General features: G+C 40.6%; 2 protein-coding genes across 3 annotated transcripts; one reads left to right on the forward strand and one right to left on the reverse strand.

Moving 5' to 3' along the window:
- The first annotated feature begins 24,240 nt into the window (after positions 1-24,240).
- On the forward strand, positions 24,241-36,769 carry LOC146383194 (homeobox protein DBX1-B-like). The gene is made up of 4 exons (XM_084934405.1): positions 24,241-24,764; positions 25,252-25,335; positions 30,291-30,493; positions 33,983-36,769. The coding sequence occupies exons 1-4, from the start codon at positions 24,410-24,412 to the stop codon at positions 34,265-34,267; spliced, it is 927 nt and encodes a 308-aa protein (XP_084790531.1). The 5' UTR covers positions 24,241-24,409; the 3' UTR covers positions 34,268-36,769.
- A 154-nt stretch (positions 36,770-36,923) lies between these two features.
- dnaaf4 (dynein axonemal assembly factor 4) lies at positions 36,924-48,131 on the reverse strand. 2 transcript variants are annotated; one of them, XM_084934403.1, is made up of 9 exons: positions 47,267-47,443; positions 46,607-46,754; positions 44,073-44,203; positions 43,767-43,983; positions 43,049-43,194; positions 40,258-40,367; positions 39,644-39,797; positions 37,639-37,744; positions 36,924-37,410 (listed from the first exon to the last, which is right to left on the reverse strand). In XM_084934403.1, exons 1-9 carry the CDS (start codon positions 47,429-47,431, stop codon positions 37,286-37,288), a joined length of 1,302 nt encoding a protein of 433 aa, XP_084790529.1. In that variant the 5' UTR covers positions 47,432-47,443; the 3' UTR covers positions 36,924-37,285. The 2 variants fall into 2 exon arrangements, with proteins under 2 accessions (XP_084790529.1, XP_084790530.1); XM_084934404.1 differs by lacking the exon at positions 47,267-47,443 and adding an exon at positions 47,751-48,131 and having other exon boundaries at positions 36,927-37,410.
- Between the last annotated feature and the right edge of the window lie 23,257 nt (positions 48,132-71,388).

The following is a 71,388-nucleotide window of genomic DNA, read 5'->3' on the forward strand; positions in this document are numbered from 1 at the left end:
ATTGTGATGGACCATTTGACCATTCGTGAAACCACTGACACAGTTGCACAGATCATGCTGTGTTCACTGTAACTGAATATTTCATTTCATCCATAACTTCCAATTAATTTTATAGTTTTTAACAACAGTCCTGTATGATGGAGGAAGAATCTGTTTTGAGTCAACATTACAGGATTTTCTTTGGCTGGGACAATAAAAGGGGGCTGTTTGTAACTTTTTACACACAGTGGGGCAGGACCGAGTGCAGCTGGATCATGGGAAGAGTTCTGCTGCTGTGAGCTTCCACACAATTATGGAAAATCTTTTGGTGCTGCATTGTAATCCAGAAACTGTTATCATCTGAGCCATCCAAACCTCCAGAGTTCCTTTAATAGCAGATTCACAGCTCAAAGCAGGTTCATTTCACATTTAAAATGTGGCTCCAAGGAAAAGACTTTGTTGGTACACTGATGTGAGCAGATCAGAGCTCCAATCCTGCCAAACATGTGAGCGAGGCTGTAAAGTAGCACTTGAGGAGCTCGACCACACACCCTGCCCTCTCTTAGCAACCACAATTGAAATCTGTAAACACCTCACAAAGCTGCTTTTCTTATATTTCTCAGACCAATTTTCAGGGTTTTTTCTAATCTCCTAATCAGATGTACCAAAGGCTTTCCAAAGACTCCAAGCAGCTGAAATTTAACATCAAAAGAATGGCATTGTGAAGAAGGTTTGATTTGTAGTGGAGCTATATTGTTTGACGTGGTGAATGTCTTCTTCAAGCATTTGAAAAGACAAATACAATCGTAGCTTGCATAGAAAATTAAAGCGCTCAAGTGTTATTGCAAAAGATTAATGGCACTGCTTCAAGATGGAACAAAGGGAAGCAACACCCTGAGGCCTACTGGGAAAGTCTGGCACCACTTAGGAGGGATGATCTGGCTGATAACCAGAGCAGGAAGCAGCAAGCTATTTTTACTGCCATGTTTTTTCAACAAAACCCACACTGATGGTGTTTTACCTCCAAGTTCAAAAAATTTGACAACATTTTTAGTAAGTACAAGGAATAATTCTTGGGTTCATAGAAGTGTGGAGACATTAGAGACCAGATGATGAAAGTTTTGAAGGAACTTGTGCGTCAGCTTGCATTATCCTGCTGAATGAGACTACAGTCCTCAGGGAGTACTGTTTCCAACTTCACTGGCACGACTGAAATTCTGACTATGACTGAAGTAGTGCTCACATAAACACCCGCTGATCTTATAGTGAACAAGACTGAGAGAGACTCTTCCTAAGTTCGCCATAAGGCGCTAAAGCTCCTGGCAGAGTTCATCTTTGCACAAGGTGGCATTTTGCATCTGTGACCTGATGCACCAGGTTCTGGCATTAGTGAGGAATCTCAAAATGTATTACATTTATTGTTAAGGCTGAGTCAGGTGACCACAGTCCGTCTTCTAGTTATGCTGCCATAGACTAAGGTTACTGAGGTACCTTCCTGTGATGCAAAGAACAGCTCAACTATTGCTTCATTTTTTCCAACACACCTCGTTACCCTCCAATCAAGCAGTGCTCTACTGTTATATGCCATTTTTTTCTTCTCTCATAGTTTGAGTTTTGTGCTTGTATCTCTAATTTTTGGGGTTTTGTCTCTAATATTCTAGAGTCTTTACCTTAACATATAAAGTTCTTTGAGGAAACTGCTGTTGTGAATTGGTACTATACAAATAAATCCTAATTGAAGTGAACTGATTTGAAATTAATCAGTTATCCAGTTCAGGGTCATCCTGGGACTGGAGTCTGTCTATGGTGTTGAGATGAAATTGTTGAGATGAAAGTGAGTGGATCAACCACGCCTAAGGATAATTACTCTTACACTTTTCAGTCGCTATCCACAGCAGTCATTATCCACAACAGCCAATTAGTTTACTCGGTTTATTTACTTATTACACCCACAATTTTGTTGCTCTAACACACTGGGACGGATCACACACCGCCTCTTTGTCTACTGGAGCAAATTGACACTGAGTATTCGATCAACTTAGCGAACAGATAGTTTAGATAAGATCCAATATGCACACTTTGATTTAACAGGTGGTGCTTACCTTTATTTTAAAATGACCCGGGTCTCTGTTTGCCTTGCTGATCAAGCCCCCAGACCGCCCAATCTGTCTTCCTTAGCCTCCTATTGGAATCCCGGACGAGCCCCCAATTGTTAAATATCAACACTTCACCAAGTTCTTTTGATTCCTCATGGGCATCTGATGGAAGACAAAACACTGCTCAGTAAACAATTTCATGCTTTATTCTCTTAAACAATTACTTCTAGAAGGGAGATGCGTCCTGCATGACACATTGCCGCGGATCTCAAAATGGTGGTGTACCCCTAACAGTTTTATTACAGAAGCTCTCTCATTCTAGTTTAAACAACAGTGTCTCAGTAACTTTCCACTAGAAGATGGTCCCCTGTTATCTACTTTTTCCCAGGCAAGCGTGAGCGAGAGTCTACAGCAGGGGTCCCCAATCCCAGTCCACAAGGGCCGGAGTCCCTGCAGGTTTTAGATGTGTCCTTGATCCAACACAGCTAATTTAAATGGATAAATGACCTCCTCAACATGTCTTAAAGTTCTCCAGAGGCCTTGTAATGAGCTAATCATTTCCTTCAGGTGTGTTGACCCAGGGTGAGATCTAAAACCTGCAGGGACACTGGCCCTTGTGGACTGGGATTGGGGACCCCTGGTCTACAGCATTCTACCCCCCAAGGACACGTAGTCTAATGCCTTTTTTTCCCCAGGGCCGTGTCAACTTAATGCTACACTATATGGTTATATGGCATTTTAGTTAATATATAGCAAATAATTTCATTTCAACAATGGTCATAGAGCATAAGGCAGGTGCATTCTGCCAGTCCATTAGAAGGCTTAATAACAACCATTGTTAAATAAAATACATTCATAGCTAAATTAAATGTAGTTTAGTAAAATGATGATAGCTTTTCTAGCCTTACTGACCACTCAAAACATATATTTTATATATATATTTTATATATATATATATATATATTTTATATATATATATATATATATATATATATATATATATATATAATTAAATAATCATATAAATATAAAAAATAATATTAGCAATAATTTATATACATTTTATCATTTCATTGTTGTTAACAGAAAGAAAAACAATATTTACTGAAGTTTAATTAAATGTTAATGTACCATTTTTTTAAATAATATTTTTTATAATTATTTTATGCAGCAGATGGCCGCCCCTCCCTCAGCCTGGTTCTGCCAGAGGTTTCTTACTGTTACTGTTGCTCATACGAGGGGTCATCTGATTGTTGGGGTTTCTCTGTTTTCCTTTTATTGTTGTAGGTACCAGAGGTGTGGACTCGAGTCACATGACTTGGACTCGAGTCAGACTCGAGTCATTAATTTTATGACTTTAGACTTGACTTGAAAAAATGTTCTAAGACTTGTGACTTGACTTGGACTTTTACACCAATGACCTGGGACTTGAATTGGACTTGAACCGGTTTACTTGAAAAGACTTGATATTTCACCCCAAATATAAAATTTAACATGCATATTAGTGTGTGCACCATTAATTCAATTCATTTATTCAAACCACACTCCGTACGTATGTGTGCGTGAGCTGTAGCACAGCCAATCAAATTAACCAGATTTTTAAAGAAAAAAAAAAACGCTCAAAAATGCTGCAAGGAGTTATTTTTTTCAGGTACATAAACTATGAAGTAGTCAACAAAAAACCGAAATGCAATATACAAAACATGCAAGAAGAGAATCACAGACAGAGATGGAACAACTTCCAACTTTCTCCGACAGTTGAAGTTGCATAAAGAACGGTAGGTGGTGCTTCATGACTTCATCTAACTAGCAAATGTTGTCCAGGCTACGTTGGTGATGCAGTTTTTTTAATGTGTATGATATTTTTGTCATGCGATTTTAAAGCCGGTCCTACAAGTGCATCCAAGAATAACATGCAGCTTATCTCAGAACTGTCGGTGAAAATTATTCTAGGAGCTAAGTTTAATTGAGCTGCATTTTATAGAGGTGCAATTTCACAATTTGTGTATATTTTCTAAGTTCACTATTTTGTCATGTGTTGAGAAAAACACAGATTTAAAAATTACATGGTCTAATACTTACATTTAGCATATAACTGCAACATTCTTTTTTTTTTTTTTAAAGACTTGAAAGGACTTGAAATTCAAAATTTCAGACTTGTCACTTTACTCGGACTTTTACACCAGTGACTTGAGACTCGACTCTGACTTGCCTGACATTACTTGAGACTTGACTTGTGACTTGAGGATAAAGACTTGAGACTTGCAAAACAATGACTTGGTCCCACCTCTGGTAGGTACAGTCTAAAGGGCCATGTGGCAACTGCTGTTGTGATTTGGCGCTATATAAATTAAACTGAATTGAACTAAAGTGAATTGAATTGGCTTGAATAACTATATATTAAAGTCTTGTAAAGTTAATATTACTAATGATTTTCCTTTTTACTTATGTGATAGACACAGAGCAGTGTCACCATTTATGTTTGTACTGGTGTTTGTGTACACATAAACACATGGAAAAAGTAACGAGCTCTTTCAGGGGGAGGTTGGAAGATGTTTTTATTAATTCTAAAACAACAAAACACCTGCTTATTTGTACTTATAAATTACCATTAAGTCTGAAAGCTAGTGAAAGCCACTCTGAAAACTGGTAATTGTGCTCCTCATGATGCCTTGTTTTAGTTGGTGACCAACTTTAATTAACAAGCATAACTTGGTGACGTGTTTTTCATTTGCCTTTAGTTAGGCTTTGCTAAGCCTAACAACAGATAACTGTTTTGACAATAGTTATTATATATTTATATCTATGTGTCTCACAATAAGGCAAATCATAATTCTAATTTGGGGAATATAAAAAGCTAAAGGCAACAAAATGTTCTGTCATATTCCCTCGGTCTGGAGCCAGATTTTTCAGTTTAGGGAATGTTTAGTGTGTTTAGTGCCATCTTGCCAGGGCCTTTCTGTGTGGCGTTCGCATTAGGGGTGGCCGATATATCAAATATACTCCATATATCAGTTTTTCCATTTATGATGGTTAAAATGGCTTTATCTTAACCATCGAGTATAATTCGCCATGGCAATATTAATCTGTCTGCCTGTAATTTACTGAGGTTTTTTTTCTTCTTCTACATGCTGCAAATGCAACATGAATGACACTGTTGTGGTGGACGGTCATCCATCCTTCCAATATCATCTTCCTCTTTCCTCACTTTCTATGTGATGAATAACCACTAAAAGTAAATCAGATCATAATAACCCTGGAACATCCATACAAAACCTGATTAGACATGCTACTCTTTTCCTAATGAGCTGAAAACTATTGGGCGAGTGTGTTTCTGTGTCCGTTGTCTGTAGTTTGCTCCCTCTGTAACACCTTTGTGCCGTATTTTGCAACCTAGTTTCCAAAAAAGTTGGAATGCTGTGCAGAAAGCAAATAAAAAGAAAATGCAATGATGTATAACTCCCATAAACACACACAAGCAAAACAGCAACTATGTGTTGCTGCATGTTGGTTTACAATCTACCTATGTGTGAACACTTAAACTATTATGAACAACTCTAATAGATTCTCTTCTCTATCCTAGCAAGACACATAAGTCTTATCAATTTTACAAAATAGATGGCCAAGCTACCCCCAAATATGGCTCATCAAATTGTGATGGTTGAGGCAGAAAAACAGAAACATGACCATTAATTTGGAATTGTGTTTTCATTGAGCAGCCATCCAGCAACAGTGAAGCTGAAGCAAATATCACCCAGTACCACAAGAGGGACCCCTTAGTATTTTCTGATCACCTAGAAAATAATGAGCTTTGTTATCGTCTATAGTTGCTATTTAAAAAACAACAACAAACAAACAAACAAACAAACAAAAACGTAAGAAAAATGCAGAAATAAAATTGCCATAGGGATAACACTGTGCAGGACACTGGGTTAACTTTTGCTGGCTTTAATCCAGCTTTGAAAATTGCTTCTGAAAAAGTAGTCTTTTTAATTTAGCCTTTGAGACACTATTTCATGATTAAAACAAATAATTATATTAAATCTGCCAGCAGATAAATTGATGGAAATCTGGCAATCTGCCCTAAATATTATGTTATGAACATGATGCACAAACATAACACACAAATCAACTTGCATTTGTTTGAAAAGCAGCAATGTGATGCATTACTGTCTAAATTCAATAATCACTTTACAGTTAGTAAGCAGATTTTAATTTATGCTGCTAATCGGTTTTGTGGCAATAAAAGGTTAACTAGCCCAAGACAAAAATGTTTATGCTTTCCTTTTGAGAATAAGAATTTATGCTGATATGTTGGCATAATGTAAGGTTTGTTTTTGTACACTATATAGCCAAAAGTATTCATGGTAGCACTTTCTATTACGCCTCGGTAATAAAGGGGTAATAGTAGGGTAACAACGGGGAAACAAAAATGATTCTTTGTGATCCTATTTGGGGTTTTTCTGTTCTTAATAATTTCATGTGGCTAGCACCTATACTTCAGAAGACATGAGAGCTCCAAATGTTTGAAAAAATAAAATGGTTTAAAAAACACAAAAGAAATTTCAACCCTTCAGTGACCTGTAATTTGGAAAATGTTCATAGTATGAAAGTGCATATTCCAAATATTGTTTTTGAAAAAATACTGTTATTATACAAGGAAAATTTTATTATAACACCTGTTGGCATGCCTCGCCAAAATGTACCCACCTCAGTGTGTAATCCTGTAACAACTCCATGAAGGCTATCCTTGAGCTGTCAGTGGCATAAGTGCAATACTGCTGTCTAATCACCACAACACATTGAGTTAAACCTTCAAAAACCTTTTCCAACTTTCTGGTAAATACTTTGCGGGGTTTGGACAGCTTGTGCTGGAAGCAGCAGTGGCGAGGCTGCGGCTGAAAGCTGTGGCTGGTCAAAAACAGGAGGTGAGTATTGGATTACACAGGTAATGAAGCTGATGGAGTCAACATATCTCCTAACTTGGAGATTTTTCACGTTTAAATGTCTTTCTAATTGTGCTTCTTGGAGAGCAAGAGATCTCAATTCAGTTCAATTCAATTTTATTTTATTTCTACAGCGCCAAATCACAACAACAGGTGCCTCATGGCACTTTTTATTGTAAGGTAGACCCTAACCAACCACATCTAAGTCTTTGAAGAGCATTTACAATATATTTTGCATTAATTACAGTTAATGACCCCAAATGTGTTATTTCATACCTGTGATCACTTTAATTTAAAATACGTGTATCACTTGTCAGTGCATGTGATTGTTTCTATATGACTATAATATTGATATGTGCATGTTTGTGTCATGCCTTCCCACCCTCTTTAATCCCTGAAATAGAGTGACGATCATGAAAAACCCTCCACCCTCCTCTACTTGGCCTTATGCCCAATTAATTCCTTTCACCTCAAATTATTATTCACATCATTCCCTTCACAATCAAAAGCTGTATCCCCTCTTTCTTCTATTACCTCTCTCAGTTATGCCATTCTTTTTCCATAGTCATAAGTGCTATTTTCCTAAGAAACAGAGAGAAAAATGGATAGAGGCCCCTCCTACATAACCAGCTCCAGTTTGACTTCATCATCTGTTCTCCACACAGTTGGAGAAGAGTTTTGTTAAATATCTTATTACAATTTGATTCACTCTGTTTAAACTCAGGATAAATGTTATATATGTTCACAAGACAACTTTTTAACTTGACAAAATATCATATATCATATCACATATCATAACATATATTTTATAGTCTCAGTTTTCTATGGAGGCTGAACTGCACTTGTATATACTGTATATAAAGTACATAAATAATGCCAGACTGGGAGTGGGCTCCATCGGAAAAAATGTTGTCTGGAATATAAGAAGTATATGTAGTGATTCAAACTGCAGGGGAATCGGGGACCCGATCCTCAGGAGGGACCAATTTTTGACACAGCGTGTTTTGGGGTTTGAAGGCCACAGAGATGCGGTGCTTAGAAAAAATGCGTCTCAACTGTTCTGATACTCCTAACACATACGGGATCACTAAGGGTTTTCACTTAGGCAGCAGTTGACCTGTTTATAATGTTGGGGAAACCTGCAACCAGCTGAGACTGAAGAAGTCACTTGGATGAGTAATGAAACATTTCTCCCACTGAAAACGCTACGTCCAGATGAACAGAATCAACTTTTTGGGATTTACTTATGATGATTGAGCATGCATCAAGTTTATTAGAAAAGACTGGATACATTTTCATTCCTATGCAGATGACACCCAGCTTTTTTTTTTATATATGAGACTAAACAATGAACACCAATTAAACTACAGTTAAATTACAGGCATGTCTTAACCTCCTAAGACCTGAACTCTTTCATGGCATTCATTTTTAATTTCTCTTTGCTATTTGGGGTGATTGGGACCTGATGAATGTAAAAACAAATCTTTTTACCTGATGTAGTTTCTGAGAAGAGGATATCAGGCCATGGTAGAGCAAAATTTAGTATTGTGGTCTAGAAAACCCAAAATTTGATGTCCACATATGTGGACGCCAGGTCCTAGGGGGTTAAAGAGTTAAAAAGCTGGATGACCTCTCATTTTCTGCCTTTAAAGTCAGACAAAACTGAGGTTTTCGTAAAATCAAGCCAGATACTTACTCTAGATGGCATTACTTTGCTCTCCAGTAAGACTGTCAGGAATCTTTGAGTTATTTCTGATCAGAATATGCCCTTCAATATTCAATATTAAATAAAAATGTAGGACTGCTTTCTTGCATTTGCACAATATCTCTAAAATGAGAAACATCCTGTCTGAAAAACTAGTTAATTACACCAAACCCAGACTACTGCCCTTCATTGTTTTTCAGGCTGTTCTACAAGTTCCTTAAAAAGACTTCAGTTGATCCAGAATTCTGTAGTTATAGTACTGACATGGACTAGAAAAAGAGACCATATTTCTCTCATATTAGCCCATATCTGTTTTAACTGGCTACTTGCTACCGTTTCCCTTCTCCCCATCTAACTAATGTCCTAAGAAACTCATCTAACAGACCCAAAAATACGGGTATAAATAATGCACACAAAAATACTATATTATATTATAATATTAGTATTTTTTCTTTCATTATTTATACCTTAAAAGTGTCAGTTTCAAAGTAATTCATTTTAGTCAACAATATTTAAACAACTGCAGTGAAAACTCCATCTCATTTCATGTTTCCTTTCTGTTCACATCGCCTCTTTAGTTTGAAGTTTTTCCTATAAGTTGTGGAATCCCTGCTAAGCCACGCTGAGCTGACCGATTATTCCTCTCGAGTTCTGCCTCTGCTGCTGCACTTTGAAGTCCCACATTCATTCTTCTATCCTTTTATTGGTGTCTCTGTCGCTCACTCACAGCTAATACCATAATGATGTAAAAACGCAGAGGAGGAGGGGATTGAAATTAGAGCCCTATCTTTCTCTCTTGTTGTGTTTAATACCTCTTATTCTGAGAGCAGTCAGGACATAAGGGAGCTCTGAATGTGGGATAAGGTCACTCCATCTGCCACTGAGCATAACAGATGAAGGGAAAAGTGGCTCAAGTGAAGGAGTGTAATCCGTGAAAGAGGGCTAATATCAATGAAGTGAGATGTGAGATGAATAATAATAAAAAGAAACGGATTCTTGAGTTTTAATTAGAATAGGCCAAGAAATTCTACACAACCCTCTTCTTTGTTTAGCTTGAAGTTTAACGTGTTGGGAAACCTCAACAAGAGAAGAGCATGCTGAAAGCAAATGAGAGGCTGTTTACAGATAAATCCATTACCATTTCTCATTAATCAATTAACCCATTCATTGATAAAGAAAAGACTAATTAACTCTTGGTTAAAAGGCCATAAGGGGTTTGTGTCAGGCGAGCAGCTGCAGAGTGGGAGAGTGTTGAGAGGACAGAGCAAAAAAGCACCTTAAAATATTCATTTTCTTCTATTTTAAAATGCCTCTTTTTTTCTGGGATGGATTGAGATGGCAGTAAAGACTTTTTTTTTTTTTAAAGTAGAGACCTGTATAATATTCCTGTCTGTCCTTTTATAGGACATGCTAACTTGTGCATTGCCTCAAGAATGAGCAAATGACAATATAAAAGAGTGACGGCGTAACTCCAGTTCTTCCTATTACAATTTAAATTTTTTTTGACAATATTAAAATTTTCCATTTGTGTGGGCTACCATGTTGCACTTTTGGAGCCAGAGTCTGCATAGTAGTGACTTGAGTGTTATGTACCGTATGAAGTGGGCAGGATTGGAGGACCCAGAACGCACACTCATAGGCAGAACTTAACTCAAAAAAGTTGATTCTGTTCATCTGGACGTAGCGTTTTCAGTGGGAGAAATGTTTCATCATCAACCAAGTGACTTCTTCAGTCTCAGCTGACTGCAGGTTTGCCCAATCTTATAAACAGTACATTTTCATAATGACTGAAACTAGCCCACTGAAAGAACAATGGGCTGTGAGGTCAGTTCCTTGATCATTAATATGCAAATCGTCATGACCATTGATCAACAACCACCGATCAAAGCTCACTGATCAAAGACCACTGATCGATGGCCATGAGTACCATTCACAGAGAGTTGGGGAAATGCTGCAATCACAGCATTGTAAGATGGCGAAAGGTGTACCCTTAGGCTCCCTCCTCTATTCAGAGACGGTCTTTCCCTTTTTATGTAAGCTGTCATTGCAGAACAGAATCACCTTTTTGGGATTTACTTACCTGGATGATTGAGCATGCATCAAGATGCTGGATGTAATAATACAAAGACCAATGTGAAAGAAAGTAAAATAACAGGCAGAACACACAGTCGGAGAAGGAGAGAGATCATAGGACAGAGACGCAGACAGTAAATATGAGAGGGAATCAGGGCAAAGAAGAAACACCTGGGGAACACAGCCGGCAACAATCTAACAGATGAGACAGGTGGAAGCAAAATTGAACATACTGCACACCAGACAGCAGACTATCAAAGTAAAACAGGAAACATGGGGAACACACAGACACTGAGACGCAGACTAATGAATCCCAGCCAGGGAACAGAGGGAGGAGAGAGTGAGGGACGCGAGGCAGAATGAGAGAACAAGGGGTGAGACACAGAGTCCTTGAAAAAGTCCTTGAAAAATCCAAAGTTACTTTAAATAAGTGCTGTCAGCTTTAATCTCTTTAAAATGACATTAATGCCATAACCACATTAACGCGGCAAATCTTCATTAGCGAGTTAGCACGACGCTAACCCGTTAATGACCTAACCGCACTAACGAGTTGACATGGCGTGCTAACTCGCTGACGGAGATCTGCCGCGTTAATGCGGTTATGGCATTAATGTCATTTTAAGGAGATTAACGCTGACAGCACTAATTTAAATATCATTATTATCTGGAAATGAAATGTTGTCCATTGAGATTTTAACACAAGACTGCGGATGATTTTAAACTGAAGATCCATTACTCTTACGAAGCACTCTCTTGTCTGGTAATATGGAAACTTTAAATAAAACAACAGGTTTCAAACACAACAGCAGAAGTTTTCATAGAAGTGTAATTTGTTCTTTTCATTTAACAGCAGGACCTAGAGTCCACATTATTATCAACAGATACCTTCACCCTGGGGGAAAATTGAGTAAGGGAGACCATCAAGAGCAAGCCTGGGTCTAGAGCAGGAGTGTCAAACATCCACCCTGCAGGGCAGGAGTGGGACTTTATTTTGATCGGCACACCATGCAGCCAATCACATGCAAAGACTGACTGGAATCAGACATTCCAAGACAGCAAGTGTAGTGGTACAGGCCATAACTGCATTTCAGTGATATTGGAGACTGCAAAGCTGAGTGCAGGATTTAAAAATTAGGAGCAGAATAAAGTGATTCCTATTTTTATTTTCAGTCATTTTCCATTGTGGGTGACAAAAGATTTCAAACTAGTCCAGGCCTTAAACCTAATGTGTGTTCTCCCTAGTAGTAGGAAATCCATTAAAAATAAGGCTCATATAAAAACACTGAATTAAAAATTGCTTTCTTGAAAAAGAGTAAAGTTACAGTTCTGTACTGAATATTACATAAACTATATGCAAAGTGTCTTTGAATGGCAGAGATGCAGAAATGTGTGCATGTAGCACAGAGGCATGGCTCAGTGTGTCTAAATGAGTCTCACAGACCTGAATGTGCGCTTGAAGCCATTTATAATTCTTAACTTGTTTAAACTGCTGATCACCACACACAAGCACATTCATAGGTTTATTAGTTTTAACTGTATTTTCATAAGTTTTACAGCTTTTCCTACTGATAAAAACCTCCCTTATAGCCATTCATATTACACCAAGTAATTAGGCAATAAACCTGTTGGGGATGGGGTCGGTATCCTGGTATCTCCTTGGCTTGCTGTCTGCACATTAAGGATTTGTCTGGTGGATGAAAAGCTTTGTTACTCGTGCCTTCAGGTCAGGAAACAGGTCCTGAGTGTCATTTGTGCAAAGACATGATGATGTGGTGCTTTGCATTTGGGTTTGTTTTTGTTTTTTTGTTATCTACATTCAGCTCTTCATATTACTCTAATCATGTTTTTTTTTTTTTTTTTTTTTGTTAAATACACTTACAAAAAATATTTCCTGTTAACTACATGCCCTGGATGCTGTGTCTTCAATTATTTCATGTAGTGTCTAACAAATGTTCTGTGGTGAATATATTTCCACTTACAGTGTGTATGATGTGAACACATTGTTTGGTTTTGAACACAGGATAACTGATAGTTTGATTTTAAGAAAAGTCTGGGGTTTTCTGAATGTACATTAAGATTTTTGGATTCGTGTTTAAGGTTTTGAGAAAATGGGTGGATGTTTCACAAATTGTTTTAGCAATACAGAAAAACTGTAATTGGTTAGTAATTTTAAGCCTGTTTTTTTCCCAGGAACCAACTCAACGTACATTTTATATGACAAACCTCACTGTGTTTAAAAAAATCTTAGAAATATGGTATCTAACCAGATTCTTACTCTGGATGGCATTACCTTGGCCTTCAGTAACACTGTGAGGAACCTTCATTTTTGACCAAGACATGTCCTTCAATCCACATATTAAACAAATATGTAAGACTGCTTTCTTCCATTTGCACAGTATCTCTAAAATTAGAAACATCCTGTCTCAGAGCAACGCTGAAAAACCAGTTCATGCATTTATTACTTCCAGGCTGGACGACTGTAATTCATTATTATCAGGATGTCCTAAAAACTCCCTGAAAAGCCTTCAGTTAATCCAAAATGCTGCAGCAAGAGTACTGACAGGGACTAGAAAGAGAGAGCAGATTTCTCCTGTTTTGGCTTCCCTTCATTGGCTTCCTGTTAAATCCAGAATTGAATTCAAAATCCTGCTCCTCACATACAAGGTCTTAAATAATCAGGGCCCATCTTATCTTAATGACCTTGTAGTACCATATCACCCTATTAGACCACTTTGCTCTCACACTGCAGGCTTACTTGTTGTTCCCAGAGTATTTAAAGGTAGAATGGGAGGGAGAGCCTTCAGTTTTCAGGCCCCTCTTCTATGGAACCAGCTTCCAGTTTGGATTCAGGAGACAGACACTATCTCTACTTTTAAGATTACTTTTTGCTAAACCATATAGTTAGGGCTGGACCAGGTGACCCTGAATCCTCTCTTAGTTATGCTGCAATAGACGTAGGCTGCTGGGGGATTCCCATGATGCATTGAGTTTTTCCTTTTCAGTCACCTTTTTCAATCACCATGTATTAATAGACCTCTCTGCATTGAATCGTACCTGTTATTAATCTCTGTCTCTCTTCCACATCATGTCTTTATCCTGTCTTCCTTCTCTCACCCCAACCAATCGCAGCAGATGGCCGCCCCTCCCTGAGCCTGGTTCTGCTGGAGGTTTCTTCCTGTTAAAAGGGAGTTTTTCCTTCCCACTGTCGCCAAAGTGCTTGCTCATAGGGGGTCATATGATTGTTGGGTGTTTCTCTGCATGTATTATTGTAGGGTCTGCCTTACAATATAAAGCGCCTTGAGACAACTGTTGTTGTGATTTGGCGTAGTATAAATACGATTGAATTGAATTGAATGTTCGAACTAACTGGTGGAGTGTTAAATGTTCACTAAAGGTGTGTTTATGTGTCTTAATAATAGAACCTTTTGTGTTTTCCCTGCTGGATTCAGATGCAGTAGGTTAGCAGCACTTGCAGTTTTAAATCACTTGATGTTTGCACACACATTCATAGAAATCTTGCAATACAGTGCTTTTCCTAACACATTGCTGATTTGTTTGCAGCAAACGTGGTTCTTTCAGTCTATATTATAGACTTAATATACTTAATAACTGTTATTATTTTTTTAAATGACAGTGTAATCTTGGCAGCACGGTGGTGCTGTGGTTAGCACTGTTGTCTCACAGCAAGAAGGTCCTGAGTTTTGACTCCACCATCTGGCGGGGGCCTTTCTATGTGGAGTTTGCATGTTCTCCCACAGTACTCTGGCTTCCTCCCACAGTCAAAATACTTTTAGTTAGTGGGCTTAGGTTAATTTAAAAACTTGATTGGGTAATTTGTGCTCAGTGTCTTTCACCTGGACCACTTCAGTTGGAGGAGGCAGGGATTGAACCTTCCAAATAGCAGTTGTTTATTTATTATTTATAACTAATTAAAATATTTGAATTAATAAAACTACCATAAAATCTTAGCTTCTTACATCATTTGGCATTGTATATTACTTTAATATTTGAAATGTTAAAAATATTAAATTATGCATTTATTTTTTCACATAACTGTATTCTCAGTGTCCATTACACATTCATTTGTCAGTGCTCTATGTTTGAAAATTCAGACATTTTAAGCTCCAGTCCAGTCACATTATGTGAGCAGATCTCCGACTAGGCCGGATATGACTGGATTAGCTGTTCCCTGCCCTTTGTACACCAGGACACCAGATCAAACCACACATGCGGCTATATATGTGCCTACACAATATGAGGTTATTGTGCATATGCTAACATGTGCATGTACATGTAGGGAGCAGAAGGGCTGAAAAACAACACAGAACAAAAAGAGAGAGGTGGGAAGCTGAGTAGTCACTCAGTCAGCCCCATCTCAGTCCTTCTAGGCTTGGACAGATGGCCAGATCAAAAGAGAAACATGAAGTTAAAATCAAAGGTGGGATTAGTTCTGAGTGAAAGAGGTGGGCATGGGACATTTTAGAAAGAGCCATGGGGGCTTGAGGAGATGATTTTCAGTGCTCAGAAGAGATCTTCTGCTTTGTAACCTGTATTCAAAATACAAAAGTAATTACTTTATTGGATTTTCAACTTGTTTTCTGGAAGGTTTTACTATAATTATCACAACAATACTTTGTATTTAGATGTAAATGTAAGGTTATTTCCATTTTTTCTTTTTTTTTCTTTTTTGCCTGTCCCGTTTGGCTCTTTTGCCATCAGAATTATTGTCTAAAGGTTAAATGCAAGGTTATTTCCAAGAAAATCCAAGCCTACAAATTCAAAGGAAAATCTGTTTGTTGGAATAACCGACTGGGTGATTATTCTAACACAGACACATTAACACAGTACACAAACATTATATGGCTGAGATAAAGGAGCTTGGAGTCAGTGGGGTAGTTAGGTTGAACCACTGTGTTGCCCCTCAAATGAAATACCATTTTAATACATGGCAGATCCTGAGATATGCCCAGGTGATTTTACTAAATATTTCAAATGAAATGCAATTTTAATATATTTAGTAAAATCATCTGTGCCACTTCTGCCTGTTTTGTTGGTGCTATGAACACTATTGCAATAATGAGCCAATGACAGAAAGAAACCAAGGACTTAATGAAATCTTTATTTTTTCACTTATCAAAAGTTATTAAAACATCCCCCTTTCACAAATGAAAGATTTATTTTTGATGATAAGGAAACTCTTGGTGGGATTTCTGTTTGAAAACATAAAAAACATACAAACCTGTAACTAAACTTTAAAAAAAAAAAAAAAAACCTCTTGTCATAGTTTAGTCCAAAATTAATCAGTCAGTTTATTTTGTTTTTTTCCCAGGCTCCAGCTGAAAAGATTAAGTTCTGTGTCATCAAATATCTCATGTGACGGTGTAATGTTTTCTCATAAAGACAAAAGACATACTAAGAAAAAAGTACGCTGTCTGTGACGCTTAAAACTGGGGTGTCAGTGGAAGTCTGTAGTTTTGAAGCTGTTGATTTCCCTTTCTTTTATATAGCTAATAGTAGTGTCTGTCATTTTTACTTGAATAAGTGTTCAAATAATCAGAATTATCCAGGTGACACTGTGGATAATGATCAGAATTTTATCATCTTTTTACAGCCTGTTCATCAGCATTTATAATATAAGTTAAATACATGGAAAGAAGAAATCTCAGATGTGTTCCCTTTCTTTTGAGTAACAACAAAGTGGTTTGAAAGTTTTTTTGTCATGAATGTAAAGTCTATTAAAGCATTTATGTTGGCACCAGTTTAGTTCAGCAGGTGAGCAGGCACACATGTGCCACATGGTCAGAAGGTAGCAGCCCGAGTTTGAGTCTGACTTGCAGCCCTTTGCTGTCTCGAGACTTAACCCTCTCAGGCTCAAATTAAACTTTTTGTTGCTAATGCACAACCAAGACCTGCAGTGGTACTTCTAGGTAAAGAAAACTCATAAAATATGTATGTGGGGTAATCAGGTTGTTAGTTTTTAACTGTTGCAAATCGGCAACGCCTGTCTCGAGAGGGTTAAATATAAAGCGCAAATATATACTGACCCACTGACTTTACCTAAATCTAAAGTCCTAATCTGCAGTGTCTGGTGGGGTGCCTCCAAATTTTTTTCATAGGGGTGGGGATACAGCAAAAAAGAGGGGGTGTGCCTGATTAATATAACAGGTACTGTGTATTTTCTGACACTGACAAGTTTTTTCTTAGGTCTTTCTTTTTTGAGTCTTTCATATTGTTTCTGTTGTGATTTTGAATCCCTGACCCAGAGACATCCCTGTGTCTCTCATGGGTGTCTCTGGGTCTTGGTTAATGTTTCTGTGAAGACTCTTTGCATACTGCTGCAAATTTGTCACATAAATGCTTTATATCTGTTCTTAATGTGAGTATTTTACTGTAAATATTAACTGTTTCAGGCCTTTTGTTACAAAATTAATGTCAGAAAAAGCATGCTTGTGTTTTCATTCAGTCTTTTAAACTTCAAAACAAATTTAATCTTAATTTCCTTTATAAATGTTATTTTTTGTATGATTTCAATAACTGTTGCTAAATATTTGAAAGTGATTTTTTTTTTCTATTAAGACAGAATTTCTTTGGCAAAATAGTTTTGTATTTGTTCACTGTGGAAAACCAAAAATGTAGAGCTCTTTAGATCTGCAGTAATCTGTAGATAAAAAGCAATATACATGAGCAACACAATCTCTCTGTGTGCTGATTCATGTGAGAACGCTTGTCCCTCAGCATATGCATATATTAGCCTAGCTACTGAAAAGGCAGAGTCCTTTTTCCCCTGTTATGCAAATAACACCAGCTCTTAAAATTGTATGAGTGAGAATTAAATGTGAATTAAATAATGCTTTGTTCTTTTCTTTCCATTCAAATCCCCACGCCATTGCCATGCCTGTTATGAGATTGACAAGACAAGAAGTGACATAAATACCATGGCCAGCATTCAATCCAATTATGTAGCGTGGCCCGCCTCAATACCTGCTAGCCACGGAGTGCTGCATTGGCGTCCTTGTATTCAGAATGTCTAAGAAATAAGACTAGCTGCATTCATCTTCAAGCCTAGCACTGACCTTGCTCTCTTCTCCGCAGCTAGCTCTGAGTCATAGCCCTCAAGTCTATACTCAACCCCTCAGCCTAGCTTAATCCAGGCCTCTGGACAAGGACGCACCTTGTCCAGAGGCCTGGATTCACTGTGAACTACTCAAAGGGACCAAGCCAGCTGGAGAAGTTATTAGCCATTTATAAAAATAAGCACAGAGCACTAAGACAGGAACTGTTGTATATGTGGAAACTTTTTGTCTTTCTGTTCAATCAGTGGGCACATTTTGCAGGAAATCAGGTTTGGGCTGTGAGATGATTAAAAACTGATGATAATTTAGTACTGCATTATCAAAGAATTTATAAAGAGCAGTTGTGAGGAGATGGGTTATAAAGACTGATTTACTTTGAAATACTGCTCCTACTTTGCTGTGAGGAAACCACAAGATTGAATTATTACTTAAAGTAATTCATTATGTGGTTCCTAGAGTATTTTTTGCCATTTGAGAGGAACAGTGTAGAAGGACGGGAAAGCAGAGAGAAAGAGAGAAAGACATGCAGCCAAGGGCAGCAGGTCAGACTCAAACCCAGGGCTAGTGCTCTACCACCGTACGGCATATGGTCACCTGTTCATTCCACTGACTAAACCAGCACCCACTTCTAGAGTATTTAAAAGTAGAATGGGGGCAGAACCTTCAAGTCTCAGGCCACTCTTCTATGGAACCAGCTTCCAGTTTGGATTCGGGAGACAGACAGCCTCTCTAGTTAGGGCTTGATCAGGTGGCAATGAATCCTCCCTTAGTTATGCTGCTATAGGTCCAGGGTGCTGAGATTACTACTCTGCATTTAATCCTTACTTATTCCAAAAATGTGATTCTGTTCATCTGGACTTCAGTGGGAGAAATGTTTCATCACTCATCCAAGTGACTTTTTCAGCCTCAACTGACTGCAGGCTTATAAACAGTACCTTTACACAATGACTGAATTAATGAAAGAACAATGGGCTCCGAGGTCAGTTTCTTGATCATTAATATTCAAATTGTCATGACCTTTGATCAGCACCACTAATCAAAGATCATTGAGTGGGTGAAACTGATAATAAGGAAGATGTTATAGTCTCTTCACAAGAAATTTATGATGCAATTCGAACATTAAAAGGCAATAAGGCTTGGGGATGGATAAGATATCTGCTACACATTTAAAATTTGCTAGTGGAAAACTTTGTTTTACTGGTTCTTAGTACGTGGAATTCTGCCCGACTCAATTCTATCGCCTATGTTAGTGCCCAAGGTAAAAGAAAAAACTGGCAAAATAAACAACAGGGATAATTATCGGCCTATAACACTATCTAGTATTTTGCCAAAGGTCTTTTAAATGACTATTTTAAACAGGATAGAACATTTTGTCTTAACCTCTGATAACCAGTTCAGTTTTAAATCTAAGCAGACGTGTATTTTTGCCTTGAAGGAGATTGTGGATTTGTATAACAGGCGCAATGCCACAATTTTTATGTGTTTTATTGACGCCTCTTAAAGCATCTAATCATGTAAATTGTGAAAAGTTATTTTATAAGTTATACAACTGAAGGGTTCCTAAATCTTTGGTAAGAATTTTGTCCTTTTGGTATGCAAGCCAAATGTTTGTACCCACTCGTCATGCTATATTGTACATATATCTCATGTACACTTGTAAATATAATTTTATCTCTGACTGATCCTGCATTAAGTACAGTTACATTTTATTCAAAGTTGTGTAATTATTGGCGTTTTAGCCTTCATGTAAATTTGTGATGCCCTGCATTTTATTTTATTTTATTTTTTCTTTCTCTTCTTATTTTCAAGAAATTCCCTGACCTCCATTTAGTCTTTACATTCATAGATTTGTCAGTCTTTCCATAAATGTTATGGCCACATCCATCTAATACGCTTGGGTTAAGTTTCCTTAACAATAATCTCTATAAATGGATATCTGCATATGAATATGGCAAACCTGCAGACAAGAGGTAGGATCTATAGTGCTGGGATCATTCTAGTTTGCATTTATAGTCAACTTGTAGTCAGACTTCTAGTTACTAATCAAGTTTGCACCCAGTTTTGGCTAATGTAATGTATTTGTATTTATAAAGTGTTTTTCTTCTCTTATTCACCTCTACAAATCCGTATTGAATAAAGGCTCTTTGAAGAAAGAATACGCAGAGCAGAGGGTCTCAGATTGGAGTCGAACCCAAGCCACTGCATTTTTTTCTGCAACACATGGTCACCTGAGCAGTCACATTTTTAACCATACACTGCTTTATTCTATACACTGCTATACACTACTGTCACGTGACCCAACTGATTTCAAGTGTTTTATCTAGCTCACATCTCTGACCGATTTAGAATCACTTAATCTAACATGAATGTGTTTGGGACTGTGGGAGGAAATCAGAACACCCAGAGGAAACCCACACAGGCACAGTGAGAACCAACAATGTCCACACATATAGCCCACAGCTGGTTGGCCTTCTTGCTGTGAGGCAACACAGGTAATCACCACACAACCGAGCATTTGAGAGTGAGAATAAGATTGCCTTTTGGCAAATGCAATCCCTTTTTTGGTTTACACAGCAGGCAACAAAAGCAATCTAGGAAAGCCATCTTGAAACCATCATCTAATGACTCTTTTCAAAGTTGTTTATTTGCTTTGTTAAATTTATATTTATTTGAAAATACTGACTAAAGTAGCTATCTGGCTGGGGGCAGTGTGGAGTGCAAAGTTTGCATGTTTGGGTACTCCAGCTTTCTCCCACAGTCTAAAGACTTGGAGATAAATTATCTGAATTTCAGGAGCGGGAACATGCCTCCAAACAGGAAGTAACTAAACTCAGAATCGCTAACAGACAAAAAACTTGACAAGAAAGCACAGTGGATATCATCAAATTAACACCAAAAACAGAACCCAGAAAGCTAAAACTAAGGAGGGCTGAAAATTTAAATGCTAAGCACAGAGTAAAAGCCAAACAACAAAAATATATGATAAAACACTAAGACATTAGAACTATGCAGAGAACCCAAAACTGGAACTCAGACCTCAGACTCAGAATCAAAACCCCCCAATAGTCCAAACACAGAAACGCTGGGGCAACAACCCAGGACCACGACACAGTGCTCTGGCTGTGAGCCTTGCAAAAGTGTCTGAAGTTTTAGCAAAATATTTTTTTATGATTTAACAAATAAACAATACTGTATTTCTCACCACACAGAATCAAAGTAATTGACCATCACTCATCTGTAATTTATACTAAACTGTTTACTTGTGATTTCTGATGTCCAAAGTATTTTTTACCAGGATGTCTTTGGTAGTAACTGTTATACACAAACACTCAATGCTTTAGGAGCTCAAAAACAAAGGAAAAACAGAATAAGTGTCTAAATATTGAGAAAAAAATAGATATAGAAAATAGGAAAAAATGAAATAAAATGTCATGATAGAGAAATAGACAAAAATTTGACCAGAAATTTAGTTTGTTCCAGTTTGTTCCAAAATTGAGAAAAATAGGTAAATGGGGCTAAAACAGAGACAGAAAACCATTCACATTTACAGCCATACATAGTTTAGAATTCCCAATTAACCTAAACCCACTAACTACATGTTTTTGGACTGTGGGAAGAAGTCTGGGCACCCAGAGGAAATCCACACAGGTACAGGGAGAACATATTATTTTCACCAATTTAATTCTGAAATGATAGCAACACCCCTGGAGATGCCCAACATTAATATTCCCATACTCATGGAAAAATTCAAGAAAAAAAATGAACTCAGCTATTTTAACTGTTTCTTTGATATGATGTTAATTACACTGAAGCAGGCGTTTAGTACATGTACACATTACCTACCTACAACGCAGCGGTGCTCTCAGTATGCTAGTCTGGTTTGCTTTGGTTCTGAAGAAACACTGTCCAATGCAATGATGTAAACACTGGGTCACGTTCCTAATTCCACTGAAAAAAAATAAATCTAAACTCAGTTTGACAGCCAAGTTGATCCCCCTCCTCATTTCCCCAGTAGAGCTTGGCTTGTGTTTGCACCCCTTTTAATCTCAGGCATTTACAAGCACCCCTCTAAACAACCTACCAGGTGTGTTAAGCCTCCTGCTGAAGGGCTGTAGAATGTTGAGACTCCAATATGATTAGTGCAAAATGGGCTGTGAATAGAAGAATGAAAGCTTTTATAATGTGAAAGACTGTTAGCACAGTGATGTGCTGGTCTGAGCTCCCATGACCAATCTACAACTAATGAGCATTCAGTGAGCGTGCCCTGTGTCACAAGTGTGATGGAGACACTGAGGCAAGAATTTCTCATATTTGTCAGTAACATGAGCTAAGTGCTTTGGTCAAGTTTTGATTTTATTGTATGAATTCAATATGCCAAGAACATTTGTACACTGTCTTCTGGTTGATAGAAATTCATGGGGCTGGACAATAGTAAGTGAGGATTTTATAGTAAGATGTTTATTTTATGTCTGTGAAGGTTCTCAGTCGTCCAGGTCCTTGAAGTCTAAGGAGCTTTTTGTGAAATCTGTTTACCTGTTCTCATTTGCTGTTTTAGCTCTTTGGCAGTTGTTGAAATAGTTTTGTGAGCTTTAAACTGAGATTCTGACCTTTATGACAAAATGCATCTATACTTAAAAATTGATTCAGTCCCTACTCCCGAGTGCCAGTGATTCTTCTCCAAAATGGTGCAGCTCATTTGGTATTTACAATTTGTAAATCATTCCATAATCCAATTTGTCTGCTGCTCAGCCACTCCCTTAAATAATGGCTCTTGACAGGGTCATTACAGGCAGGTGTGTGATTGCCAGCAGGCGTATGTAACAAAAATTTCAAAAAGTTCCACCACTGCACAAAAACTAGCACACACAGACACACATGCACACACAAACAGGATAGCAGAGGAACAAGGTGGAGAGACAGTGTTTTCTTGTCTTAGCATGTCTTTGTCCTGTCTTCATCCTTACCTTACAATATAAAGTATCTTGATGCAACTATGTATATAAATAAAACTGAACTGAATTGTTTGCCTTAGGATTTCATTGTTGCTATGTGCAGATGTTGTAGCCCTGTCGGCTTATCAAGTCACAGTGTACAACCACAGTAGACAGATGTTGTTAACTGCAGCTTCTTACGCTCATTATCAAGTACATTTCATGACACACACACACAAAACACAACAAGACTGCTGATTTGTTTATTTGCATTTTTTCTCTTCCAGGTGCTGTTTGTTTATTTTATGTTTTTTCTCACAGGTTCAGAGGTTGGTGACCCGTTGTGCTTTTCTTCTTATGGTATTTCTTCTTTTTTCATCCACTTTCTTTTTTCTTTCTGTCTTTTTTCAGCTCTGACATTGTTATTTTCCACATGCATCAATGTAAATAATAATAATATAAATTAATACATAAATAGATAAATAAAAGAAAAACAAAAACAAGGAGAGTTTATAGAGTGTTTGGCACAACAGTGCATTCGGATCACAATTCTAAATGCAAAAGCTGCAAGAGGCTTTAAAAAAGGCTCAATCATGTTGGTTATGTTGTTTTTTCCAAAGTAAGTTAAAGAACAATTTGTACCAAAGCAGATGAGAGGATATTTTTTTCTGTCTCTTAACAATATAAACACAGTCCATTTTACTTTAATTAAAGCTGTCACCAAAAGGTAAATGTAATGGTGAAACAGAATTTACAACCCAACAAAAAGTTGATTTATAATCACTTTATAACAATATTCTAACTGAATATGGTCTGCTGTCGGCCATTGACGGTAACATGCCTTTGATTTGCTCTCTATAGCGCTCCTGTACTGTAAACAAACAACCATGATTATTCGACCAGAATAGGAAACTAAGATGGTACATGAGCTCCTGGCTTGCAACTAACATACACCAGCAGACATTCAGCTCAGAAATTAGCTAATATTCTTTAACAATCTAGTCCAAAAAAGGTAAAATTTTTAGGCTGTTTAGAGAACAAACCAACACTTTTTTCTTCTTTTTTCTTTTTTGTTACTTCACAGCAATGGCCTGCATTAACAGAACAATTTGCATTTTTCCTGGCTAATGCTTACAGGTAAAATGTGTTCCGAAACTGAATAACAGATATGCCTCTTCATCTCCTTTTTTGTGGGGACATCTTATTTATCAATTACAAGCCACTGTGTAGATGTTGGCGCAGGCGTGAGTGCATTAGTAATACCATGACATCAAGAACACTGGACTTGAGTTGTAACCTCTACTGGCTCCAGCAGAGAAACTGGAATATAACATTTGAAAAGTTTTATTTTTAGAGGTCCTGTGATGAAATTTATGGGTGTTTGAGCACTCCCATAAAGGGTGTAAACTCGCCAATGAGGCAGAGAGATGGGCTGAGGGTTGAACTTGTCCGCGCGCACACGTTCGTGCACACGTGTGTGCGTTTTTGTTTGTGGAATCGGTATAAAAACCTACGAGGACGAAGAGCCACCGAGCAGGTCGCTGGACTTCCCTATTTCTCCTGAAAAAAATCTCTGCTGGACAACAGGAATTTTGTTCGGACAACTATGATGTTTCCCTGCGCTGCTCTGTCGCCTACTCTTTACCCGGGTTTCCTGCGTGTCCCTGCTACTCTCTCCGCGTCACTGAGCGAATCGGCGGCTCAGGGAAGAGGAACCGGCTTTCTGGTAGAAGATCACATAAGCCAACACGTCGGCTACATACATCGAACTTTCTCGTCCCTTAGTTCCGGAGACATTCTGCCGTTCAGTGCGGGGTCAAGGTCCTTTCCACGTACAACAGAACCAAGCACGGAGACATCCGGTCAACTCAGCCGCAGCAGCCCCGGATCTGTGTACGCAGCCAGCCCGAACTACCTGAAGTTCGGCGTCGGTACGATCCTGGCACCTTCTACATGGAGTCGTGAGTTTCTGATACCGATCTCTTTCTCTGCCCCTCTCTCCATAAATGTAACATATACATTTACACACACACACACACACACACACACACACACACACACGGAGACTTGAAAAGTGATGTTAGTGAATGAATTAGCATAAAAATATTGTTTATTATTATTGTCTTATGATTTTTTTTATTTCTACAAATAATTAGCAGTGTATTTCACTACCACGTAATTAAAAGTAAAAAAAAAATGGTAAAAGTAGCGGTGACGAATTCAGGCCTTCATTCAAAAGTAAAAGCAAAGTTTTAACTTTTAACCAATTCAATGAAAGTTAAGCAATGGACACGTGAACACCAATCGTCCAATACAGTCGTCTGATGAGGTTAGATCTGAGCTGCCCTTTCAGTGGCACTGGTATTAACAGTCATCTGTGTATATATATCTCTTCTCATGTTAAAATCCTAATCTGCCTGTGGATGCGAATCTGTTTTCTGTTTCCAGTCCAGAATCTTCAGACAAAGTCGCTCTCTCTGCCTTTTTTAGACAGAAGCCTTTATCCTTACATCAGAGCCTCTGATTTCACAGGTAGGTGGACTAGGAATGTTTATGTTGTCTTTTTAAACAAAGGATTTTTGATTTTGATTTTTGATTTTTGCAGCTTGTAAACTACTATATAATGTGTGTGATTTGAAGATATAAGGGAGAAAACATGACTTTGACTCATAATCACATTTACTTTCTGATGGGCTCTAACTAAAGGATACTTGATGTCCACTTAAAGTGTTTTGATTGTTCAGTGAGAAAAGAAATGCATTCACTTTGTTACCATATATCACACCCACATCATATGGCTACAAACAGACACTAAATGAAATGAAATGCCTGGAAAATAATGGGCCTGGATTTTTTGCATTTCATGATCCTTTGGCATCGGCGCCTCCAAAGAAATTATTTAATATTAGAGATGTTGACATATAGTTTTGTAGTTAACTGATATCAGGCTGATATTTACCTATGGAAATATCACATCCATTTTCCAAGATACTGTGATGCAGAGATGAAAGATTTTAGAACACCTCAGTTATTCATGGAGAATTCTTCCCTGTAACATTTGGGAATACAATCTTATACAATCAGTTATAGCCAACTAAAATAAGAAGGCTTTAAATTAAAATTATGGCACCAAATATTTGTGCTAATAATATTTAATTGATTTTATTCACACAGAATTGGTGTCTTATGTGTGTTTTTTGTTTATTCAGTTTAATTTAATTTAATGTATCCCTTCTTTCCATTTATTTTGAGTAATAAAGATGGTATTAATTAAATTAAAGAGGTCTTTCCAAGCCAGATTCAGATGCCTCAATCATTAGAGCTGGTTCCTTTCAGTGTAGAGAAACAGTGGCTCTAATCTGACCTTCAAATGACAAAATTCCTCACCCTTTTCTCCAAATGTGAAACAAATCTCTGATGCATGTACCCACAATCATATTATTTTAATTATTACCCACAGCGTCTGGTCTTAAGTTAGGGTAGCAACATAGACTGACTAGTCTATTGACAGCTTCATCAAATCTCTCTCTACTATAACACACCAATGCAGTGGCGCTGCACTAGCACTCATTCCCCTGTTACACTCTTTGCCCAAGCTAACAAGCCAACTTAGTTATGTGCATCCAGATACTACAATGATATCAGATGATACTGAGTGACTGATGAATTTACTTTTAATTGTTTTGCTAAAAAAGACCAACTGACACATGTAGCAAACTGGTTGCAAATTAATAAAACTGCCTCAAAGCCACATGTGTCAGTTATTCCTTTTCAGCAGTACACTTAAAAAGGAGACACCCTTTAATGCAGCCATTCACACCGACTGTGTAATTTCACTGGACAAATGTGCGGCATTTCCAATACTATTTTACTTCAGACACACTGCTAGATGATACTCTGGGTCTCCGAAATGATTTCTCTGCCTCCTCAGATGTGGTCTGAACTCTGCCAACAAAAGCTCAAACTGCCCCAGTGGCATCCTGAAATATGTGTGAAAGCGGCTTTGATACATCTTCAACTCCTGGATCAAACTATGACATTTTCAACTGCTGCTGCCTTCTCATGAGAATTGCAGAACAGGATGAATGCAAAATCTCTGCTTTTTACTTTTCTTGTTTGAAAACATCAGCACCAGGACCATCATCGGTTAATGTCGAACTTTTTTTAGGATGAATTTTCAACAGAAATGCAACATGTTTAGTGTGTAAATCCATTATAAGGCAAGTTTAGATGTGGAAAACATGGGAGTTTGTGTTGTTGTGTTTTTTACAACACCTTAGCTGTCTAATGGTCCAAAAAGCTTTAACCTCCTAAGACCTGAACTCTTCCATGGCATGCATTTTAATTTCTCTTTGATATTTGGGCATATATTTGTAAAAACAAAGAATTACCAGATTTTTTTTCACCTTATTTTTGTTTTTAAGAAAAATAAGAGCCACATATGAGGATATTTGTTTAAAATTTTGATAGAACAGTGTCAGTATAATGTCCTTGTAAGTGGATATCAGGCCCTTGAGTATTTTGGTCTAAATAACCCAAAATGCATGCATGAACTTGAGTTACATAATAATCGGGTTGGCTGTAGCTCAGGAGGTAGAGCAGGTCATCTACTAATCGAAAGGTTGGTGGTTTGATCCCTGGCTGATCCAGTTTGCATGCCAAATATCCTTGGGCAAGATACTAACCCGAAGTTGTTCTCTGATTCTTCCATCTGGCTGTGTGAATGTTAGATAGAAAACACTTAAGCATGGAAAAAAGTGCTGGTATGAATGGGTGAACGAGGCATTTTGTGCTCAAGTGCTTTGAGTGCTTAGGTAGAAAAGTGCTATATAATAAACAGTCAATTTACCATAATACATAAAAACAGTACACCGTTACACAATTGCAGTTCTGGTACACAACATTCCTTTGTCATAAAGCCGACAAGTCTTCCAGCTAAATTGCATTGGTTGTTAGTACCAACCATCTGAATTTCAGAGGAGCACATGGAGTGGTGATAGCACAAATACACGTGCCTTTATACCACAATACTAAAGTTGAAGTCTCATGTGTTTTTGTTTGGTTTGTTTTTCTTCTTCTTTCTCCTCATTATCTATTATTCTACTCATTATATATTATTTAGTAGACAATCATGATTTAATTTTAAAAATGCCCTTTTACAGTTTACAAAACCTAATTTTTCTGGGTAACGAGTTCTGACCCATCCAAAGGCTATGACACCAGCTGAGATTTTACATGCTCTTATTCACATAACTGCATGAGGGCACTTGATTTTTAAATGTTAGTAGTTGATTTTATTTTGTTGGTAGTTGTAATACAATGACGAAAGATGTACCCTTAGGCCCCCTCCTCAATTCGGAGATGGTTTTCTCTTTTCACATCACCTCCTTGACTTGAAACAAGAAACCACTGTGAACTTGAATGCTCGTTAAAGTCAGTGCTGTAGTTCAGACATTTGCTCTGCTGCTCTGACTGTAATGAACTGAAGGATGTTCAGTCCTGTAGCTGAAGATGAGACATTGAAATGGTCTTTATAAGAAACAGAGATATGTCACTGGTCTGTTCAGTCACTAACTAATTACCATTACTCTGTTTTTTTTATGAGTATTATACTGAGCAACAAGCTGGACTCTTGTTCAGCTCCCATGCAGAGGTTATTATTAAATATGTGCAAACAGCAGCATCTTTTCTCACTCTCCACATCTGTAAGCACATAACACCAAATTTAAAAAGCCTACACTTCAACAACCCCCCATTAACGGCGGATTTAACGTAGTTTTAACGGAAGATGAATAACTGAGGATTGAAAATGTTTCTGTAGTATTTTTCACTCAAACTGCCTGTAAAATAAGTTCCAGGTTCTGATATCTCAGTTTGTCACTAACACAGCTTATGTATACAAAGTAAAAGAAGCTGGATTAAAATAGCAGTGCCTAATATTTATGTAGTCAAAATATATGTTTTCCTCTGATGAATTTTAAAGCACAGATTCTGTATATTTATTTATAGATTTTTTTTAAAGAGTTTTTTTTTTTACCGGAATATTTGAAACCAAGTTTGAATTATTCTTAATGAGGTATTGTTTACAACGTTACATGTGCAGTGCTCTGTACAGCTTACATCCTTTGAGAGAAATAATATGAAGCATTAATAGATGCCCAATACTCAGGCAGCAGCTCAAATACTTGTGATAGTACCTTCATATGTTTCTCTGTTTTCCTGCAAGTGACCATGATATAGCGGCATGATTGAACTAGTACTGGAAACCTACTCCATCATCTCATCTTTGCAGATCTCCTTTTAAAAAACACCAACTACTCAAAAGTAAATACTATACTGGACAATCTGTTAGTATATAAGGCTTATATGCAGCTAATATGTCAGCTGTCAGCAGAACTGTAGAACTGAAAAAATGTAAGAGCAGAACTTAAGATGCTAAAGTGTGTGAGGACAGAGAAAGATCAGCTTTATTTCAGATTTGAGGGAAAAACTTCACACTTCTTGTGATGATTTTTTCTTTGCTCCTTTGCAGGAGCTACCCTCAGATTCAGACCTCAGCATCACCCAGTTACAACAGACAAATCTTCCTATATGTTCACTTTGTATTCTAACTTTTAAAAAGTGCAAAGACTAAAGTACCACATTGCGTGCTGTCAGTGAAAGCTGCAATTGTCTTATTGATAACATTAAAAACAAAGAGTCAAAGGGATTAATCATCCATGTAACTGTGTCACTATATATGAGCGTAAGCAATTACTCAGTTTGGTGTTTTAAGAAAGCTGCTGATCAGACCTGAGACCAGTCATCTGCATGAAGAAGACTTGAAATTTTCCCTGACAGCACATAATAAAATCCGATGGCAGGTCAAAGGTTAATTTGTATGTTGAATTTAAAAGTTTTATCTGGAATTCTCTTACTATGTTCTTCCGGGAGTGTGTTATTTAAGGGATAGTAATTCGGTCATTTTGTACCAGAGTAATCAGAGAGGAAAATATAATGTATAATATATATATATATATATTTTAAATATATAACTTTCTACAGGACTGCATAGAACATTATTATTTAAAAGTCAAGAGCCTCTGTGCATTATGCAGTCCCAGTCAAAAGTTTAAAAATATTTGAAAAATGGCAAAAAATCATATTTTGCATGGTTGGATGTTAACAAGTTTCCAAGTTGAGCTTCAACATGCAACAAGAAGAAATTGGAGTGAGACAAAACATTTTTTTGAGCATGCAATTTATTGAAAACAACCCTTAAACTGAAATATGCTGTTTTACCACTGATGAAAAGTTGAGGACCACGTGCTCAAAAAAGGCATGTGGTCTTAAACTTTGGATCAGCTGTAAAACAGCCTGTTGCTCAAAAAATGTTTTGTCTCACTCCCATTTTCTTGTTGCATTTTTTTTTCTTTTAGATGTCGAGAGTACCCAATCATTGCCCGACTCTTAAAATCTCCTGTTTCTCTTATGTTTTGTCCATCTAGCCTCTGCCTCTGTGGTTCCTGTCCCAGGAACATTTTCATGGCCCCTAAGCCCCAGAGGGAAGCCCAGGAGGGGCATGCTGCGGCGGGCTGTGTTCTCAGACCTCCAAAGAAAAGGTTTGGAGAGAACCTTCGAGAAGCAAAAATATATTAGCAAACCAGACAGGAAGAAGCTCGCCAGTAAACTGGATCTTAAAGACACCCAGGTACACACCACATCATGGTTTTGGACCATTACTAACACTGTGATGGCTTCAAAAACTTTTTTTCTTTTTCCTCAGGCAAATCTCTGTAGATTTTATGACACACTTTGACATTTATTTATTCAGTCATGGCCATGAGGAATCTTGTACATTAGTAAAAAAAAAAAAAAAATTAACACTCAGTTGATTATATTTTTGGAAGACATGTAAAAGTTTTCTGTAAAGGTTCTCAGTCATCCAGGGCATTGTAGTCTAAGGAGCTTGGAAAGAAAACCATCTGGAGCATCTTCAAGAAACTTAAAGAAGTCCAGATGCTTTTCTTTCCAAGCTCCTTAGACTAGATGCCAAAGTTATTTTCTTTGGAATAGTGATAAAGGTTATGAGATAATTACAAATTTCAGTAAATGGTATTTGTGCTATTAAAACATGTTTATGTGGGAACAGTGGTTCAAGTTCTAGTTTTAGTAGTTTTTTTTAGTTATTCATTTGACACTGTATAAAATAAAAACATGTATAACAATAAATCTTATCCCAAGAAGTTGATTCTGTTCATCTGGACGTAGCGTTTTCAGTAGGAGAAACTTTCATCATTCATCCAAGTGACTTCTTCAGTCTCAGCTCACTGCAGGTTTCCCCAACCTTTTAAACACTGCATTTGCATAATGACTGAAACTAGCACCAGTGGCGAACAATGGGCTGTGAGGTCAGTTCCTTGATCAATAATATGCAAATTGTTATGACCATTGATCAATGGTATATATTGATATTTCTGAATAATGCAAAATGAAACTCATAGGATAATTATTATAATAATCACAATAATAAAAAAAATGTGTCTGTGAAGGTTCTCAGTCATCCAGGTCATCGTAGTCTAAGGAGCTTGGAGAGAAAAGCGTCTGGACTTCTTTAAGTTGCTTGGAGACGTTTCACCTCTCATCCGAGAAACTTCTTCAGTTCTAAGAGTCAAATGGTGGAGAGTCCCAGATTTAAACCCCGTGGGAGTATCCCCCCAAAGAGGGACAAAAGGACCCCCTGATGATCCTCTACCTAATCACATGAGCCAAGGCGTGAAAACTGGTGTGAGTCATAGTCAGCCAGGGTTTCGGGTGAGCTCATTGTGAAACCTGGCCCCACCCTATCATGTGATTTCCTGAGGTCAGATGGCCCGGGATGTCCGTGGGCGTTAAGGCGTCTGGGAAGGGATCTCAAAACTGGATTATAGATGGCAGACAGTTGGTGTCGTAAACCACCACCTCTGTTCAAAGATGGTCGCTCACAGTGGACATAAATGGCTTCTTTCACTCCTCTTTCAAACCATCTGTCCTCTCTGTCCAAAATGTGAACATTGGCATCCTCAAAAGAGCGACCTTTGTCCTTTAGATGCAGATGGACTGCTGAGTCTTGTCCTGTGGAGGTGGCTCTTCTATGTTGTGCCATGCGCTTGTGAAGAGGCTGTTTGGTCTCTCCAATGTAGAGGTCTGGGCATTCCTCACTACACTGTACAGCATACACTACATTGTTAAGTTTGTATTTTGGAGTTTTGTCCAGAATGCCCAGACCTCTACATTGGAGAAACCAAACAGCCACTTCACAAGCGCATGGCACAACATAGAAGAGCCACCTCCATGGGGTTTAAATCTGGGACTCTCCACCATTTGACCCTAGAACTCAAGAAGCTTCTCGGATGAGAGGTGAAACGTCTTCAAGCAACTTAAAGAAGTCCAGACGCTTTTCTTTCCAAGCTCCTTAGACTACGATGACCTGGATGACTGAGAACCTTCACATACATATCTTAGATATCTACATATTTTTCATTTTAGCCTGAGTGCAATCAAAGCACTGCCAGTGTCATGCTCCACCCAGACATTGAGTCTGGGTGGAGCATGTTCCACAACTCTATTGCCAAGGAGTTGTAGCTGCACTGTTGCTAGTGACTATCATTGTGATAATCTGAGAATCAGGTGGTGGACACTGGAGGTGAAGGGAGCTTTTAGGCTGAAGAAGGATTGGGCTTGGTTAGACTGTGGGTCTCTAGAGGTAGCTGCAAGCTAAGTGGAGTTCAGCTCTGGCAGTGGCTGATGCGAAAAATCAGATGTGGGAGAAGTTTCGGTAGACCATGGAAAAATACTTTTGGTTGACCTCACAGCAATTCTGGCAAACTTTCAGACAACTCAGAAGGGGGAACTGGTGCTCTACTCACATTTAATACAACTGTCCTAGGGACGCTACTGACCTCAACTGAGGATATAGTAAAGTGGTGGAAGAAACACACTAAGGATCTCCTCAATCCCAGTGTCAAGCTATGTGTAATAGAAGCAGAGTCTGTGGATGAAGGGGAATAGTGGCCTCTTACTGGGAGTGACATCACAAATTTAGTTGATCAACTGCTCAGTGACATGGCCCTTGGGATAGATGATGTTTGCCCAGACTTCTTTAAATCTTGGGATGTTGTGTGGCTGTCCTGGTTGACATGTCTTCCCAATGCTGTGTGCAGGTCTGAAGCGGTGGCTATGGATGGGCATACTGGGATGTTGGTCCCCCTTTTTAAAGGAAGGGGACTGGAGGGTGTGCTCAAATTACAGGGAGATCACATTCCTCAGCCTACTTAGAAATGTATTTGTTCAAATTTTAGGAATCTTGGGGTGTTGTTCACAAGTGAGGGTAGAGTGAAGCATGAGACTAACAGATGGATTGGCTCTGCACAGGCTGTACTAATGTGTTGTGGTGCAAAGAGACCTTAGTTTAAAGGTGAAGCTGTTGATTTACCAGTCAGTTTATGCTTCTACCCTCAACTGTAATCATAAGCTCATAAACTCAGAGAGAAAGAATGAGGTTATGGATACAAGTGTAGTTTCCTACAAAGGGTGGCTGGGCTGTCCCTTAAGAGAAGGTGAAGAGTAGAGCAGCTGCTCTTCCACATCAAAAAGGATGATTCCTTGACTCCTCCTAGGTAAGTTGTTTCAGCCATATCCTACGGAAAGGAGGTCCTGAGGCAGATCCAGGTCTCGCTGGAGAGATTGTATTTCTAGACTGGCTGTGAAACCACTTGAAGAGGTGACTGGGGTTATGGAAGTTTAGGATTCTCTGTTTAAGGTGATTGCAAACACAAACCCAGATAAGTTGTAGAAAATGGATGGATGTACAGTACATAATAAATAAAAAACCTACGGTCTCTCCTTTATTTACCTTTCTTTTAAAGTGGCGTAGGTTCTCTCCACTGTTGCCAACTATTTGCTCATAGAATATTATCTGCTCAGGGAGGGTCTGTTATCTTTCTGGCCTGTAGGAGGGTGAGGGGAAATAAATCAGAGAAAAGAGAAGTACGGAATATGCTTTGGTGCTTTTCTTTGGTTTGCTGCTACATATGAAAAAAAGTATACATTAAATACTGAAAGAGCAGGAACTTACCAGCTGGCCACCATTAGTAGTTCAAACTTGAATCACAGAGATATTTTCTACTTGATGTTAACCTATTTTTTGTGTCATGTGAAGGTGAAAATCTGGTTCCAAAACCGCAGGATGAAATGGAGAAACTCCAAGGAGAGGGAGCTGCTGTCAACGGGCGGCTGTCGGCAGCAAACCCTCCCCACCAAAACCAATCCCCACCCAGATCTCACTGATGTGGGCAGCACGTACAGCCACAGGTTGAGCAGGATTGCACCATACAACCACGAGTCGCATCTCTGTTGTCATCATCGTAACCCTTCAACTCTATCAGAGTCAGGCAAACAATCAGAACTGTCACAGTCAGACAGTGAAGAAATCACAGTTTTATAAGAGATTCAGATTAATGGAGTATTCCTAGAAGATGATGGAAGTAAATGAATTAGCTCTCCATTTTGCCCTCTATTTTTTTGTACAGTGTTGTGTATATTACCTTTATAGCATATCTGCACACACTAATTAAAGTATACTGAGCACTTTTAGATTTAATATGTGTAGTTTTTTTTTTACTTTCAATATACTAAATGTTCTTTCATTCATATTTGTATTTGTTGCATTCTCTCTCACACACAAAAGAAATAGAAAAATAAAAAAAACCTCATCTAAAGTGTCATGTCAGGTGTCCTGTCTACCTTACCAAATTATGAACACAATGCCAACAACACAAAGAAAGTCGGAAAAACAATCCAAAGGGTTTTTAAAACAATCTGCTCTATGATTCTACTGTAGAAGCAGGTAGGTTAATTCCAAGGAGAGGGAGGGTAGCAGAAAATTACACCACAACAGCGAACAATCAATATGTGACTCCAACATTACTGGAGGGCGAGGTAAAGAGTAAGCATCTGGTTAGATACCATATTTTAAAGGTTATTAGGGCCAAGTACAGTATCCTCAGCTTTATCTGAATTTAGAAGCATGAAATTAGAGGTCATCTGTTCTTTATGCCTTTAAGACATTCATGCAGTTTAATAATTAGTATGGTTATTTGGATTAATGGATGGGTAAAGTTAGGCTTATTTTGAATGGCAGTGAAAATACATGCTATATCTTCTAATGATACTGACTAAGTGAATCATGTATAACATAAATTACTCCTAGCACGGTTGGCCGCAAGGTGGTTGGTGCAAGCTGGTGGACACCAGAGGTGAAGGGAGCCATCAGAGAAGCAAAAACTTGGGTGTGGGAGAAAAGTTTTTTCTATGGCCTAAGTAATTGCTTTGAGACTTTCGTAAGGCCTCAAAGCAATTATGCCAAACCATCAGGTGACTCAGGAAAGTCCTGCTCTACCAACATGGTGGAGTGCTGCTGACTTCAACTGAGGGTATTGTTAGGTGGTGGTAGGAGTGAAGTCGCGGAGGCACCTAAACAGCTCCTTGGTTGCAGGGCCTGTAAGTGGATGAGTTCCTGAAGCTTGGGTGTTTGCCCAACCACCCTACATGTGTTTTGTGGACTTGGAAAAGACATTTGACTGTGTCCCTCAGAGTATTCTGTGCAAGGTGCTTCGGCAGTCTGGGGAGTCTGTTTTTTTTTTTGGATGCGTGGTCCTAAACTGTTAATCAGCTGTACAACAGCCTGTTTCAGTTTAAGGCTACGTGTACACTAATCTGGATAAATTTGAAAACGGCTAAAAAGGCTCCACGTCCACACTATCATTTTCAATCGTTTCCGAACAGTTATTGATCCACACCAAAACAACGGAAAACGCTTACATTCCTGTTTTGTGCATGCATGAAACGAAGGACCATTCGACCTGCGTCATTTCTGTCTGTTGTTTATTTACTGCTCTTTGAAAGGTCGTGCCAAAATGTTGAGAAAAAGCACCGAGTTTTTTAAATGGTCTGTGGAGTTGTCGCTGCGAGTAACACAAAAGTACAAAGTTGCAAAAGCGAGTGAGAGTTAAAGAATTTGAAGAAAAGTTATCTGGAGCATGTACAAACTGATATTAATCTTGTCTAGGGCTGTCAAATCTGAGAGCAAACAAAACAAATGCAGTATAATGCCCTCCGCTGTCTTAGTTTAATTGGTCACATGACTGCATCATTTGACTAAAATGCATCATCATTTCCAAAAGCCTGTGGTTATGCAGTCCACACTGTGATGTGAAAACGGCATTTTCAAATGTATCCGCTTTGGAGAGCTTTGGAGCCGTCTCAGTGTGGACGGAAGGCCAAAACGGAGAGAAAAATGATGTCTTTTCAAATGTAAACGTATTAGTGTGGACATGGCCTTGCTGTTTTCAATAAATTGTATGCTCAAAAAATGTTTTCTCCCACTTCGATTTCTTCTTGTTGCATGTTGAAGCTCTCCTTGGAACCTTGTTAAGATCCAACTATGCAAAATGTGATTTTTTTTTGCCATTTTTCCAGTGTTCTTAAACTTTTGATCGGGACTGTACAATCTGTGGAAATGAGCTTTCTCGAAGGGTAGGCTGGCCTCTCCCTTAGAAATAGGGTGAGGAGCTTGGCCATTTTGGAGGGGCTCAGAGTAGAACCACTATTCTTCCACATCGAAATGAGCCAGTAGAAGTGACACTGACAAGGTTTCCTCCTGGGTACCTCCTGCATGAGATGTTCTGAGGATGTCCCACCAGAAGGAGCCTCCAGGGCAGACCCTGGACACGCTGGAGAGATATCTCTTGGCTGGTGCATGATGCAGTGACTGTTTCTTCTTCAGTCACCTTTTCCACTTACTGTGTGTTTATACACCACTTTAATTATTAATTATTATTTATCTCTTGCTCTATTCCTTAGTTTACCTATTCCTTTAAAAAGCTCACGTTTAACTGTTCCCTTTTAACTGGTGATTCTAAACTGGCTGTTGGCATGAATGTTTGTTTGTAATGTGTGACTCAGACCCTGTAACAAGCTAACAACCTCTCCAAGGTGTAACCTGCCTCTTACCCTATGACTGTAATAGTTCCAGCGACACTGTGACCATGAATTGGAAATACAAAATTAAAAAAAAAATGGATTTTTGTGAACGGAATATGCTGGACTTTACTGGACACAATATGACATCAACATGGATTTCTTTTTTTCCCCAACATTTTATACAATATACAATTAACTGATCATGAAAATCATTTAAAACTAAGAATGGTATTACTTAATGAGACACTAGACACTAGAAAAGTAGCCTGGCTTTACCTATGATACAATTCAAAAGTCTGTATTTTTCAAAGGATGTTGTTTACAAAGGATGTACAGAATACATTTGAAAGCTAAGGATGGATAAAAATGTATGACCTTTGTAAATAAAACACAAGAATTTTTAATATTTTATAAAGAACCTGAAACCAGTCCTCTGTAAAACATTTCATGAACATAACGTACAAAGCACATGCCCTGTGTGTCACTCTGTCTCACTGGGAGGATTGACAGCAGATCCTTGAATGATGTCTCTGATTCTCTGTGTATCCACCAACAGCGCTTCATTATTAGGGTCAATCTTCAGAGCAGCAAGGAAGTCTTGGAGCCCTGAAATGAAATTGTAGGTAGATCAGCTGAGACCTGGACACCTTTTGAGTCACTGTAAAAGAACACGCTCCACATATTTGACCTTACCCTTGCCCTTAGGTAGGACAAAGGTACTGTCATGCAAGTTACAACTCAAGCCTTGAGTCATGGCTAACAAGTTCTAAGTAAAGTCCGAAACAAATCACTGAGTGCAACACATCAACTTATTGACATTTTAAAGCAACAAACCTTCTGGATAGGCCTGCAGCTCGCAGAAGGCAGATCCTCGACGGACAAAAGCTCGAACTCTGGGAGCTGCATTGGCAGGGACTGGTGGAGTCAGCAGATCAAGTGCCTGCAGTAAAAAAAGTGGGCAGATGTTTACTGTATGCTATTCCTCTGGAAAGTAAATAAATCTTGACCATTCATTGTGTGAGTTGGACCATCCAGAGCATCTGTCAGTCCACCTGTGCAACAAATCCAGTTGTGAAATTTTCTCGCTGCTAAAGTCAATGTTAGTGGTTTTATAACAAAGTGGAAGCCACTGGGAACAACAGCAACTTCAGCCACAAAGTGGCAGACCACGTAAATCAACCGAGCAGGGTCAGCCGATACACAGAGGGTTCTGCAGAGTCCATTTATTTACCATTAGAGCAGTGGATTGGTCTTTTATATGTTCCACTGGAGCACTCAAAGTGCTTTACACAACATGCCTCTTTCACCCATTCATAAAAGCAAATTTTTTTACTTGAGTGCTTTGTATCTAAGATTCACACATTCACACTCATACTCCAATTGTCATGGTCTGGCAGTTCTCACCGGCAGACCTGCCCGTTGTGTCCATGTTTGTGGTGTTTTTTGTTCTCCCTCCTTTTCCCTGTTTCCCCGTTATGTGTGTTTATGTTGATGTTCGTGCTCCCGGAAGTTTAGGATCCCCAATGATCATTCGATCCAAAAGTGTTCCTGCTGTGGAGGCAGCCACACCTGTCGCTCATCAGCTGCCGCCAGCTGCAGCTGATTGGGAGCGTCCTATTTAACAGTGTGGCTGGATCGTTGAGTTTACCTCATCAGTACAGCCGTGGACTTGCTTTTGAAAAACCTCGCTCTGGAGATGGATTGCCTAGCTAACTCACTGTGTTTATCTTCACTAGGAATCGGGAGCAGAGTGTGTTTTCACAGGAGCAGAGTCACGGATTGCATTGGAGTTTGCCATTTCACTGTTCACGGACACAAGCACTGTGTGGGGATTTTGAAGAAGATCACCTTGCCGGGACTTGTATATATATTTTGCCTGTTGTTTTTCACTGTAAATAAATTCACTATTTTCTCTCGGAAGAGTCCCGTGTTTGGGTCCGGATCCTACCTACACCCTGACCCCATTGGATGCTTCAGAGAATACCTTGCGGTTAGTATCTTGTCCAAGGATAATTGTCATGTAGACTGAGGCAGCCAAGGTCCTTCTGAATAGTAGATGGCCTGCTTTACCCCCTAAACCACAGACACCCCTTCTCCATCTGGCAATCCGATGGATGAGTCTTGGTTTGTGTCAGCAGAACAGTACTTGTCTGACTGCAAGTGTAAAGTTTGGTGAAGGCGGGATTATGGTGTGGGGTTATTTTTCAGGTGTTGAAACTCTTAATGCTTCAGCATACTAAGACATTTTGGGCAATTTCATGCTCCCAACTTCATGAGAACAGTTTGGGGATGGTCCCCATGTGCTCCAACATGACTGCACACCAGCACACAAACCAAGGTCCTTAAAGACATGGATGAAGGTGTTTGGTGTGGAAGAACTTTATAGGCCTGCAGAGAGTCCAGATCTCAACGTGCAGAACACCCTTGTAATTAATTAGTGCAGAGACTAATTCTTCCCAGGTCTACTTATCCTTGTGCTGACTCCCAATTAATGTCTGAACTCATAAATGCACTTTTGAAATAATGGTCAAAAATTTCTATAAACACACTCCTAAACATTGTGGAAAGCCTTCCCAGAAGAGTTAAAGCTGTTATATCAGCAAAGGGACCTTATCATCATATCAAACCGAATGGATTAAGACTGGGATGTTAAAACGTAAGTTCATATACATTGGTTGATGAGCGAATACTGTTTGCAATATAGGATATAATGCAGTGATCCTAGTTTAAATCTGCTCTGAGGCCATTTAATGCAACTCCCAGCTTTCTGCCTGTCTATCACAAAAAAGACTAAAAAAGGTAAAAGTAGAAATTAAAAAAGCTATAAAAGAAAAAATACCTGAGAGGAGTCTTCAATGGCCTTGTGAAAATTTCTTAACTTCAGATGGCATGCGGCCCTGTTCGAATGCAAAGCAGGGATCTTCCCCATAACCCTGATAGCCAAGCTATAGGCATTCGCTGCTCCCAGGAAGTCCCCAGTGGCAAAACATTTGCTAAAAAATAAAGTTCTGTTAAACAGAGCTGATAACAAGGAAAATACAATTAATTAAACAGTGAAATTAAGCATGAAAAAACAAAACATTTCAGTTACCCCAAAAAACAACAATATTTTGTACTTAGAAAAATAACAAAAGGTAAACCTCCTTAGAGACACTTTGAAAGTACAGGTTTATGGAAAACAGTTAGTTAACAGTCAAACTGTTAAAAAAATGTTTTGGAGCTTGTTAAACTCTGCCCCTAGAAAATATTTCAATCAATAAAAAAACAAAAGCAAAAAACCCAAACTAACACTAAACTAATAATAACCAGACTAAAAAAGGACATCCACCCTGGAAACTAAACTAAACTGAACTGAAATTGGAAAGAAAAACTTGAAAGTTACTAGAAATTATAAAAAAAATAATTTAAATTTTTTTTTAAACTAAACTCTGTTTGCTGACACACTTCACTCACTCTCCTTTGTCCTTTAACCAGTAAGGGTTCCTCTCCTCTTCCTTCAGGTCTTTTAGGTCACCAACATCCACATTCACTTTTCGCCAGGTTTCAGCTTGTTTTCTCAGCCACTAGTTGGTTAAAAAAAACCAAACAAACAAACAAAAAAAGCATATAAAAAAGTGACAAAGGTGTGTCTTCCATCCTACTGGGTAATTTTCAGTATTTGAAATTATTCTCAATAGCAGGGCCAGCAGTAATGTTATCTGTTTTACAAACAAAAGCCAGATCTACATAAGTGATCAAATAGCAGTGACTGTAGAAAACATGTACAACCTGACAGCTCCCCCAAAATGAATCCAAAACATCTCTATTGCCCCCTGGTGTCTGACTGCAGTATTAATCATAAACCCCATGTCTTCCACCATAGCAGATAACACTGGGGTCAAACTGTCAAACTAAATCAAAAGTTGCTTCACTAAGTTGCTTTGCAATCACAAAGAAACCTGCGCATCTCTGTTTGGAAACTGCAGATAAAGCCCGAATTTTGAGAGGTGGTCCAGTATTTACTTTCCAACAGAGTCAAATGTTAGGGTACCACCCAGTGTTTTGGTTATTGGACTTTTTGGACCTTGTTTATTGTTATAATGTTCCACGTTTCTTAGTCTTTATTTGGTATTGTTTAGCTTTCTTGTGCTTTTTAGTTTCATCCTTTGTATTTCCATACATAGAAAAAGAAATGTATGGAAATACAAAGGATGAGATGGATGTATAAACTGTTTCCCAGTTTAGTCAGTCTTGTCTTCATGTTTGTTTGCCTAGTTGTCTGTTTTACCAGTTGTGACTCTGTGTGCATCTCTCACCCTCTGTCTCTCACCCTCTGTCTCTCACCCTCTGTCTCTCGTCCCTCGCTCTGTTATGCGTCTCAGTGTGTGTGTTTCTCATACTTCCTGTTTAGTTTGCCTGTAAGTCCTGCATCTTTGACAGCGACTGTCTGCTCTACACTGACAGCCTGAGGTGTTCTGCAGTAAACTGCACTAACCGTCAGAAAGACGTGTGGCATCATCACCCTTTTTTGTTAAGCTAAAGGTGTTTGTAAGCTAATCAGTAATTAGTCCGTAGCTATCGTGCTAAAATGAACAGTGAGCTGTTGGGGAAAGCCGGTGTTTGTTTATTAATCCATGCATATCAAATAAAGCTTATCCTTATCAATCAAATTAACCTGAAAAAAACTACTGTATGTTTGAATGTTTCAAAATATTGTATACTTCAATCCCTCATAAATAGCACGTTTAACACAGTTTTAACAGAAGATGAAGTACTGAGAGGACTGAAAATGTTGTCTCTGTATTCTTCACAATGACTGGCTGTAATATCACTTCCAGTTTGTAACTTCTGTTTGTTGACAACACAGCTGATTTTAACTAAATAAAAGACACAAGATTAATTGGAAAAAAAAATGTGAAAAATATAACAAAGTCTAGTATGCTGTGCTGAAACCAAATATAAACATTTGGTGTGTTAAAACAAATTGTATGTTTAATTTTTCCACTAATTAATTTTTCAGCACCAGCTGTTTATATTTATTTATATTTTTTTTTACATGTCAGCTGTCAGCAGAACTGTAGACTCACGAAATGTGAAGAAAACATTACCTGTTGGTAGAGTGAAGATCCACTTTATTTCAGGTTTGAGAGATAAACTGAACTTCACATTTGACATTTGGTGATGATTCTTTTTTCTTTGTGGTAATATGATCTGCCCTCAGATTCAGACCTCAGAACCATCCAGTGATAACAGATAAATCACACTATATATGCTCATTTAATCTTGGAGTAAATTTGTCATAACTCATAAATGAACTGATCAAAAAAAGCTAAAGGTACCAAATGATGTACTGTCAGTGAAAGCTGTAGGTGTTTTACTGAGAAAGCTAAAGACAAAAAGTCAAAGGGATTAATCATCCATATAACTTATAAAGAAAGACACATTAAGAATTGTAAACTGGAGTGTTTGTTTTGTTGTTTAGCAAGCTTCATACTACTAGGACCAAGCTGGCCTTAACCCAGGAAATCCAGACCAGCTTGGTCCTAATGGTTTCTGCAGCTTGTTTTTCCCCAGGGTGAATTTAGCTGCTGATAATATTGTGGACTCTCTTTGTTTATGTCATCCCAAGTCTTATGTTCAAATCGCAAAAGACAACATCTAATTTCCAGATTATTCAGATATTTACAGTAACTCTGGGCCTCTGTGGAGTGTGCAGTTGATGTCGTCTCCAGTTATAAAACGAGGATAAAAAAAAACTAAGGAGTGATGAATTATTCAAACATAATGACAGCAACAAAGGTGTGTAGCATGGCTAACTAGCCAACAACAAACCTTTAATGCAGTGCATTAAAAGACCCCATGTGTGAAGTGCTGGCTTAAAAAAATTCCACATGGTAGCCCTCACAAGTGCACAGTGGGAAGTAGCGAAGCCATGGCATCCATCTTTTATACAGTCACTACAGCTAAGATGCAAAAATACTCCATATTATTTTTTTCTATTTCAGTTTTTTCCCCCCCCAGTGGATTAATGTTATCTTTGGGGACCAAGGGAGTGTACAGTTATCCAAATACCCGAATGAACAACCACATTTTGTATTATATAAATGATCATGCAATAATTTATTTGCTACACTCTTAGACTGGAGCCACAGTCCATTGTATTGTTATTGTTGTTCGAATACTCTCTTAAAATGGTTATTGAAACTCCATACTCCATAATTCTTTTTGGTGGTGGTATTGGTTTTCACAGCATTCAGGAACTCACCTCCTCCTCCTCTGGAAGTCTGGACTCTCTGAGAGCTGTTGGAAAGATTCTTGGGGTGAATGTAACTTGAATGTTTCCACTGAGTCTTGGAGGAGGGAGTTCGTGTTGGGCTTTCTTGCTCTTTGCATTACTGTTGCTTCTTTGATCTGCAAGCAGGAGTATGTTCATTAATATCAGCTTGTATAACGCCAAATCTAAGCACCAGGAAAAAACAATGTAGACTGCAAGACAAAATTGAATCATTTGTCATTCTATGAAGCTTCACTTTAGGCACTTTGCCTACCTCACATCCATGGCCAATTTATAATTACCAGTTAACCTAATATACATGTTTTTGGACTATGTGGTAAAGCTGAAGTACTCAGAGGAAGGCAGGCACAGGATAAGATGCAAACTCCACACAGAAAGACTCCCAGAGTTTTTCTGTGTGGAGCTGGGACTCAAACCATGAACCTTCTTGCTATGAGGCAACAGCTCTAACCATGACACCATGCTACCTAAAAGAAGTGTAATGATGGCTTGAGGTTAACAATGTTAATTCAGAGCAAGAGGGTCCTGGGTTCAAACCCAGTTGGAGGCCCTTTCCGTGGACTGCAGGCTCGCCATGTGCTTGCATAGTTTTTCCTGTCCTTGCAAAACATCCTAGGTAAATGCTGCCTATGTCACCTCAAGAGTTGCATTTCCTGCTTTTTTGTTCATTTGTGTTTTTTTTACTCACCCAATTTCATTTTTTCTTGGTTGGGAGGTCCACATTTTTGCCTCTCTGTCTCTGTTCTTAGTTGGCGTGCTTTGGCTTTTTGATTTTGCAATTTTAGCTGGACATCCTGCTCTGCTTTTTGTTGTTGTCTGAAATGCCATGCAGCCAACTCTTGTGTGGTTTTCTCTTGTTCTGCGTCCTTTATCTTCTGGATACTGCCTCGTTCCTCTTTTTCAAGCTGAACTCAAGGAAAATATAACAAAACACTAGAGGCTCTTTTCAGGATCAAACAGGAGAATTTGGTGATTAAACAGAGTGGAAAATTACCTTTATCACTGTCTCCAGAGCATATTTGTTCTCTGCTTGTTGTTTTGCTGCCTTGTTTCTAGACTCTGAAGAAAGCTTTTCGTGGTATTTTAACAGGGCCCTCTGTCTGATCTCCATTTTTTCTTTATTATCTGAAAAACATTATGAACTTAATTTAATCGGGTAATTTCACTAAGATTAAAATCCCAAGTTAAGCCTGCTAGGGTTGGTTGGGCAACTGGGCGAATATCTATCAACAACTGAACCGAAGTAATACTAAAGCTGAAGTAACTTCATGTGCCCAACACACTTATGAATACTGAACAGGCAGGGCACAGAAAAGGTAGAAAAATATGCAGTGATTCCCAATTTTGATAGAAGCTGTGCACAGAGCATCAGCAGAGGAAGAAAAAAGGAACAAACTTCTAAAGCACTCCTGATGTGATTTGAAGCATTTTGAAGAGCAAAACAAAGCTCGGGATAATGCTCTCCCTCTAGTGTCTAAAGGTAAAGAAATAGCAGCTTAATATGAGCTCCAGTGACTAGTTCAGTGTCTCCCACACCTATACTTCACCTGGTATATTTGGTGATTAATTTTAGGATTTCTTATTTTATTTTTTTTTTATTAATCTATAAGAACGATCATCCCGGGGATGAGATATTTACTAAAGTATCTGGCAAATAAAATATCTGAGGAGAAGAACCTTATAACCAATCAACCAGCTGGTTAACCAATGAAGTGTGTGTGGCTCTTTTTCTGGTGCAAATATAAATGGACACATATTTATGTGTGTCATGTTAAAAAGATGCTACACTCTTTTTCAATTCTAAGGTTTTACATATCAGGACATAATAGAAAATGGCACTTAGCATGTCTTAAAATGAGATAAACAATGACATGGCTTACCTAACAAAACCCCTGCAAAAATGCACAAGCACTGTTTGAAAAAATAAGCCTACCAGTTGGTATCACAGTTTTTCTTGATTTCACAGCAGAAAAACATTCTCACTACTCTTAGTGCAGCTCTCAAATCAGTAATGCATTTCCCCACCCATAATAGCTTTTGTCATTGTTTTTATGGACACTACTATTGTTTTCATGTTGTTTTCAACATTAACAGTTTGTACTTTGTCAATCATGGACTACGAAATGGAGCAGTCGTTAGCCATATCCCCTACATGGATGGCATCAAGCTGTATGCCAGGAGTGAAAAAGACATCGACTCACTGACAGATGTACAGCTAGAAGTATAGTTGGATTCTGGGAATCCCGCAGGTAAATGGGAACCATGAAGAGGCCGCTAGGAAAGCCACAACTCATGGATCTTTGTTGTCTCATGAGACAACAGATGCACAAACTGGTGATGGCTAACCAACCAGACATAGTGGTGGTGGACAAGCAGAGAAAGACGGCCGTAATGATAGACGTAGCTATACCAAGTGATAGCAACGTCAGATATATAAAGGCTAATTTACACCCCACTCTCAAAAACTGATATAGATTTAATACTGTCTGTGTAGCTAGATTTAAGAAATACGTGCTTAGAGTTTAAGTTCTTAAAAAATGTTTACTGCCATCTTGTGCCAGTACACAACGTGACATCATCGGGTTTCTTGGTTGGTTACAGTCAATACACTCACATTAGTTTATGTTAGCTAATTTTAACAGAACCAATAACTCAAGGGAAGACAAGGGAAGGCAGTACAAAGGTGACCCCTTAGGGGGCCTTAGTGGGCCACCTTTGTACTGCCCCTAGCTGCAACAACGCTTATGTTAAGAAACCAAGAATATACTGTTCACTTTCAATCTGTCTCTTAAGCAGTAAGCGTTTCTTCATTGGACTAGCTGCACTGAGACAGGAAAATCCACCTGTTAGCCACAATTTTCGTTTTTATAAACCATTTTATGAATCAGAACAGTGTGGAGGGGAGCCTGTTTGAGTCAGGTGACAGGTGGTTCGCTGGATGGACAAGCTGGAGTCAGAAACTGTTTTTTCCTTGTGTGGCTGGATGTACCGAAAGGCGCAATCAGCTGATGCGATCAGCGCTATTTTATGCAATAAAATAGTCTCTCTATCCCAAGAACACTCAAACAGTTAACAACATATCAGGTTACTACATGTGCCTCACACTACAAACATAACTATGTTTCTTATCGAGGCATAATTGGGAATCCAATGATGTCACGCTAAACATGTTTTGATAACTTTAACTTTCAGCACTTATGTCTTAAATCCAGCTACACAGTAAGTTTTATATCCTGTCAGTTTATGAGACCAGGGCTCCATGATGTAAATTAGCCTTTATACAGGAAGTGTTTCAAGTCAATTTTACATAATTTTACAAGCTTGTAATTGCCAGATAAAAGCCCTCAAGAGACACTGTCCACAGGAAAACATCCAGCTTATCACATCAAAAATTTCAGGACTGCTGCATGACCAACACTGTCTCTTCTTTAACTGTCACATGTACAAATGTATTATGATACATTATCATGGGTTCAGAAGACCAGAGCCTTGTTGTTTACTGAAATGACCACAAGTTGAAGCTCTTACCCGTACTTATCATCAGATGCTCCCACACTTTGTTGGTCCTTTTTGGCAAAGTGATGACTGCACATCCATTTGCAACCCTTACTGCGATTCTGTCATCATCAACAGGCTCAAACAAGAAGGCTTCAAACAGATAAGGCGGGAAATGCACCTGTGAATGAATACATGTTATACTGTAAGAATTGTTGTTAAGAGAAATGTAAGACCATCTTCTGGTTCTTGTTTAGCGATTAATTTGAATTGAATTTTGAATTTATATGTACATATATAATTTATATATATATATATATATATATATATATATATATATATATATATATATATATATATATATATATGAGTTATTATGACGTCTTAGCAATGGCTTTTACTTGCTGCAACTCGTCCGGTCAAACCTGCAGCTTGAAGTCTTCTCTTCTCAGTTGAAACTAAGACTTGCTTACTACAACCACTATTAAGCTGTGCTTGAAGCTGTTGTCCTGTGAGCCGCCTATCACGCAAGCTGTTAACTCTCAGAAACTTGTCCTCTGGTTCAGTTGTGGCTTTGGGTCTGCCAGACCTCTTCCTATCAGAGTGTGCCCCAGTTTTTAAATGCCTTTTGATGGTGAAGGAAACTGTACTCAGTGACACTTTGACTTTCTTGCAAAAGAAAAAAAAACCTACATTTTTAAGTGTTATGATGGTCTGTCTCTCTTCCATTGTTAATTGCCTTTTTCTCGAGGGTATGGTACAGTGTGTTCCGACACTGCTTTTATGCAGACAGAGGGGGACGGTAGAAAAATATCCGGTTGGGAGGGGGGCTTTAATGATGCATTTGGAAAAACTCATGCAGACAGCTTAATATGGTCATGTCAATTTATATTTATATATTTCTTTTCCTTCTTTTCCTTTTCACGTAGATGGCTACAAAAGCATTGATAAAAGCGTTCGAAAATATATACGGCAGCTGAGTTGGCTGCTGCTCACAAACTTGATCAAACTGCCGTACATCGTTTCAATATGTCTCAATTCTGTGTGACACAGAAAAAAAATGCTATGCAGTCCAGCTTAGTCTCTGACTGAGACGAGGCTCGTGGTAAAGTCCCATAGATATAGTATTTGATACACAAACAGTAAAAATACAAAACTCCTTTATTCAGAACTTTACCTTGAGGTAATCGTCCGTACAGACAATGTCTACCTTCCCGGCATTCGTTCCTTTTAGAGGCACATTAATGTAAAGCGTCGTCTCCGTCTGGGTCCAGACGTAGTCCATCACGACCAGAGGCATTTTTGGTACAGCTGAGCTCACTGTTCGATTCACCTGTTTTTAGAAGAGCCAGAAGGTTGTGCTTTGATTAAAAAAATCGCTCTAGTTCGTTTCATAAACGTGTCCGACGTGAAGTCCCGTCGCACCTCGCCATGTTACTATGGTAACCATAAACAAAATGCTGACTTTGAGTTTGTCGGAAAAACCTAAACTGAAATTCGTAACGCATAACCACAATGCATTAAATATTTTTTTTATATATTCTTCTATAAAAATCCGCAAAGCAGAAATCCTTAACCTTTCACTTTCTCGGCAGGAAGTGCACTCAACACCTACGTAAGAGGATTAAGGGTGCTGACAAAAAAGTGGGGGCATCATTTCTATTTGTTTGTTGTTGTTGTATTTCCAGAATCCTGAAAAAAAATCTGTTTCTTCAACTGGATTGGACACGGAGAATTCTGGCTTTTCCCCCTTAGAATTCTGGAAAACAAACAAACAAACAAACAACAACAACAAAAACCCCAAACAAAAGACTCACACAAATTTTGTTTGCCAGTGGCCCTTATGCTCTTTCATAACAACCTCATCTTTGAGGTTAATTTAATAGAATGTTTTTTCACTGAAGCTTAACTCTAAGATCTCCCTTCAAAGAGGAGAAGCTACCAGACCCAGGCTCAGTGGTTCTCATAACTCACTTCAAATGTTGTTACTGTTAATCAGCTCCTGTCTTCTCAGATTCAGCTAAATGCTACAAAACTATTCAGATGGTGCTTGACAGTGCAAATGGATAATGACCCAATGCAACCTAAACGTTTCCCTAGGCTAACTAATAAGATATTCTTAAATACTCAAGTTAGTCACTGAAGGCTGTCTAGAGCAGTAACAAACAGCAAATGAAGATGGCTGGAGTAAAGACTAGTGCCGTATGCTACAGAGCAAATTCAACATACCGAGGGTATCATTACATTATCTGGTTTCAGTTACCTTGTCACTGGTGATCAGGATCATGGGGATGATATTGTTAAAGCATGACCTTGATCACAAACTGATTGAGCTAAAACACAACATACAATTAACAACATAAAACAACAATAGTAAAATGGGTAAAATAGAGACATAAAATTATCTATATAACAAATAAAACATACCTCACCAGCTGACCCATGCTTAGAGGCAGAAATGAGCACTTTACAGATACTAGGTTGAGGTTTTGTGTTTGATTTGTTTAAGTCACTTTGTCTTATGGCTTGGTATGATGTAATGGGATTACATGCAATACATCTTTTCCTGTGACCTTTGGCCAAGTGTGTAAATTGTCCCTAAAGGCGTTAGCTATTGATAAAAGGCTCTCCATAACGTTCATGCTGCCTCATATGGATCTTCAGAGCCAATCAGAAAATACCCATCTAAGGCTTCTTTAAACACAGCTGCCAACATACTTCTGGAAGACAAATATCATTTCTGCAGTGGGAATGTTCCTTCACAACATTGGAGTCTGAAAAGATGCTTTCCAATGCTTAAACTTAAGTGAATGCCCACTAAATACAGAGGGCTCTGGAATAGGTAGTCTATTAGCTGACATTGCTTATGCCAAAACCTTTACAAGCTCACCTGCGCTCCAATGAGTGATGTTTAACTGTTGTGAGGGTTGATTAGTAGCATTGTTGAACTCTGTTACCTGTACATTTGCAGGGGTGGTTGCAGGAGTGACTCTTTCTTGCTTCACTGAAAAGTAGCCTTCCTCGTAAACTTGTAGTTTTGCTTTTGCTGCCTTGAATCCTTTCAGATTTTCCATTTTTCAATTTCTCTTTTCAAGTCCTCAAATGACTTTCTTAATGCAGCACTTCCCTCTTGTTGTCTCTTTATCACAGCTGCTTTCTTCTTTTCTCTTTTAACATGCCTCAGTTTCCTCCTTCTCCTCTAGGAGGCATTGTGACATTGCAGCAGCATCTTGTTCTGCAGTAAAGCATTTCTTTTCTTCTTGACGCAATTGTACTCTTTCTCTGTATTTCTCTTATTCAGTCTTAATCTGAAGCAAAGCCTTTGTGGCTTCATACTGCGCTGCACCTTCTTCTCTTTTGGTGGAGGAGGCATTAGAGATAACTCTATTAGCTTTAAACTGGCTATGAACTGAGACACTAACAGAGCAAGAGGATGTAAATATACAGCTGGCATCAGGCCATACATTCCTCTTGCTTTTCTCCTTCAATGTGAACTTTGATGTTTTGTAAAATTACTGTAGTCACTGAGGTGGATTTGTCTAGCTTGGAATGCATATCATGAGGTGGTCCATCCATTGCTCTATAGTCCTCATAAATATCATTAAGCTTGGCTACTTCTCTTTGTACAATGTTCATGTGACCTTCAAGAATGTCAAGTAGATCTCCTTTTAAAACAGACTGCCTTGACAGTCATAAATACTGTCAAAGCAGTGTTGAAGCCATCGTAACCTTTCTTTATGGAATGCTTTTCCGTTTTCTGTGAGCATGTGAGGCCTTTCACTTCTATGCTGCTCTACTTCTACTCTTTGCTCTAAACAGGTTTCATCCACTTGCTCTGATTCTGCAGCTTGTTCTGCACTGGAAACTTCAATTTCTGTTTCATTTGTTTGTGACATTTTTGTTTTTCTTGAAATGTTATGCACTTATTTCTTAATCTCCTTTTAACTTGACTTTAGAAATGAATTGTGAACTTGATTGCATTAATTCCCTTCTTGCTACCATTTGGTGCTGTTGTTGTCAGGCTTCACACAGTTTCTTATTGTTTCTCTCTCCTTGTGTCACTTTTCCAAACAGAACTTTAACGATTGGCTTCCGGATATCTTTATGAAGAAACAACTGGTGAACCTGTGCGGGCTGGTCCTTGGTGCAGTGACACAATGTTGCCACCAGGGGGCTGGGAATCATGCAGGTCCGAGTTCAACTACCACTTTCACCTCTGCTTTAATGTGAGTTGTACAAACTTAGGGTTGCCATTAAGCTTGCCATGCTCATACTTCAACATGGGTTTGCATCTCACTCAGGGGCACCAGAGGAACCAACAGGCAGTACAATAGTTCCTACATGAGAATTTCTGCACCTAGCTTATCCGAAAGGGACTTTTATCGGGCTAATAATGTTTACAGAATACTATAACTGTTGTGGAAGAGATCCAGAACTGAATAATAGCTAATAATTAAATGCAAAGTTGTGTATAAACACATAGTGATTGAAAAACAAGGTAAGTGGAAAAAAAATATACATTACGGGAAGGACCAGCACCCTAGACCTAATGCAGCATAACTAAAGGAGGATTAAAGTTTTTGGTGGGTTCTTAAACATTTTGAGAGAAGAGGCCTTCCCATAATGGGTCTAATAATAGCTTAAAATGCAGTGTTAATGCTGTCATTTTCAGTATCTACATGGATGTTAAAATCTCAGACAATAAATATTTTATCTGAGCAAAGCCCTGAATCAGATTAAAAATAGTCTGAAAATCAGACAGAAACTCTGTAAGGAATAGGTGGTCAACAGATAACAAGGAATAAAACTGATTTTTGAGTTTACCTGTTAGCAAGCAAGGAAAATTTTTTATTTATATAGCACTTTCAGACAACTACCAGCTGAAAACAAAGTCCTGTACACTTAACATGACAAAAAAAAACAACAACAACTGACAATTAAATTAAAAAAAAAATTAAATTAAAAACATTGATTAGATTAAAATAATAAAATCAGCACATTAGATTAAATCAAAGCAGTAAAATCAGGGTCAAACTGTGTCAAGGAATAAAAATTAGTTTTAAGATGTGTTTTAAAAATGGACAATGAAGGAGCCTCTCTAATGTGCAGGGGCAGGTTATTCCAGAGGTTAGGAGCAGCGATAGAGAAGATCCTGTCCCCTCTGAGCTTCCTCTTGGACCCGGGTAGCTCCAAGAGCAGATTGTCACCTGACCTGAGAAACCTGGGGGTTGAGTAAGGATGAAGAAGCTCAGGGAGTTAAGGTGGGTCAAGACTGTTTAAGTGTTTAAAAACAAACATTAGACTTTTAAAATGATATACAGGCAGCCAATGGAGTAAAGCCAGGATGGGCTTAATTCCTTTTCTTTCTTTTGCGAGTTCTGGTTAAAAGTCGTGCAGCAGCATTTTGGACTAGCTGTAGAAGATTGAGAAGACACTGACTAACTCCAAAAATACAGAGCATTACAGCAATCCTAACGAGATTAAATAAAAGCATAGATTACTGTTTCAGAATCCAGCCTGGATAAAATTGGTCTTACCTTTGTCAAGCGCCTTAAATGATAAAAAGTGGACTTGACAGTAGCCCTAATTTTTGTGTCCAATATAAAATCACTGTCCACTTTAGAACCCAAGTTAGTAACAACAAGTTGTAATTACTCTGCCAGGAGTCCCGAATCAATGGAGGAAGAACCATAAGGTCTTCTAGGACCAAACACGATCACCTCTGTTTTGCTTGAAGGGGTTTAATAGAGAAAGATCTTTCTGCTTCCAAGGCAGATAAATCTGACAGTTGTCGGCATAACAGTAGAAGCACATTCCATGCTCTCTAAGGTTTGCTCTCAAGGGCTGTAAATACAATGAAAAACGCCCTATAATTGAGCCCTGCGGGACCCCAAACTGAACAGCAGCAGAAGAGGACTCCTACCACAAAAAGTTACCACTAAAAATTCTATCAGACAGATAAGACCTAAGCCAGTTCAATGCAGTACCATGGATGCCTGCAAGATGGTGTAAATGAGACAGTAAAATGTTCTATCTGTATTCAGCTCTACGATACTCCCTCCTCACAGCCCAAGTGGTGTCATTAAACCAAGGCTAAGTTTCAGTCTTAGGCTGCCCGGTTTTTAATGGTGCCACAGATTTCAGGATAGTTTGGCAGGAAGATTCAAACCAGGAGTTGAGGACCTCTGCGTCCAAGGGAGTGAGATCAGCGGGGACAGAAAGCTGGCTAAAGGCAGAGGAGAACTGTGCGGCAGTTTAAGGGTTAATGATCTGACAGTGGCGAATGGTAGCGCTGGTTTGAACTACACTGTGCGAAAACACAGGATCAAATAATACAGCCATATGTTTAGAAAAAACCTTGCTGAGATTTCCACATTGGACACAGGCAGACTGTGCGACAAAACCGGGTCTAATGTGTGTCCATGTTCATGTGTGGGACCAGGTACGGACTGGACCAGATTAAAAGAGTCAGTAAGGATGAAAAAAAGCTTTCATCATAAGTTTGTCAGGACAGCAGACATGTATATTAAAATCTCACACAATAAGAAAGTGATCATAGTTGCACATAGTCCCAGCTAGAAATTCTGAAGTTCTTTCTGAACTTAAAATCTTTTTAAATGTAAAAGTACAGAATACTGAATAATAAAATACTGGAACTCATCAGTGTTCCACCAAATCTTAGTGACACACATGAAGTCCAGGTTCCAGGAGGTGAATAACTCCTTCACAATAAAAGATTTGTTTATCAATCTGGCGTTTACCAGGCCAACCCTGACAGGAGCTGGGGCAGTTAGTTAACTTGGTGGTGTTGATTCAATCAAACTAGCATAATAATCCTGCTGTAACCAGGTTTCTGTAAGTCAAGTAAATCAATTTGTTGATCAATTATTAATTCATGTACTAACAGGGACCTAGAAGAGAGAGACCCTGTGTTAAATAATCCATATTTTACTGTTTTATACTTTGGTGCAGTTGTGGATATTATGTTGTTTTTAAGTCATGTTTTTTTTAAAAATGTTTTCTGATCTTTGGTTTGTTTTTGTGGCCTGGGAGGAGGCATAGTCCTGACAGGTGGGGGGGGGACCTGGGTCTAGTGACCCATTGTTTATGTTTTGATTATCTATATTCTTTGATTTAGTGTTTCTAATAGTTTAGTCTGTTGTATTTCTAGCTCCCCAAGTTATCTGGTCTGTAGTTCTTAGGGTTTTGGTTTTTTTTTTACAGTGCCTTCCCTGTGTTTCTTGTGTCTTGTTTACTCAGTTATGTTTTCATGTCTGTTCTTTCCCAGTCCCTAAGTCTAGAATAGAATAGAATAGAATAGAATAATCCTTTAATTGTCCCACAAGGGGAAATTTGGTTGTAACAGCAGCCAAAAAGACACATATACAAACAAACAGTACACAGGACACGGAACAGAAACATACACAATTTTTCTTACATATTTACATTAAGGACAGTGGTTACTATATACAGAGAGTACTGTACAGTTATTAAATTTAATAAAAATAACTACAGATAAGAAAATAACTACAGATAAGTCTAGCCCGTGTCTCAGCGTGTGTCTTAGGTTTCCTGTTTTACTTTGATAGTTCCTCGTCTTGTGTTAGTGTATTCTATTTTGCTACCTCATGTATGTGTGTAATTAGTTCTAGCTGTGTTTCCCTCCTGGTCCTCATTCCCTGGTTAACCTCTTGTAATTATTGTCTGTCACGGCACTGGGTCACAGACCCAAGGCTTTATGTTTAAGTAATTAACTGTTAGTGCTGATTATTACCATGATTATTACCATGATTTCTGTTTGTTATATTCTTAGACTTTGGATTAGGGTTTTGTGTTGCTTCATCATGCCGTTCAACAGTGCTATATTTTCTATTTTTTGTCTATATTATTTTCGTTCACCAACTCTTGTAAAACCATAACACCCATAGAAATAACTCCTAAACAATAGTACATTTGGCCAACTATTGGGATCACTAACTTTAAATTGCAGCAACATCAACCCTCTCAGAGGGAGTATCAATTATAATATTTATTAGGGGTGCAACGATACTCGTATCGATATTGAACCGTTCGATACAGTGCTTTCGGTTCGGTACGCATATGTATCGAACAATACAAAATTTTTAATTTATTTTATCAACTTTTCTTCTGACGATGCTGTCTGTGTTGCGAGCTCAGTGGATCTGCGTTCGACTACTCCGCCTAGGCTGCACTATCGAGCGCAGATCCACTGAGCGCAGCGCAAGCTAGCAAGACAGGAGCTAAGCTCGTTGCAACATGGCAAATTGAACCTCCCCCACCCTCACTCAGATCTGGCCTTTGGAACTGTTTTGGTCTTCATGTGAAGTATGACCCTAAAGGTAAGCGCGTCATGGACAAAAGTAAAACAGTATGTCAGATGTGCCACGCAATGCTCAATTACATGGGTGGGAACTACTGCGTTAGCGCAGTTTGCTCGTTAACGTGTTGACGCCGTCCAGCCCCACGCACGGGGCGATGCGCGGTAGCTTGTTAATGGAGATTTGCCGTGTTGTGGCGTTAACGTCATTTCAGATTAACGCTGACAGCACTAGTGGGAACAAAATGAATATGACTGCACATTTATGCCGACATCATCCTAGTGCAAAGACAAGTGGAAGCAGACAAAAACAACAAGCACGCATGCTACAAACTTTACCCGAGTCATTTAGACAGCCGTTAGCACATGATTCTCCTTATGGGGACCTGATATGTATAATATGCTGCTGAGAATATAGCCCAGAAGAAGCGTATAGTATAGCTTTTATTTTGGAAAGAGCCATTTCTCTATATAAAACTCTCTTTTCCAAAGATGAGTGTTTTCTCAATCAGATAGAAATATTATTTTATCCCCTTGTTGTTTCAGCAACATTAAATTTAAAAACTGTACGTTTGAGTTAAAATATATATTTATAATTTTAATAAATGACAAATTAAAAAAGCATGAACATTTTTTTGTATCGAAAAAATATTGAACCGTGACACCAAAGTATCGAACCGAACCGTGAATTTGTGTATCGTTGCACCCCTAATATTTATATGCACATAATGAAACAAAGCAGAATATCTTAAAGCTAACCAAGTCATAGTTAATTTAATTACATTACATCAACATGTCACCAAGTTATTTTCTGTTTGACTATCAGTTAAGCAGAGAACAATAAGCAAAGTGTCAGGTTTGCCAAATGGCAGAAAAACAGGACCCAGTCGCAGGACTTCCTGAACAGTGACAGTGAGTTTATTTACAGTGCAAAAAACAAGGTGCAAACAGTGCCAACAAAAGGTGATTCCTTCCGTAGTCATTGTCCCAGTGTCAGTTGTCAGTTACCAGTGCAATTATTCCTTGAGATACACGGTTTCCACAGAAACATTTACAAAAGCTGAGAGTTCCCTCCAATACTCTGCACAGAGTACAATACAAAGGGGACAACAGTTAGTTTTCTTCACCAAGAAAAGACACAGTAAGTTCACCTTTTTCACTAACTCGAGTCATTCAAAGACCCAGCTCCGACTGAAGCTCAGCCACACTGTTAAATAGTGCCCCTGTGAAGAGATCATCAGACCCAGGTGAGTGTGATTAACAGCAGATGCGAGTGGCTCCAGAGTGGGAACTTTACCAAGGTCCCGATGCCTCACAAAGGTGAGAACACACACCCAACAATGGGCTAGTTAGAGCTGGGAGACATGGAAAGAGTTGATTCTCATATTACGAGGTACGTTAGGACGGACAGATAAAGGGTCGATCATTGACAGGATCTCAAACAGACCAATGAAACAGAGGGCAGGTGTCTTGGATTCAGTTTGTAATGGGATGTTTTTTGTAGATAACTACACCTTCTGACCCGGTGGGTATGACAGGGTGGAGCTCCAAAGAACACGGCAACGACGAAGGTGGTGCTGGACTCAGGGAACAGCTTGTTCTACTTCCACGCTCAGGTTGCCTTTCAGGCTGCAGCAATGCATAGTCCATTGCAGGCAGGATGAACACGCCTGAGCCCTCGGTGAAGGCTGCTGCAGACTGTAGAGATGGCTCGCACAAGCTCTCACCGGAGACAGGAGGCTGAGACAACCCTGCAGAGCTCTCAATGGAAGCTGCTGTGGACCGCTGGGAAGGCTCGTATGGGCTCTCAACAGAGACAGAAAACTGAGATGGCCTGGTAGAACTCCCAGGAGAAGTAGCTGAGGGAGGCTGAGAGAGTTCAGAGCTCTCAGCTGATGAACATGGTGACAGAACAGGTGGGTGAGCAAAGGAGTGAGCTAATGGCTGAGCAGACGACAGCGCTAATGAGTGAACTGGTAACAGAACAGATGCCTGACCTGGTAACAGAGCTGTCGACTGAACTGAAGACTAAGCTGGTAACAAAACAGGAAACTGAGCTAATAGCTGAGTTAATGACAAAGGCTGTCGCCTTTGCTTCAGTCGCCCCGAATGACATCATCACGTTGCGGAGCGTCATTTACCTGGCAGGAAACACGGCGCCTAAGCGGCTCAAACGCTCAAAAGTTTGGTCATACTTTACAAGAACGGATGACAACAGGGCAACTTGCAATACTTGCAAAGTAGATATTTCATTTAAGGGAGGAAACACTACGAATATGCAAAAGCATTTGCTCACAAAACACGCGATAACCTTAAATGAATGTCGTGTTTTTAATTCCGCTCCGGACTCGTGAATCTCAACCCAGCAGCAGCGGTAACGTTTGCACGTCCTCTCCCGTTAATGCGGCAGGTAAATAATCAACTAACAGTGCATATTATGTTAGCACGATCTGCCTTATTACAAAACCTGCCATTACTGTGCATTTAGGTGACCATGATGAGACAGACAGAGTCTGGCTGGCTCAGATGCTGGCAGTTCTCACTGCAGTCTACCGGTAGCGTCTCCTTTCAGGCCGGGATAGACGAATGTCACCGAGCAGTGACTAAGTTTGTGGTAAAAGGCTTGCACCCAATTGCCACAGCAGATGCCCTCGATTTTCGGTAAGTGAATGTGTTTAATTGTAGGCAGGGACATTATTGGATATTCATGTGTAATTGCTACAGAATAATTTATGTTATACTTTGTTATTGCTACAGAAGAATATTTATTTTATTATTTTACATTTACAATTTTTTCCCCCGGGGACCCTGTGACACCCCATTGAAGAGCCATAGGCTGGATCTCTTAAGGATCTCATAAGATCTCACTGTTGGGTTTGTAAGGCCATGTTACTCCTAAATTTCTATCTTGTTCAAAGAGAAGATATAAAGCAAAGTTCTAAGCTAATCGACCTTAGTGTTCTCCTTTTTTTTAAAAAAAATAATCGATAAGAGAATCGATAAAGAATCGAATCGTTAAACAGAATCGAAAATGGAATCGGAATCGTGAAAATCTTATCAATACCCATCCCTAGGAATGACAGTACCAAAATTGACTAAACCTGAATGGACAGAACTTGAACCAACACTCTTTGCCTTTGACTTTTTTGGAGAGTGATAATGGTCTTTTATCCTTCCCTGCTCAGAGGGAGCAAAAAGGTTTCCCCAGTCCACATCATCATCCAGTAGAGAAACACCAAACCTATCTGTGCTGAGTCTATTGCTTGTTTTGTTTGTGGACTCAGGAGCAGAGTGTGAAAAACAGTCATAATCACCCACCACCAGGAGTTGCTCAGCGGAGTCCGTATGGCGACGGCATGAACGCTGCTTTCTCCGGGAAGTGGAAGCGAGCAGGGTAAACAGCTGAGCCTCTGGCACGCAGAATGGTGACGCTGAGGCTGGAGCGTGAACATCCAAAGAAAGGCGGAGAATTCCCACAGCTTGGTGGGGGCTTTCGGTAGCTCCGGGGGACCACTCTGGGGGCCGCCAAGAGCCAGTCGAGTTCCTCTGGAGTGCGCCATGGCCTCAAGTGGAGCTCCTCCTCCAGCTGGGCGATGGCTGCCTCCTGCCGCTCGTACAGCCTGCGGTCTGCTGGGTCCATGTTATTGTCAGAGGGTACTGTCACGGTTTGCAAGACAAACAGAGTGAAGATTGAGAGGGATGGACTCAGGCGTAGACAATGATGCAGGAGAGAATGTTTCAAACTGAAAACGAGCCTTTATTTGTGACTGAAAAGAAACACTACAAAATGCCTGTGAAGGTTCTCAGTCATCCAGGTCATCGTAGTCTAAGGAGCTTGGAAAGAAAAGCGTCTGGACTTCTTTAAGTTGCTTGAAGATCTTTCACCTCTCATCCGAGAAGTCCCAGATTTAAACCCCGTGGGAGTATCCCCCCGAGAGGGACAGTGGACCCCCTGATGATCCTCTACCTAATCACATGAGCCAAGGTGTGAAAACTGGTGTAGGTCACAATCAGCCAAAGTTTTGCGTGAGTTCATTGTGAAACCTAGCCCCACCCCATCATGTGATTTCCTGAGGTAACACCGACTTGAAACTACACAGGGGAGATGGAGTACGAGAACCAAAACCTAAGAACTAGAGAAACAAAAACAGAAACCATCACAATAGGAATCAGATAACAACAAAGATCAATAATAATACAGAAACCAAAACACTGGGTCACCAACCCAGGACATTGACAGATGAGGACTAAGGCACGCAAGGCTTGGAGATGAGAGTAACTAAAGGAGAAATGTGGAACATAGGTAAGAAAACTAAAGACCAGAAATTATAAATATAACATGAGCAGAAAACAATTAAGAAAACCAAAATCACGAATGATACTAAATCTGAGAATATTAACAAAATCCCAAAACACATGAACACTGTACAGACCCAGTGCCATGACACTTGCCAGGTTACCTCAGGCAAGCATCAACTGTGGTTGTCTTTAAATCTAAGTTAAAGACTTAAGATATTAAATATCTTAAGTTCGTAAAGCTTGTCAAAGCGGCTGACCTCTTAAACTGTGGTTGGAAGATAGGCAATTGTTGTGTTAGTTTAATGCAAACCTTCCCAAAGTGTGGGGCCCGCCCCCTAGGAGGGGCGCAGAGCCATTGCGGGGGGCGCGGTATGAAAAAGGGGGAAAAAAACAGCCAATTTCAGCTGATTTCCCGCTCTCCTCCGCTCCTCTCCCGTCTCACTATAAAAGGGAAGGAAACCATCATCAGTCCAAAACGCCATCAGCTGTTTTCACCTGCGTCTCCAGCACCGCCCCGTTGAGCTCACTGCACCACTCCTCCCCTGCAGCCGCGCCCGGGACCACACCTCCGCCACAGAAGCATAGCTGAATATGTTTCCAAACCAACTTCATTCTAAGCCAAAGACTAGAAAATATGGTGAAGCAAATCTTTCACCTGCACAAGTGCCGAGGTAGGTCTCCCCTGCAGAATTGGTTTTCCCTTCCTCGGGAGCACACGCTGGGGGACAAACAGTATCCCACATTCTTGATTTTTAGTTCACAAACACTTGTTGTAATGACTTACTACTCCTGACATTTTGGAGATGTTAGCTCTTTATACAGTAAACTTACAGTGGGATACAAATAATATCAGGCTGATCCTGCCACGATTTGTTCCCCCTGCCAAAAGGACGGACAAACAGTATCCCACAGTTGTTTATGTTTTTAAACCCATTTTGCACAGAGAGGCATTTTTTGAAAAATGTATTGCTAGCAATGTTGAATATTATTACACAGGAAAAAACACAACTACATGTAAAATAATTACACCGTGACGCCTCTGCCTTTGTAAATGGAGGGACAGTGTCAGGGTTCCTGGGTCGGTGACCCAGTGTTTTCAGTTTTGTCACATTTAGGTTATGTTGCCACATCAATGTTCTCACTTCCTGGTTTTTCCCCGTGTCAGCTTGTCTCTTGTGTCATTAGTCAGATTATGTTCAGCCCTGTATTCACCTGTTTCCAATCATTGCCATCATTCAACCTGTGTATTTAAGTTCCTCGGTTTCACCAGTTCTTGGTCGTGTCATTGATGTTGATGTTCGTGGGATGTTGTCCTTCCCGTGTGTTCTCTCAGTTCAGTCAGCCATTCAGTGATCCAGCCAGTCAGTGTCCGTTCACCCTCTGTTCATCCACTCCTTATAATAAACCTTCACCAGTCTTCACCTACCTGCGAGTCCTGCGTTTTGGTTCCTTCTTCCTCGCCTCCACACAACGCCTGACAGAATGACACGACCTGTGCCACGAAGACACGATTGGAACCCAGCGGACTCGGACCTCTACAAGCGGCAGGAGGCAGCGCTTTCCCGTTGGGCAGAGGAGCTCAGGGGAAAACAGCGGCTCTTCGCGGAGAGAGAGCACGTCTTCGAGGGGACTCGCCTGGCTCTGGGCGGGCCTCGGAGACGCCGCCTTCTGATTCATGGGGAGTTTCCCTCCTAGAGGACGATGTGGACTGGGAAGACTTTTTCTGCTCTGCTCCCTCTGAGCTGGGATTCATTAAGGACAATCCCCGCACTTCAACACCTCCGAAGACTGTTCAACTAAAGACTGTAAATGGTGATGGCAGAAAGGCCAGAGCAATCTCCGATAAATCTGTTACAGTCCGTGTGTATGCAAACCCTAGGCCTGCTAACTCTAGGACTGTTTTATCTGAGCCTGCTCCTTCGTCCACCTGTCAGCCTGTTCCGGTTTCATCAGCTCTGGCCACTGTTAAAAATACTCATGCACCCAAACCTGTCAGTATCACTCCCCCAGTCATTATCTCCACTCCCGTCAGTCAGCCTATACCCACACCAGTGCCAGCTCCCAGGAGGAGGGCAGTTGCGACCCAGTCTACCTCCACACCCGTTCCTGTTTCTCGGGTGGGGGTGACTGGTGTCCAGCCACCTCCCACGCCTGTCCAAGCGCCCAGGCTGAGGGCGGCCAGGATCCAACCTGACCCCCCTAGAGGCTCGGCTGAGGCTCTCCAGCCAGCGCCCACACGCTCCGGAGGCACGGAAGAGCTAACCTGTCCACCTGCTAATTCGCCAGCCCGTCCATCTCCTCACTCAACTTTCCATGCCCTAGCACTATCTCTAGTTAGGCTAGCTGACCTGTCCCCTGCTCAGGCACCAGCCTTACTAGCCCAAGCTGCAGCTTTATCCCCCTCACTAGCTCAGTCTTTAGCTCAGCCATTAGCCGTACCAACCTCAGCTCAGCCATTAGCCTCCCCGACCTCTGTTTATCCATTAGCCTCCTCAGTCCAATCAGTTCACACTCCTGCTCCAGTCCAGCCTGTAGTCCAGTCTGCTCCAGTCCAGCCTGTAGTCCAGCCTGCTCCAGTCCAGCCTGTAATCCAGTCACCCATTCTCCCGCCGTCTGTAGTCCAGTCTTCTGTAGTACAGTTACTCATTCACCATCCTGTTCAGTTCCCTGACCTGCAGCCACAGCATCCAGAGCCAGCTGCGAGCTCTCCCGCTCCTCAGCCAGGGGTTTCCGCGCCCGCTGGCCCGGCCGCTCCTCAGCCAGGGGCTTCCGCGCCCGCTGGCCCGGCCGCTCCTCAGCCAGGGGCTTCCGCGCCCGCTGGCCCTGCCTGCCTCCAGCCAGGGGCTACCGTGCCCGCTGGCCCTGCCTGTCTCCAGCCAGGGGCTTCCGCGCCTGCTGGCTCTACAGCTGTTGCTCCGTCACCCCCGGCTCCCATGCCGTCGCCTGGTCCAGCCTCAGCTTCAGCTTCTGCTTCGCCTGGTCCAGCCTCAGCTTCAGCTTCTGCTTCGCCTGGTCCAGCCTCAGCTTCAGCCTCTGCTTCGCCTGGTCCAGCCTCAGCTTCAGCCTCTGCTTCGCCTGGTCCAGCCTCAGCTTCAGCTTCTGCTTCGCCTGGTCCAGCCTCAGCTTCTGCTTCGCCTGGTCCAGCCTCAGCTTCATCGGCGTCATCGCCGGCGTGGCCGCCCACCGGACCTGCTCAGGGGCCGCCGCCGTCTTCCTCGCGGCCGCCCACCGGAACCGTCTCATCTCGACTGCCGCCGTCTTCCTCGCGGCCGCCCACCGGAACCATCTCATCTCGACCGCCGCAGTCTTCCTCGCGGCCGCCCACCGGACCTGCGCAGTGGCTGCCGCCGCCTTCCTCGCGGCTGCCCATCGGACCTGCTCAGTGGCCGCCGCCGCCTTCCTCGCGGCCGCCCACCGGAACTGCTCAGTGGCCGCCGCCGCCTTCCTCGCGGCCGCCCACCTGAACTGTCTCGTTTCGGCCACGGGCCACGTGGCCGCCCACCTGAACTGTCTGTGTGGACTCCGTCCCTCCGTCCTGGGCCCCCTCCGCCCGCCCTGTTCTGGTCTTTTTCTCTTTTGGCCGTCGGGTGCCGGCCTTTGAAAGGGGGGGTACTGTCAGGGTTCCTGGGTCGGTGACCCAGTGTTTTCAGTTTTGTCACATTTAGGTTATGTTGCCACATCAATGTTCTCACTTCCTGGTTTTTCCCCGTTTCAGCTTGTCTCTTGTGTCATTAGTCAGATTATGTTCAGCCCTGTACTCACCTGTTTCCAATCATTGCCATCATTCAACCTGTGTATTTAAGTTCCTCGGTTTCACCAGTTCTTGGTCGTGTCATTGATGTTGATGTTCGTGGGATGTTGTCCTTCCCATGTGTTCTCTCAGTTCAGTCAGCCATTCAGTGATCCAGCCAGTCAGTGTCCGTTCACCCTCTGTTCATCCACTCCTTATAATAAACCTTCACCAGTCTTCACCTACCTGCGAGTCCTGCGTTTGGGTTCCTTCTTCCTCGCCTCCACACAACGCCTGACAGACAGTAACTGCGTGTGTGTATGTAAGCATGTAAAACCTGAAGATAGAGACAAAATACTGTTAATCTGACTATCTGCCATTATGCAATTCATCTCATGTAAACAATAACGTGGCGCACAGCGTGATGTGAAAAAAGGCACATACCTTTGATGTTGCCTGACGAACTCTGTATTCCTCGTCCACACGTAAACGCAAAAAAGGAGTTTTAAAAAATCTCCATTTTCGGTGATTCGAAACGCCATTTATGTGTGGACAAAACAGTTTCGTTTTCAAAAATACCCATGTAGGTGTGGACGTAGCGTAAAAGAGTTAGTAGTTTATTTTCTTACTACCTGTAATTTATTGCAGATTACATGTATTTGCTTAATTGTTTACTAAATGTTTGAGGTGTGAAATAAACTGCAATGGAGCAAAATATGGGTGTGTGTGGTTAAAGGATGTGTTTGTGCGTGTCTGTGCGCGTGCGGGGGGGGGGGAATTTTTCTTGTAAAACAAAGACGGGCCTTGCAAAAAAAGTTTGGGAACCACTGGTTTAATGAATAGTATGAATGTTTGTAGCACAAATTCATAGGAACCCTTTTATTTACTTATTAATTTTTATCGATAATTACTTGAGAGAGATTTAGGACATTGCTCTGCAGAATGGAAGATCTTGCGTTTTCTGACATTAAACCTAAGACATAGAACGTTACTTGTATAAACCCAAAACAGACTTATTTCTTCCACTGAAATCAGAATTTTATATATAGCCATTTTTTGTATTATTTCTGAAAGCTAATTGGTTCATGTTGATGACTGACTGCAGTAGCAAATAATGGCCATTTTACTTTTCACTTTTCTATGTCTCAATTTCTCTAGTAGGATCTGAGAGGATTACCAGAATAAGTTTATCTTGTGAAGCCTTGTGAAACGTGCTGACTCATTTAATTTATTCAGTCTCTTTCTTGTAAAGATGATGTTAATATCAAGACAAACACTGGTCCCCTGCTTTCAACATCAGCTAGGTCTGATTTTAACAGCTGGCCTTCTGTTCCTTGTCTGGAGCCATTTCACATGATAAAATAAGAGTTTCCGCTTTTCCTTGAGTGGACAAGAGCAAAGTGAGCACTATGAAAGGCCCAGAGAGCTTCCATTTGATGACTGGCAGCCTCAGGTCTTGTATCTGGGTGATACTACGGGCCACTTTAAAAGCCGGCCTTTTTTCCTGCTGCAGAATAACACAGAGAAAAGAAGAGGTGGGACATGAAGAGAGGAGGGGGGATTTAGTGGAAAAACAGGGCCAGGGGGCCTAGCTTTTGAAATAAGACTGCTGCAGATGTCTGAGCAGAAGGATTAGGCTTTGGCTTTGGCTATATTGTCCAGCTTCACTCGTCTTCAGTTGTGGCCCCTTGTAGCTCCTAGCAGCCTCGGGGTGGTAAGCTGTTGGTCAGAGTGCCAGCTGGCCTCAACGTGTACCCCAACAATGGTCGAGCAAGTCCCACAATTCACTCATCCTCACTCTCTGTAACTCAACACATAGAGTATGTAATGCCACTCAGATAACCATCTTGGTGTTGTTGGTCAGAATGTGTGTCAGTGGGGCCACAATCGTGTGAGAACAACGGGGCTCTACACTCTATGAGGTCCATCAGTTTATTTTTCCCCCTTATCCAGTTCAAGGTCTGGAGTCTATCATAGCTGTCATAGGGCAAGAGGCGCGATACATATTATATACTTCACTTCATTTTTTATTCACTTTATGCAGTCTCTCAATTAAATTTCTCCTCGGGCCATCCTCACATGAACATCTCTTTTACTCCATGAATGCCTTTCTTTCATTAAATCATACATTTAAAAAGTAAGCTCACTCACTCATATCCTTCCTCACACAGAGCCTTCAAAGTCATTTCTACATGGGCCTCTCAGACAGAGGCCTATTTTCTAGTATAATTTCATCGATTATATTTTCTTATCAATCTCCTTGTGTTTCACCTTTTGTCTCCCTGTTTATCCCTGTTTCTCTGTCAAGGTCGTGTGTTTGTGTACTTTCTGTTTTACTTTGGCAGTCTTTAATCCCATGTTCAGTGTGCTTGTTTTTTTCTTCCCTGTTCCGTCGGGTCTAATTTGTCCCAGCTGTGTTCCCATTTGTTTCCTCTTTCCTAATCACCCTTGTGTATTGTGTCAGTTTCCCCCCGTCCCTTGCTGGTGCGTCTGCAATCCCTCCTTGTGTCTCCAAGTTTCCTAGTGTACAGGTTTTCTTATTACTTGAGTTTTAGCTTCTAAGTGAAGCAGGCTAAAAGATCTCAAGCAACACATCGTCCCACAATCTAAACATATAACTGAGACACACAAACAGCTTGTCTGGACAAGCTGTTTGTCCTCCAGCTTGTCCAGGGGAAGACCAAGGCATTCCCAGGCCAGCCGAGGGATATAATTTCTCCACCGTGTCCTGGGTCTTCCCTGGGGCCTCCTCCCAGTGGGACATGCCCGGAACACCTCACCCAGGAGGCGCCCAGGAGGCATCCTTGTGAGATGCCTGAACCACCTCAACGGGCTCCTTTTGGTGTGGAGGAGCAGCGGCTCTACTCTGAGCCCTTCCCGGATGGCGTCCACATCACTTCAGCCGCAGCACCAATCTGTCTGTCGATCTCCCACTCCCTTCTCCCGTCACTTGTGAACAAGACCCGAGCAGAAGAAAACCACATTGTTCCTCCTGTATCAGAGGTTCAACTAATGGACAGACTCACCTTTCCAGCAACCTGGCATATACTTTCCCAGGCAGGCTGAGGAGTGTGATCCCCCCTATAGTTGGAACACACCCTCCGATCCCCCTTAAAGATGGGAACCACCACCCCGGTCTGCCAATCCAGAGGTACTGCCTCTAGTCTCCACGCAACATTGTAGAGCCGGTTCAACCAAGAGTTCAACCAAGACAGCCCTACAACATCCAGAGCCTTCAGGAACTCAGGGCGGACCTCATCCACCCCCGGCCACCAAGGAGTTGCCACCAAGGAGCTGTTTAACTGCCTCAGTGACCTCGCCCCCAGAGATAGGTGAGTCGACGGAAGACATGCCAGTGTGATTAAGGAGGTCCTCAAAGTATTCCTCTCAACCTCACGCACTAACTCACTCTCCTTCCCCACCAGAGAGGTGACATTCCTGCCATGAACCTTGTGTGGCAGGCAGGAATGGAGGACCCAAATGCACACTCCAGGTAAGAAAAAGTAAGAAAAGTAAATCAAAGCAGCTTTATTGCTGGACACAAGGGAAATGAACTAAACTGAGGATACAAAATAAGATAGGCAGGCTGGCAGGCAGAACACACAGCAGGGAACAAGGGAGATCGCGACACAGGACCAAGGGAGACGGTGACATAAATACGAGGGATAACGAGGTAAGTGAGAACAGATGGGGAACACAGCTGACACGAATTAACATGACGCCACAGGGGAAGCATACCTAACATAGAAACACAAGACTTTCACAATAAAACTGGAAACGGGGGAAATAACCAGTGTTGGGCAAGTAACTTTGAAAAAGTAATCAATTATAGTTACTAGTTACTAGGGATGGGCATCGAAACCCGGTTCTTGTTGAGAACCGGTTCCCACTGTGTCCAGTTCCCACAATTCCTTGGAATTGTTTGCCATTTTTGCAAACAATTCCCTTATCGATTCCAGTCGCCCCGAATGACGTCACCACGTTGCGGAGCGTCATTTACCTGGCAGGAAACATGGTGGCTCAAATGCTCAAAAGTTTGGTTATACTTTACGAGAACGGATGACAACAGGGCAATTTGCAATACTTGCAAAGTAGATATTTCATTTAAGGGAGGAAACACTACGAATATGCAAAAGCATTTGCTCACAAAACACATGATGACCTTAAATGAATGTTGTGTTTTTAATTCCGCTCCAGACTTGTGAATCTTAACCCAGCAGCAGCGGTAATGTTTGCAGGTCCTCTCCTGTTAATGCGGCAGATAAATAATCAACTAACAGTGCATATTATGTTAGCGTGATCTGCCTTATTACAAAACCTGCCATTACTGTGCATTTAGGTGACCATGATGAGAGAGACAGACAGAGTCTGGCTGGCTCAGATGCTGGCAGTTCTCACTGCAGTCTACCGTTAGCGTCTCCTTTCAGGCCAGGATAGACGAATGTCACCGAGCAGTGACTAAGTTTGTGGTCAAAGGCTTGCACCCATTTTCCACAGTAAGTTTCACGGTAAGTGAATGTGTTTAATTGTAGGCAGGGACATTACTGGATATTCTTGTGTAATTGCTGCCGAATAATTTATGTTATACTTTGTTATTGCTACAGAAGAATATTTATTTTCTTATTTTACATTTACAATTTTTTTTCCTGGGGACCCTGTGACACCCCATTGAAGAGCCATAGGCTGGATCTCTTAAGATCTCACTGTTGGGTTTGTAAGGCCATGTTACTCCTAAATTTCTATCTTGTTCAAAGAGACGATATAAAACAAAGTTCTAAGCTATTCGACCTGTGTGTTGTCCTTTTTTAAAAAGAATCAATAAGAGAATCGATAAAGAATCAAATCGTTAAACAGAATCGAAAATGGAATTGAAATCGTGAAAATCTTATCAATACCCATTCCTACTAGTTACTTCTTCAAAAAAGTAACTGAGTTAGTAACTGAGTTACAAGATTCTAAAAGTTATTAATTACAAATAATTAAAAAAAAAAAGTTTAACCCTCTGGGGTCCAGGGTATAATTGGCCATTTTTAACTACTTTTGATTTTCCGTCTACATTTCACCTTTAAAAACTGTTTATTTGCCTTGTTTGGTATCATTCTTTTCAGCACAACCTCACGTGTCTGAATTTACAGTTATGTTTTCTTTTTGACATACTGTATTAACACAGTTGATGTAAAATCAGACAAAAAACATAAAATCAGAGTAGGAAAAGTTATATTTTTTATGAATCATATTTCATAACTTTAAATGCAAATATAAATTGCCAATTTTAAAATCATATGCACAAGTGGTGCAATGGTGCATTTTTCCACCAACACGAAAGGGGTGTTTTTTTGTTTTGTTTTGTTTTGTTTTTTTGGTCATAATCAGAGAGTGCTTGCTAGCACTGTCCTTAGAAAGTAAACGTGATGAAACTATTGAGGAAAAAAACGTTGCGTATATATTGTTTATCATGACTCTGGTTTTACGTTGCCTATCAACACAATTTAAAAACTGGTATATATCACCTTGTTGCTTTGTCATCTTGAAGTGGTCATGTGATTGGCTTACCATGACTACTTCATTCTTCCTCAGTCAAACAGCAGCACTCATGCAATTGTTTTGCCCCCTTAGCTCCAGGTGTTGTGCCAAAAAGTGATCGTCAGGCAGAAAGTGATTGCAGTCCGCGGGAACGCGCGCAGCTGCTTTAAGCTGTAGTGCCCAGATTACTTACGTAGACAGCTACTTCTGTGCAACTGATATAAGATGCGGTAAGCTGAAGACAGCTTCAACAGTCTGTTTGTTGTAAAATAGTAACGCACTGCATTTTCTTGTTAGTAACAGTAACGGCGTTGTAGCGACAGAAATAGTAATTAGTTAGATTACTCGTTACTGAAAAAATTTGTGCCGTTAGTAACGCCGTTACTTGTAACGTCGTTATTCCCATCACTGGAAATGACACAGGAGTGGAGGAAAGGCAGACAAGAGGGAGCAAGGGAACACGAAGGAGCACGAGGGAGAGAGAGAGAGAGAGAGAGGAGACGAGAGAGAGAAGAGACGAGAGAGACCTGACAGAATGAGGAAACATAATCAAACACGAGGTGGGAAACAAAACACAAGAACTCACACAACCTATATAAACACAGACATACAGAGGGCAAAGAAACAAGGGGAAAATGCTAAATAATCAATGAAATAAACAGAACAGCCTAGGCAATATAAAAATAAACTCAAGACTAACTAAATAAACTTAACCATAAACCATAATACAAAATTACATGAAAATACAAGAACACAAAACACTGGGTCAAATGATCCAGGACCATGACAATTCCATCCCAATTGCTAGTTGTGAATGACCACGGCAGACCCGGAGAGATTTTTGATCAGCTTTATTAATACACACGGTTGCTGTTACAACACACACAGAGGTGCAGCTCTCCTTACTGCCAGCTCAACATACCAACAGCAACCCCAACCACAGGACCCAGCGCAATACTTTAGTCAGAGGGGCATGATTGCAGATGCCGTGCAGGTGCGTCCGCCTTCCCTGCACGGCACCGCAGGCCATGCCCTGCCATATACCCCCATCGTCTGACTGAGGCCAGGGAGCCATTGGGCTGAAACTACTCCCTTTCCCCCATAAATGGTAGAGAGAAACAGCCCGGACCGTCAGCGTCCCCAGCCCCAGGTCCAGCGACAGGGAGGTGTGAGTTAAGGTGGCCGCCCGCGGATCCAGCGGCGCTGGCAAAGCTGGTCCGGAGTTCGGCCGCATGGCAGGTGGTCACGGCTCACAGGTGGCTGGGCCGATGTAGGATCAACTTGGCGGGGCCGTCACACAGCTCGCTCAAGCAGGCTCCCCTGGCATGGGGACCTCGGGCTTCTCCACCGCTGCCGCTCCCAGCTGAAGCAGCCCCTCCACCTCCTGCAGGCACGGAGCTTCACGCGCCTCCTTCACCACCGGCTGGAACAGCCCGTCGCACACCTCCAGCGACAGCTTCGCAGGTTCCTCCCACACTCTCCGTGTGCTGACCTTCAGCCCGGGCTGAGCAGGTGGGTGAGCTGGTGGCGGGCCCAGCAGTTGCTCCACAGCCCTCCTCTGGGGAGCAGGGATGGGCGCAAGCCCCCACCGGGCAGAGCCGCTCTCACCCAGCTGGTCGCAACCTGGGGGCCGGCACAGGCGCCGGAACAGTCGGGATCTCCTCCAACCCAGCGCCGTTAGGGAACACCAGTGGGGGTGGCGGCGGTGGCGGCCAGGACTGGATTATAGCCGCCAGGTGGTCCTCTGCAGGTGGTCCTCAGTCTGGTCCTGCAGCTCTTCCAGCCCGCGGCGCCACACTCCCGCCTGCTGCCACTGCGTGGCCGCCAGCTCGTCCACCATTTGCGCCAGCTCCTACCTTTGCTGGCCCAGTCCTGGTTCTGCCGTGTCTCCCCTCCTGGGTTTCGGCACCACTGTGAATGACCACGACAGACCTGGAAACATTTTGATGAGCTTTATTAATACACACGGTCAGAGAGCTGCAGCTCTCCCACTGCCAGCTCTACAGACCAACAACAACCCCAACCACCAGACCCATCCTCCAGGGCCTCCGCTCCAAGCTGCCACCTGACAAACACTGCACCAGAGCGCCTCCTGCAGGTTGTGGGCCTACAGGAGGATGGGCCCATGTTCCTTTTTCGGGCTGTGCCCGGCCAGGCCCCATGGACTAAAGCCCAGCCAGCAGACACTCGCCCTTGGACAAAAATACCCGACCACATAGCTCCTGGGATCCCTGGGACCCACAAAATCCCTCCACCACGAAAGTTAGTGATTCATGCTTTATGCACTAGTGTATAGTGCAGTCAGACAAGGATCGTTTTCTTGGCAACCATCAAACCCAGACTCATCCATCAAACTGCCAGACGCACAAGCGTCAGTCGTCACTTCAAAGAAGACATCTTCACTGCTCATTCCAGTGCCAATGTGCTTTACGCCACCGCATCCAGCACTTTGCATTCTTGAGGTAATCTTGAGGTAATCTGAAGGCCACATGAAGTCTGTAGTGACTGAATCTGCCAAAAGCTTTTAACCTCTGCCTTAGCATCCACTGACCCTGCTCTGTGATTTTACGTGGTCTACCACTAAATGGTTGAGTTGCGGTCATTCCCACTTGTTTCCACTTTGTTATAATATCAGTAAGAGTGGACTGTGGAATATTTAGTACTGAGGAAATTATATGACTTTTGCACAGGTGGCATTCTATCATGGTACCATGCTGGAATTCCCTTAGCTCCCAAAAGCTTTTTGTAGAAGCAGTCTGCATGCCTAGGTGCTTGATTTTTTTAACACTTTTTATACACCATATTGTTAATATGGCAAATGTGGTAATATCATAAATAGCTATATATATTTTTTATGACCACAGGCTGTAGGCCAGCAATACAACAACCACAACTTAAATTATACTCTGCTTTATCATCTGTTTT

The sequence above is a fragment of the Perissodus microlepis genome, chromosome 7, assembly GCF_051167445.1.
Source record: "Perissodus microlepis isolate ML-2025 ecotype Zambia chromosome 7, ASM5116744v1, whole genome shotgun sequence".
Classification (NCBI taxonomy): domain Eukaryota; kingdom Metazoa; phylum Chordata; class Actinopteri; order Cichliformes; family Cichlidae; genus Perissodus; species Perissodus microlepis.

Coding starts and splice junctions, on each gene's coding strand:
- dnaaf4 (XM_084934403.1), bottom strand. CDS start 47,431: ATGAGTTTTTCCAAATGCATCATTAAAGCCCCCCTCCCAACCGGATAT. Junction 43,984..44,072: donor CTCTGGAGACAGTGATAAAG/GTAATTTTCCAC, acceptor CCTTGAGTTCAG/CTTGAAAAAGAGGAACGAGG. Junction 43,195..43,766: donor CCAAGAAAAAATGAAATTGG/GTGAGTAAAAAA, acceptor TCCTGCTTGCAG/ATCAAAGAAGCAACAGTAAT.
- LOC146383194 (XM_084934405.1), top strand. CDS start 24,410: ATGATGTTTCCCTGCGCTGCTCTGTCGCCTACTCTTTACCCGGGTTTC. Junction 24,765..25,251: donor GGCACCTTCTACATGGAGTC/GTGAGTTTCTGA, acceptor TTCTGTTTCCAG/TCCAGAATCTTCAGACAAAG. Junction 30,494..33,982: donor TGGATCTTAAAGACACCCAG/GTACACACCACA, acceptor TGTCATGTGAAG/GTGAAAATCTGGTTCCAAAA.